Genomic DNA, 72,089 nt, shown 5'->3' with positions numbered 1-72,089 from the left:
TTATAGACTACAGAACATCAGAATATAGACTACAGAACATCAGATTATAGAGTACAGAATATCAGATTTTAGATGACAGAACATCAGATTATAGAGTACAGAACAACAGATTATAGACTGCAGAACATCAGATTATAGACTACAGAACATCAGAATATAGACTACAGAACATCAGATTATAGAGTACAGAATATCAGATTTTAGATGACACAACATCAGATTATACACTGCAGAACAACAGATTGTGGACTGCAGAACATCAGATTTAAGACTACAGAACATCAGATTAAAGACTACAGAACATCAGAATATAGACTACAGAACATCAGATTATTGAGTACAGAACATCAGATTTTAGATGACAGAACATCAGATTATAGAATACAGAACATCAGATTTTAGATGACAGAACATCAGATTATAGACTACAGAACATCAGATTACATACTACAGATCAGATTAAAGACTACAGAACATCAGATTATAGACGACAGAACATCAGATTATAGACTACAGAACATCAGAATACATACTACAGAACATCAGATTATAGACGACAGAACATCAGATTACAGACTACAGCACATCAGATTATAGACTACAGAACATCAGATTATAGACAACCGAACATCAGATTATAGACTACAGAACATCAGATTATAGACAACCGAACATCAGATTTAAGACTACAGAACATCAGATTATAGACTACAGAACATCATATTATAGACAACAAATCATCAGATTATAGACTAAAGAACATCAGATTACATACTACTGAACATCAGATTATAGACTACCGGGTATCCCAATTTACACTACAGATCATTAGATTACAGACTACAGACCATAAGATTATAGACTACAGAACATAAGATTATAAACTACAGAACATCAGATTATAGTCAACCGAACATCAGACTATAGACTACAGAACATCAGATTACATACTGCAGAACATCAGATTATAGACTACAGAACATCAGAATATAGACTACAGAACATCAGATTTTAGATGACATAACATCAGATTAAAGACTACAGAACATCAGATTACATACTACAGATCAGATTAAAGACTACAGAACATCAGATTATAGACGACAGAACATCAGATTATAGAGTACAGAACATCAGATTTTAGATGACAGAACATCAGATTGTAGAAGACAGAACATCAGATTACAGACTACAGATCAGATTAAAGACTACAGAACATCTGATTATAGACGACAGAACATCAGATTATTGAGTACAGAACATCAGATTACCTACTACAGAACATCAGATTATTGACTACAGAACATCAGATTATAGATGACAGAACATCAGATTACAGACTACAGATCAGATTAAAGACTACAGAACATCTGATTATAGACGACAGAACATCAGATTATTGAGTACAGAACATCAGATTACCTACTACAGAACATCAGATTATTGACTACAGAACATCAGATTTTAGATGACAGAACATCAGATTGTAGAAGACAGAACATCAGATTACAGACTACAGATCAGATTAAAGACTACAGAACATCTGATTATAGACGACAGAACATCAGATTATTGAGTACAGAACATCAGATTACCTACTACAGAACATCAGATTATTGACTACAGAACATCAGATTATAGATGACAGAACATCAGATTACAGACTACAGCACATCAGATTATAGACTACAGAACATCAGATTATAGACTGCAGAACATCAGATTTAAGACTACAGAACATCAGAATATAGACTACAGAACATCAGAATATAGATTACAGAACATCAGATTATAAAGTACAGAACATCAGATTATAGACTGCAGAACATCAGATTATAGACTACAGAACATCAGAATATAGACTACAGAACATCAGATTATAGAGTACAGAATATCAGATTTTAGATGACAGAACATCAGATTATAGAGTACAGAACAACAGATTATAGACTGCAGAACATCAGATTATAGACTACAGAACATCAGAATATAGACTACAGAACATCAGATTATAGAGTACAGAATATCAGATTTTAGATGACACAACATCAGATTATACACTGCAGAACAACAGATTGTGGACTGCAGAACATCAGATTTAAGACTACAGAACATCAGATTAAAGACTACAGAACATCAGAATATAGACTACAGAACATCAGATTATACACTGCAGAACAACAGAGTGTTGACTGCAGAACATCAGATTTAAGACTACAGAACATCAGATTTAAGACTACAGAACATCAGATAATAGACTACAGAACATCAGAATATAGACTACAGAACATCAGAATATAGACGACAGAACATCAGATTATAGACAACAGAACATCAGAATATAGACTACAGAACATCAGATTATAGACTGCAGAACATCACATTATGGACTGCAGAACATCAGATTAAAGACTACAGAACATCAGATAATAGACTACAGAACATCAGAATATAGACTACAGAACATCAGATTATAGACTGCAGAACATCAGATTATGGACTGCAGAACATCAGATTAAAGACTACAGAACATCAGATTATAGACTACAGAACATCAGAATATAGACTACAGAACATCAGATTATAGACTGCAGAACATCACATTATGGACTGCAGAACATCAGATTAAAGACTACAGAACATCAGATAATAGACTACAGAACATCAGAATATAGACTACAGAACATCAGATTATAGACGGCAGAACATCAGATTATGGACTGCAGAACATCAGATTAAAGACTACAGAACATCAGATTATAGACTACAGAACATCAGATTATAGTCAACCGAACATCAGATTATAGACTACAGATCATCAGATTATAGACAACAGAACATCAGAATATAGACTACAGAACATTAGATTATAGACTACAGAACATCAGATTATAGACTGCAGAACATCACATTATGGACTGCAGAACATCAGATTAAAGACTACAGAACATCAGATTACAGACTACAGAACATCAGAGTTAAGACTGCAGAACATCAGATTATGGACTGCAGAACATCAGATTATAGACTACAGAACATCAGATTAAAGACTACAGAACATCAGATTATAGACTACAGAACATCAGATTTTAGATGACAGAACATCAGATTACATACTACAGATCAGATTAAAGACTACAGAACATCAGATTATAGACGACAGAACATCAGATTATAGACTACAGAACATCAGATTACATACTACAGAACATCAGATTATACACTGCAGAACATCAGATTTAAGACTACAGAACATCAGAATATAGACTACAGAACATCAGATTATTGAGTACAGAACATCAGATTTTAGATGACAGAACATCAGATTATAGAATACAGATCATCAGATTTTAGATGACAGAACATCAGATTATAGACTACAGAACATCAGATTACATACTACAGATCAGATTAAAGACTACAGAACATCAGATTATAGACGACAGAACATCAGATTATAGACTACAGAACATCAGAATACATACTACAGAACATCAGATTATAGACGACAGAACATCAGATTACAGACTACAGCACATCAGATTATAGACTACAGAACATCAGATTATAGACAACCGAACATCAGATTATAGACTACAGAACATCAGATTATAGACAACCGAACATCAGATTTAAGACTACAGAACATCAGATTATAGACTACAGAACATCAGATTATAGACAACAAATCATCAGATTATAGACTAAAGAACATCAGATTACATACTACTGAACATCAGATTATAGACTACCGGGTATCCCAATTTACACTACAGATCATTAGATTACAGACTACAGACCATAAGATTATAGACTACAGAACATAAGATTATAAACTACAGAACATCAGATTATAGTCAACCGAACATCAGACTATAGACTACAGAACATCAGATTACATACTGCAGAACATCAGATTATAGACTACAGAACATCAGAATATAGACTACAGAACATCAGATTATAGAGTACAGAACATCAGATTTTAGATGACATAACATCAGATTAAAGACTACAGAACATCAGATTACATACTACAGATCAGATTAAAGACTACAGAACATCAGATTATAGACGACAGAACATCAGATTATAGAGTACAGAACATCAGATTTTAGAAGACAGAACATCAGATTACAGACTACAGATCAGATTAAAGACTACAGAACATCTGATTATAGACGACAGAACATCAGATTATTGAGTACAGAACATCAGATTACCTACTACAGAACATCAGATTATTGACTACAGAACATCAGATTATAGATGACAGAACATCAGATTACAGACTACAGATCAGATTAAAGACTACAGAACATCTGATTATAGACGACAGAACATCAGATTATTGAGTACAGAACATCAGATTACCTACTACAGAACATCAGATTATTGACTACAGAACATCAGATTTTAGATGACAGAACATCAGATTGTAGAAGACAGAACATCAGATTACAGACTACAGATCAGATTAAAGACTACAGAACATCTGATTATAGACGACAGAACATCAGATTATTGAGTACAGAACATCAGATTACCTACTACAGAACATCAGATTATTGACTACAGAACATCAGATTATAGATGACAGAACATCAGATTACAGACTACAGCACATCAGATTATAGACTACAGAACATCAGATTATAGACTGCAGAACATCAGATTTAAGACTACAGAACATCAGAATATAGACTACAGAACATCAGAATATAGATTACAGAACATCAGATTATAAAGTACAGAACATCAGATTATAGACTGCAGAACATCAGATTATAGACTACAGAACATCAGAATATAGACTACAGAACATCAGATTATAGAGTACAGAATATCAGATTTTAGATGACAGAACATCAGATTATAGAGTACAGAACAACAGATTATAGACTGCAGAACATCAGATTATAGACTACAGAACATCAGAATATAGACTACAGAACATCAGATTATAGAGTACAGAATATCAGATTTTAGATGACACAACATCAGATTATACACTGCAGAACAACAGATTGTGGACTGCAGAACATCAGATTTAAGACTACAGAACATCAGATTAAAGACTACAGAACATCAGAATATAGACTACAGAACATCAGATTATACACTGCAGAACAACAGAGTGTTGACTGCAGAACATCAGATTTAAGACTACAGAACATCAGATTTAAGACTACAGAACATCAGATAATAGACTACAGAACATCAGAATATAGACTACAGAACATCAGAATATAGACGACAGAACATCAGATTATAGACAACAGAACATCAGAATATAGACTACAGAACATCAGATAATAGACTACAGAACATCAGAATATAGACTACAGAACATCAGATTATAGACTGCAGAACATCAGATTATGGACTGCAGAACATCAGATTAAAGACTACAGAACATCAGATTATAGACTACAGAACATCAGATTATAGACAACAGAACATCAGAATATAGACTACAGAACATCAGATTATGGACTGCAGAACATCAGATTATAGACTACAGAACATCAGAATATAGACTACAGAACATCAGAATATAGACAACAGAACATCAGAATATAGACTACAGAACATTAGATTATAGACGACAGAACATCAGATTATACACTGCAGAACAACAGATTATGGACTGCAGAACATCAGATTGAAGACTACAGAACATCAGATTTAAGACTACAGACCATAAGATTATAGACGACATAACATAAGATTATAAACTACAGAACATCAGATTATAGACGACAGAACATCAGATTATAGACTACAGAACATCAGAGTATAGACTACAGAACATCATATTATAGACTACAGAACATCAGATTATACACTGCAGAACAACAGATTATGGACTGCAGAACATCAGATTGAAGACTACAGAACATCAGATTTAAGACTACAGAACATCAGATAATAGACTACAGAACATCAGAATATAGACCACAGAACATCAGAATATAGACGACAGAACATCAGATTATAGACTACAGAACATCAGATTATAGACTGCAGAACATCACATTATGGACTGCAGAACATCAGATTAAAGACAACAGAACATCAGATAATAGACTACAGAACATCAGAATATAGACTACAGAACATCAGATTATAGACTGCAGAACATCAGATTATGGACTGCAGAACATCAGATTAAAGACTACAGAACATCAGATTATAGACTACAGAACATCAGATTATAGACTACAGAACATCAGATTATAGACAACAGAACATCAGAATATAGACTACAGAACATTAGATTATAGACGACAGAACATCAGATTATAGACTGCAGAACATCACATTATGGACTGCAGAACATCAGATTATAGACTACAGAACATCAGATAATAGACTACAGAACATCAGATTATAGACTACAGAACATCAGATTATAGACTGCAGAACATCACATTATGGACAGCAGAACATCAGATTAAAGACTACAGAGCATCAGATAATAGACTACAGAACATCAGAATATAGACTACAGAACATCAGATTATAGACTGCAGAACATCAGATTATGGACTGCAGAACATCAGATTATAGACTGCAGAACATCAGATTATGGACTGCAGAACATCAGATTAAAGACTACAGAACATCAGATTATAGACTACAGAACATCAGAATATAGACTACAGAACATCAGATTATAGACTGCAGAACATCACATTATGGACTGCAGAACATCAGATTAAAGACTACAGAACATCAGATAATAGACTACAGAACATCAGAATATAGACTACAGAACATCAGATTATAGACGGCAGAACATCAGATTATGGACTGCAGAACATCAGATTAAAGACTACAGAACATCAGATTATAGACTACAGAACATCAGATTATAGTCAACCGAACATCAGATTATAGACTACAGATCATCAGATTATAGACAACAGAACATCAGAATATAGACTACAGAACATTAGATTATAGACTACAGAACATCACATTATGGACTGCAGAACATCACATTATGGACTGCAGAACATCAGATTAAAGACTACAGAACATCAGATTACAGACTACAGAACATCAGAGTTAAGACTACAGAACATCAGATTAAAGACTACAGAACATCAGATCATGGACTGCAGAACATCAGATTATAGACTACAGAACATCAGATTAAAGACTACAGAACATCAGATTATAGACTACAGAACATCAGATTATAGTCAACCGAACATCAGATTATAGACTACAGATCATCAGATTATAGACTAAAGAACATCAGATTACATACTACTGAACATCAGATTATAGACTACTGGGTATCCCAATTTACACTACAGAACATCAGATTACAGACTACAGACCATAAGATTATAGACGACAGAACATAAGATTATAAACTACAGAACATCAGATTATAGACGACAGAACATCAGATTATAGACTACAGAACATCAGAGTATAGACTACAGAACATCATATTATAGACTACAGAACATCAGATTATAGACTACAGATAATCACATTAATGATTACAGAACATCAGATTATGGATTATAGACTATAGAAAATCACATTAAGGATTACAGAACATCAGATTATAGACTACAGAACATCAGATTATAGACTACAGATCATCACATGATAGACAACAGATCATCAGTTTACAGACTACAGAACATCAGATTATAGACTCCAGAACATCAGATTATAAACTACAGATAGTCACATTAAGGATTACAGAACATCAGATTATAGACTACAGAACATCAGATCATAGACTACAGAACATCAGATTATAGACTACAGAACATCAGATCATAGACTACAGAACATCAGATTATAGACTACAGAACATGAGATCATAGACTACAGAACATAAGATTATAGACAACCGAACATCAGATTATAGACTACAGAACATCAGATTATAGTCAACAGAACATCAGATTATAGACTTCAGAACATCAGATTTAAGACTGCAGAACATCAGAATATAGACTACAGAACATCAGAATACAGACTACAGAACATCAGAATATAGACTACAGAACATCAGATTATAGACGACAGAACATCAGATTATAGACAACAGAACATCAGAATATAGACTACAGAACATCAGATTATAGACTGCAGAACATCAGATTATACACTGCAGAACAACAGATTATGGACTGCAGAACATCAGATTTAAGACTACAGAACATCAGATTAAAGACTACAGAACATCAGATAATAGACTACAGAACATCAGAATATAGACTACAGAACATCAGATTATAGACGACAGAACATCAGATTATAGACAACAGAACATCAGAATATAGACTACAGAACATCAGATTATAGACTACAGAACAACAGATTATGGACTGCAGAACATCAGATTTAAGACTACAGAACATCAGATTAAAGACTACAGAACATCAGATTATAGACTACAGAACATCAGATTATACACTGCAGAACAACAGATTATGGACTGCAGAACATCAGATTGAAGACTACAGAACATCAGATTTAAGACTACAGAACATCAGATAATAGACTGCAGAACATCAGAATATAGACTACAGAACATCAGAATATAGATGACAGAACATCAGATTATAGACTACAGAACATCACATTATGGACTGCAGAACATCAGATTAAAGACTACAGAACATCAGATAATAGACTACAGAACATCAGAATATAGACTACAGAACATCAGATTATAGACTGCAGAACATCAGATTATGGACTGCAGAACATCAGATTAAAGACTACAGAACATCAGATTATAGACTACAGAACATCAGATTATAGACTACAGAACATCAGATTATAGACAACAGAACATCAGAATATAGACTACAGAACATTAGATTATAGACGACAGAACATCAGATTATAGACTGCAGAACATCACATTATGGACTGCAGAACATCAGATTATAGACTACAGAACATCAGATAATAGACTACAGAACATCAGAATATAGACTACAGAACATCAGATTATAGACTGCAGAACATCACATTATGGACAGCAGAACATCAGATTAAAGACTACAGAGCATCAGATAATAGACTACAGAACATCAGAATATAGACTACAGAACATCAGATTATAGACTGCAGAACATCAGATTATGGACTGCAGAACATCAGATTAAAGACTACAGAACATCAGATTATAGACTACAGAACATCAGATTATAGTCAACAACATCAGATTATAGACTACAGATCATCAGATTATAGACAACAGAACATCAGAATATAGACTACAGAACATTAGATTATAGACTACAGAACATCAGATTATAGACTGCAGAACATCACATTATGGACTGCAGAACATCAGATTAAAGACTACAGAACATCAGATTACAGACTACAGAACATCAGAGTTAAGACTACAGAACATCAGATCATGGACTGCAGAACATCAGATTATAGACTACAGAACATCAGATTAAAGACTACAGAACATCAGATTATAGACTACAGAACATCAGATTATAGTCAACCGAACATCAGATTATAGACTACAGATCATCAGATTATAGACTAAAGAACATCAGATTACATACTACTGAACATCAGATTATAGACTACTGGGTATCCCAATTTACACTACAGAACATCAGATTACAGACTACAGACCATAAGATTATAGACGACAGAACATAAGATTATAAACTACAGAACATCAGATTATAGACGACAGAACATCAGATTATAGACTACAGAACATCAGAGTATAGACTACAGAACATCATATTATAGACTACAAATCATCACATAGTAGACAACAGATCATCAGATTATAGACTACAGGACTTCAGATTATAAACTACAGAATATCAGATTATAGACTACAGATAATCACATTAAGGATTACAGAACATCAGATTATAGACTACAGAACATCAGATCATAGACTACAGAACATCAGATTATAGACTACAGAGCATCAGATCATAGACTACAGAACATCAGATTATAGACTACAGATAATCACATTAATGATTACAGAACATCAGATTATGGATTATAGACTATAGAAAATCACATTAAGGATTACAGAACATCAGATTATAGACTACAGAACATCAGATTATAGACTACAGATCATCACATGATAGACAACAGATCATCAGTTTACAGACTACAGAACATCAGATTATAGACTCCAGAACATCAGATTATAAACTACAGATTGTCACATTAAGGATTACAGAACATCAGATTATAGACTACAGAACATCATATTATAGACTACAAATCATCACATAGTAGACAACAGATCATCAGATTATAGACTACAGAACATCAGATCATAGACTACAGAACATCAGATTATAGACTACAGAACATCAGATCATAGACTACAGAACATCAGATTATAGACTACAGAACATCAGATCATAGACTACAGAACATCAGATCATAGACTACAGATCATCACATGATAGGCAACAGATCATCAGTTTACAGACTACAGAACATCAGATTATAGACTGCAGAACATCAGATTATGGACTACAGAACATCAGATTATAAACTACAGAATATCAGATTATAGAATTACAGAACATCAGATTATGGACTACAGATCATCAGATTACAGACTACAGAACATCAGATAATAGACTACTGACCATTACATTATAGATGACAGAACATCAGATTATAGACTACAGAATATCAGATTACAGGGTACAGAATATCAGATTGTAGACTGCAGTAAATAAGACTAGAGACAACAGAACATCAGATTACAGACTACAGAACATCAGAATATAGACTACAGAACATCAGATTATAGACTGCAGAACATCAGATTATGGACTGCAGAACATCAGATTAAAGACTACAGAACATCAGATTATAGACTACAGAACATCAGATTATAGACTACAGAACATCAGATTATAGACAACAGAACATCAGAATATAGACTACAGAACATCAGATTATAGACTACAGAACATCAGATTATAGACTACAGAACATCAGATTATAGACTACAGAACATCAGATTATAGACAACAGAACATCAGAATATAGACTACAGAACATTAGATTATAGACGACAGAACATCAGATTATAGACTGCAGAACATCACATTATGGACTGCAGAACATCAGATTATAGACTACAGAACATCAGATAATAGACTACAGAACATCAGATTATAGACTACAGAACATCAGATTATAGACTGCAGAACATCAGATTATGGACTGCAGAACATCAGATTAAAGACTACAGAACATCAGATTATAGACTACAGAACATCAGATTATAGTCAACCGAACATCAGATTATAGACTACAGATCATCAGATTATAGACAACAGAACATCAGAATATAGACTACAGAACATTAGATTATAGACTACAGAACATCAGATTATAGACTGCAGAACATCACATTATGGACTGCAGAACATCAGATTAAAGACTACAGAACATCAGATTACAGACTACAGAACATCAGAGTTAAGACTACAGAACATCAGATTAAAGACTACAGAACATCAGATCATGGACTGCAGAACATCAGATTATAGACTACAGAACATCAGATTAAAGACTACAGAACATCAGATTATAGACTACAGAACATCAGATTATAGTCAACCGAACATCAGATTATAGACTACAGATCATCAGATTATAGACTAAAGAACATCAGATTACATACTACTGAACATCAGATTATAGACTACTGGGTATCCCAATTTACACTACAGAACATCAGATTACAGACTACAGACCATAAGATTATAGAGCAGAACATAAGATTATAAACTACAGAACATCAGATTATAGACGACAGAACATCAGATTATAGACTACAGAACATCAGAGTATAGACTACAGAACATCATATTATAGACTACAGAACATCAGATTATAGACTACAGATAATCACATTAATGATTACAGAACATCAGATTATGGATTATAGACTATAGAAAATCACATTAAGGATTACAGAACATCAGATTATAGACTACAGAACATCAGATTATAGACTACAGATCATCACATGATAGACAACAGATCATCAGTTTACAGACTACAGAACATCAGATTATAGACTCCAGAACATCAGATTATAAACTACAGATAGTCACATTAAGGATTACAGAACATCAGATTATAGACTACAGAACATCAGATCATAGACTACAGAACATCAGATTATAGACTACAGAACATCAGATCATAGACTACAGAACATCAGATTATAGACTACAGAACATGAGATCATAGACTACAGAACATAAGATTATAGACAACCGAACATCAGATTATAGACTACAGAACATCAGATTATAGTCAACCGAACATCAGATTATAGACTGCAGAACATCAGATTTAAGACTGCAGAACATCAGAATATAGACTACAGAACATCAGAATACAGACTACAGAACATCAGAATATAGACTACAGAACATCAGATTATAGACGACAGAACATCAGATTATAGACAACAGAACATCAGAATATAGACTACAGAACATCAGATTATAGACTGCAGAACATCAGATTATACACTGCAGAACAACAGATTATGGACTGCAGAACATCAGATTTAAGACTACAGAACATCAGATTAAAGACTACAGAACATCAGATAATAGACTACAGAACATCAGAATATAGACTACAGAACATCAGATTATAGACGACAGAACATCAGATTATAGACAACAGAACATCAGAATATAGACTACAGAACATCAGATTATAGACTACAGAACAACAGATTATGGACTGCAGAACATCAGATTTAAGACTACAGAACATCAGATTAAAGACTACAGAACATCAGATTATAGACTACAGAACATCAGATTATACACTGCAGAACAACAGATTATGGACTGCAGAACATCAGATTGAAGACTACAGAACATCAGATTTAAGACTACAGAACATCAGATAATAGACTGCAGAACATCAGAATATAGACTACAGAACATCAGAATATAGATGACAGAACATCAGATTATAGACTACAGAACATCAGATTATAGACTGCAGAACATCACATTATGGACTGCAGAACATCAGATTAAAGACTACAGAACATCAGATAATAGACTACAGAACATCAGAATATAGACTACAGAACATCAGATTATAGACTGCAGAACATCAGATTATGGACTGCAGAACATCAGATTAAAGACTACAGAACATCAGATTATAGACTACAGAACATCAGATTATAGACTACAGAACATCAGATTATAGACAACAGAACATCAGAATATAGACTACAGAACATTAGATTATAGACGACAGAACATCAGATTATAGACTGCAGAACATCACATTATGGACTGCAGAACATCAGATTATAGACTACAGAACATCAGATAATAGACTACAGAACATCAGAATATAGACTACAGAACATCAGATTATAGACTGCAGAACATCACATTATGGACAGCAGAACATCAGATTAAAGACTACAGAGCATCAGATAATAGACTACAGAACATCAGAATATAGACTACAGAACATCAGATTATAGACTGCAGAACATCAGATTATGGACTGCAGAACATCAGATTAAAGACTACAGAACATCAGATTATAGACTACAGAACATCAGATTATAGTCAACCGAACATCAGATTATAGACTACAGATCATCAGATTATAGACAACAGAACATCAGAATATAGACTACAGAACATTAGATTATAGACTACAGAACATCAGATTATAGACTGCAGAACATCACATTATGGACTGCAGAACATCAGATTAAAGACTACAGAACATCAGATTACAGACTACAGAACATCAGAGTTAAGACTACAGAACATCAGATCATGGACTGCAGAACATCAGATTATAGACTACAGAACATCAGATTAAAGACTACAGAACATCAGATTATAGACTACAGAACATCAGATTATAGTCAACCGAACATCAGATTATAGACTACAGATCATCAGATTATAGACTAAAGAACATCAGATTACATACTACTGAACATCAGATTATAGACTACTGGGTATCCCAATTTACACTACAGAACATCAGATTACAGACTACAGACCATAAGATTATAGACGACAGAACATAAGATTATAAACTACAGAACATCAGATTATAGACGACAGAACATCAGATTATAGACTACAGAACATCAGAGTATAGACTACAGAACATCATATTATAGACTACAAATCATCACATAGTAGACAACAGATCATCAGATTATAGACTACAGGACTTCAGATTATAAACTACAGAATATCAGATTATAGACTACAGATAATCACATTAAGGATTACAGAACATCAGATTATAGACTACAGAACATCAGATCATAGACTACAGAACATCAGATTATAGACTACAGAGCATCAGATCATAGACTACAGAACATCAGATTATAGACTACAGATAATCACATTAATGATTACAGAACATCAGATTATGGATTATAGACTATAGAAAATCACATTAAGGATTACAGAACATCAGATTATAGACTACAGAACATCAGATTATAGACTACAGATCATCACATGATAGACAACAGATCATCAGTTTACAGACTACAGAACATCAGATTATAGACTCCAGAACATCAGATTATAAACTACAGATTGTCACATTAAGGATTACAGAACATCAGATTATAGACTACAGAACATCATATTATAGACTACAAATCATCACATAGTAGACAACAGATCATCAGATTATAGACTACAGAACATCAGATCATAGACTACAGAACATCAGATTATAGACTACAGAACATCAGATCATAGACTACAGAACATCAGATTATAGACTACAGAACATCAGATCATAGACTACAGATCATCACATGATAGGCAACAGATCATCAGTTTACAGACTACAGAACATCAGATTATAGACTGCAGAACATCAGATTATGGACTACAGAACATCAGATTATAAACTACAGAATATCAGATTATAGAATTACAGAACATCAGATTATGGACTACAGATCATCAGATTACAGACTACAGAACATCAGATAATAGACTACTGACCATTACATTATAGATGACAGAACATCAGATTATAGACTACAGAATATCAGATTACAGGGTACAGAATATCAGATTGTAGACTGCAGTAAATAAGACTAGAGACAACAGAACATCAGATTTTAGACTACAGAACATCAGATTATAGACTACAGAACATCAGATTATAGACTTCAGATTATAGATTATAGACTACATAACATCAGATTATAGACTTCAGATTATAGATTATAGACTACAGATCATCACATTATAGACTACAAAACATCCGATTATAGACTACAGATCATCGGATTATAAATTATGGACTACAGATGATCAGATTATAGACTACAGAATGTCAGATTATATACAACAGAACATCACATTTTAGACGACAGATAATCACATAAGATTAAAGACTACAGAACATCACATTATAGACTTCAGATCATGAGATTATAGACTAAATAACATCAGAATAAAGACTTCAGATTATAGATTATAGACTACAGAACATCTCCTTATAGACTAAAGATCATCAGATTATAGATTATGGACTACAGATGATCAGATTATAGACTAAAGAATATCAGATTACAGACTACAGAATGTCAGATTATTTACAACAGAACATTACATTTTAGACTACAGATAATCACATTATAGACTACAGAACATCACATTATAGACTACAGATCATCACATTTTAGACTACAGAACATCACATTATAGACTACAGAACATCACATTATAGACAACAGATCATGAGATTATAGACTACAGAACATCAGATTATAGACTACAGACCATCACAATAAAGACTAAAGGACATCAGATTATAGACAAAGGAACATCAGGTTATAGATCATAGACTAAAGATCATCATTTTTACAACAAATTACAGGGAACAGAACTTTAGATTATAGACTGCATAACATCAGATTATAGACTAAAGAACATCAGATTATAGACTACACAACATCACATTATAGACTACAGAACATCAGATTATAGACTACACAACATCACATTATAGACTTCAGATCATGAGATTATAGACTACAGAACATCAGATTATAGACTTCAGATTATAGAATATAAACTACAGAACATGAGATTATAGACTGCAGACCATCAGATAATGGACTGCAGAACATCAGATTATAAACTACAGAACATCAGATTATAGACTACAGATAATCACATTAAGGATTACAGATCTTCAGATTATAGACTACAGAACATCAGAAAAAATACTACAGAAGATCAGATTATAGACTACTGACCATCACATTATAGATGACTGATCATCAGATTTTAGGCTACAGAATATCAGATTACAGGGTACAGAACATCAGATTGTAGATTGCAGAACATCAGATTATAGACTACAGATCATCACATGATAGACAACAGATCATCAGTTTACAGACTACAGAACATCAGATTATAGACTCAAGAACATCAGATTATAAACTACAGATAGTCACATTAAGGATTACAGAACATCAGATTATGGATTATAGACTATAGATAATCACATTAAGGATTACAGAACATCAGATTATAGACTACAGAACATCATATTATAGACTACAAATCATCACATAGTAGACAACAGATCATCAGATTATAGACTGCAGAACATCAGATTATAGACTCCAGAACATCAGATTATAAACTACAGATAGTCACATTAAGGATTACAGAACATCAGATTATGGATTATAGACTATAGATAATCACATTAAGGATTACAGAACATCAGATTATAGACTACAGAACATCATATTATAGACTACAAATCATCACATAGTAGACAACAGATCATCAGATTATAGACTGCAGAACATCAGATTATAAACTACAGAATATCAGATTATAGACTACAGATAATCACATTAAGGATTACAGAACATCAGATTATAGACTACAGAACATCAGATCATAGACTACAGAACATCAGATTATAGACTACAGTACATCAGATCATAGACTACAGAACATCAGATTATAGACTACAGAACATCAGATCATAGACTACAGAACATCAGATTATAGACTACAGAACATCAGATCATAGACTACAGATCATCACATGATAGGCAACAGATCATCAGTTTACAGACTACAGAACATCAGATTATAGACTGCAGAACATCAGATTATGGACTACAGAACATCAGATTATAAACTACAGATAGTCACATTAAGGATTACAGAACATCAGATTATGGACTACAGATCATCAGATTACAGACTACAGAACATCAGATAATAGACTACTGACCATTACATTATAGATGACAGATCATCAGATTATAGACTACAGAATATCAGATTACAGGGTACAGAATATCAGATTGTAGACTGCAGTAAATAAGACTAGAGACAACAGAACATTAGATTTTAGACTACAGAACATCAGATTATAGACTACAGAACATCAGATTATAGACTTCAGATTATAGATTATGGACTACAGATCATCACATTACAGACTACAAAACATCAGATTATAGAGTACAGATCATCGGATTATAAATTATGGACTACAGATGATCAGATTATAGACTACAGAATGTCAGATTATATACAACAGAACATCACATTTTAGACTACAGATAATCACATAAGATTAAAGACTACAGAACATCAGATTATAGACTTCAGATCATGAGATTATAGACTAAATAACATCAGAATAAAGACTTCAGATTATAGACTACAGAATACAGAACATCTCCTTATAGACTAAAGATCACCAGATTATAAATTATGGACTACAGATGATCAGATTATAGACTACAGAATATCAGATTACAGACTACAGAATGTCAGATTATATACAACAGAACATTACATTTTAGACTACAGATAATCATATAAGATTAAAGACTACAGATCATCACATTATAGACTACAGAACATCACATTATAGACTACAGAACATCACATTATAGACTACAGAACATCACATTATAGACTACAGATCAAGAGATTATAGACTACAGAACATCAGATTATAGACTACAGACCATCACAATAAAGACTAAAGGACATCAGATTATAGACAAAGGAACATCAGGTTATAGATCATAGACTAAAGATCATCATTTTTACAACAAATTACAGGGAACAGAACTTTAGATTATAGACTGCATAACATCAGATTATAGACTAAAGAACATCAGATTATAGACTACACAACATCACATTATAGACTTCAGATCATGAGATTATAGACTACAGAACATCAGATTATAGACTTCAGATTATAGAATATAAACTACAGAACATGAGATTATAGACTGCAGACCATCAGATAATTGACTGCAGAACATCAGATTATAAACTACAGAACATCAGATTATATACTACAGATAGTCACATTAAGGATTACAGAACATCAGATTATGGATTATAGACTATAGATAATCACATTAAGGATTACAGAACATCAGATTATAGACTACAGAACATCATATTATAGACTACAAATCATCACATAGTAGACAACAGATCATCAGATTATAGACTGCAGAACATCAGATTATAGACTCCAGAACATCAGATTATAAACTACAGATAGTCACATTAAGGATTACAGAACATCAGATTATGGATTATAGACTATAGATAATCACATTAAGGATTACAGAACATCAGATTATAGACTACAGAACATCATATTATAGACTACAAATCATCACATAGTAGACAACAGATCATCAGATTATAGACTACAGAACATCAGATTATAGACTACAGATAATCACATTAAGGATTACAGAACATCAGATTATAGACTACAGAACATCAGATCATAGACTACAGAACATCAGATTATAGACTACAGTACATCAGATCATAGACTACAGAACATCAGATTATAGACTACAGAACATCAGATCATAGACTACAGAACATCAGATTATAGACTACAGAACATCAGATCATAGACTACAGATCATCACATGATAGGCAACAGATCATCAGTTTACAGACTACAGAACATCAGATTATAGACTGCAGAACATCAGATTATGGACTACAGAACATCAGATTATAAACTACAGATAGTCACATTAAGGATTACAGAACATCAGATTATGGACTACAGATCATCAGATTACAGACTACAGAACATCAGATAATAGACTACTGACCATTACATTATAGATGACAGATCATCAGATTATAGACTACAGATAATCACATTAAGGATTACAGAACATCAGATTATAGACTACAGAACATCAGATCATAGACTACAGAACATCAGATTATAGACTACAGTACATCAGATCATAGACTACAGAACATCAGATTATAGACTACAGAACATCAGATCATAGACTACAGAACATCAGATTATAGACTACAGAACATCAGATCATAGACTACAGATCATCACATGATAGGCAACAGATCATCAGTTTACAGACTACAGAACATCAGATTATAGACTGCAGAACATCAGATTATGGACTACAGAACATCAGATTATAAACTACAGATAGTCACATTAAGGATTACAGAACATCAGATTATGGACTACAGATCATCAGATTACAGACTACAGAACATCAGATAATAGACTACTGACCATTACATTATAGATGACAGATCATCAGATTATAGACTACAGAATATCAGATTACAGGGTACAGAATATCAGATTGTAGACTGCAGTAAATAAGACTAGAGACAACAGAACATTAGATTTTAGACTACAGAACATCAGATTATAGACTACAGAACATCAGATTATAGACTTCAGATTATAGATTATGGACTACAGATCATCACATTACAGACTACAAAACATCAGATTATAGAGTACAGATCATCGGATTATAAATTATGGACTACAGATGATCAGATTATAGACTACAGAATGTCAGATTATATACAACAGAACATCACATTTTAGACTACAGATAATCACATAAGATTAAAGACTACAGAACATCAGATTATAGACTTCAGATCATGAGATTATAGACTAAATAACATCAGAATAAAGACTTCAGATTATAGACTACAGAATACAGAACATCTCCTTATAGACTAAAGATCACCAGATTATAAATTATGGACTACAGATGATCAGATTATAGACTACAGAATATCAGATTACAGACTACAGAATGTCAGATTATATACAACAGAACATTACATTTTAGACTACAGATAATCATATAAGATTAAAGACTACAGAACATCACATTATAGACTACAGATCATCACATTATAGACTACAGAACATCACATTATAGACTACAGAACATCACATTATAGACTACAGAACATCAGATTATAGACTACAGATCAAGACATTATAGACTACAGAACATCAGATTATAGACTACAGACCATCACAATAAAGACTAAAGGACATCAGATTATAGACAAAGGAACATCAGGTTATAGATCATAGACTAAAGATCATCATTTTTACAACAAATTACAGGGAACAGAACTTTAGATTATAGACTGCATAACATCAGATTATAGACTAAAGAACATCAGATTATAGACTACACAACATCACATTATAGACTTCAGATCATGAGATTATAGACTACAGAACATCAGATTATAGACTTCAGATTATAGAATATAAACTACAGAACATGAGATTATAGACTGCAGACCATCAGATAATTGACTGCAGAACATCAGATTATAAACTACAGAACATCAGATTATATACTACAGATAATCACATTAAGGATTACAGATCTTCAGATTATAGACTACAGAACATCAGAAAAAATACTACAGAAGATCAGATTATAGACTACAGAATATCAGATTACAGGGTACAGAACATCAGATTGTAGATTGCAGAACATCGGATTATAGACTGGAGACCATCAGAATATAGATTTTAGAATGTAAGATTATAGACTGCAGTACATACGACTATAGACTACAGAACATCAGATTATAGACTGCAGTACAACAGATTGTAGAATGACAGATTATAGACAACTGAAAAATATTGCTTGTCTTATCTAGTTACTTTACTTATTACTTATATTAACAATTTACCGTACTTATTAATGATACTTTTTATTTACTGTTCTTTGTACTAATATAATTTATTTATTGTACCTTTTGCTTATATAATCTTTTTACTGTACTTTTTACAAATATTTTCCCCTGGCAGTATTTTTTACTAATTTAATCTATTTACTGTACCCATTGCCAATATAATGTCTTTCTTGTACTTATAACTAATTTCATCTATTACCTGTATTAATTTCTATATAAATCTTTTCACAGTACTTATTACTAATTTAATCTTTTTACAGTACTTACTACTACTTTTTTATAGTAGTTATTACTAATTTAATCTTTTTATCATGCTAAATACAAATGTAATCTATTAAATGCTCCATCGCAGTTACTCCATTTAGATGTTGTAGTTACTTAATCTTCTCACTGCCAAATGAAGTATTGTGGGAAAATGCATCAGTTTGCATGCATACCTTCAATATTTAATGTTCAATTTTATAGATACATGTAATGATCCAGTAGTGATAGTATTCATCAGCGTTTTCTCTGCAGTTCTGTTTGACTGTTTCTGTGAAGGCCCAATAAAAATTGAAACTCACAAGAAAAATATAAATTTGTGAAAGAGAAATATAACCACCAGACAGTGTTTAACAGTGACTGTGGCGCCTTCTGCTGGTCAGAGAATGGAGCTGCCGTCGGCTCTGTTCGGCTATCTCCGTGGATTAACTCGGAGGACGGAGCTGCCGTCGGCTCTGTTCGGCTATCTCCGTGGATTAACTCGGAGGACGGAGCTGCCGTCGGCTCTGTTCGGCTATCTCCGTGGATTAACTCGGAGGACGGAGCTGCCGTCGGCTCTGTTCGGCTATCTCCGTGGATTAACTCGGAGGACGGAGCTGCCGTCGGCTCTGTTCGGCTATCTCCGTGGATTAACTCGGAGGACGGAGCTGCCGTCGGCTCTGTTCGGCTATCTCCGTGGATTTTCAGTGGGATATTCCATTAAACGCCAAATTGTGGATTTAAAGCATATTTGATCAGCGGACGTCGGTGGGCTGTGGAGGGTGAAATGCTCTTTATTCAGGGGGAAAACTGTGTTTATTGTCAGTGAAGCCCAGAGGAGATCTCACGCACACTTGTTGACATTTAGCGAACTGTGGTTACGTTAGCATCAGTCAGCTAACTAGGCTTATAATTCAGTATTTGGGCTTGAAAACTGTACAATATCGGAAGCAGTCTGTATCAGAATAATCCCGATGGTCGGGCTGTTGGTGAACGGGCTGTCAGAGAGCTGGCTGTTTTTTTTTTTTAGCTGTCACTGACTGCTGCTAAGCTAACTGAGCTAGCTGCTATTCTCCGTTCACCTCTACTGTGTTTAGCATGACAGCTAGCGTCATGCTAACAAGAGATTCAAACAAGTGGCTTTCAGTGAAAGTTTTAAAATTAAGTTAATTTAAGACTTTAACTCATTAGAGTTAGTCCACGATTAGTCAAAGTTAATCTTTGAGGACTTTAGGACAGATGGTTTTAATAATTATTCCGTTTAACCAAAGAAAATCACTTTTATAAACTCCTGTTTGTTTGGCTCTATTAGCTCCGTGGACGTAAACAGAGTTGAAAACTGACATGGTGCACTGACTGTCCGGATCACTCTCCATCTCTGATAAGCGTAGTAATTTGTTTTATAAACCCTCCGACAATCAGCGGCCTCACCATGGCCAGCTCCCCCGGATCAGGAGCCTCAAACCCCCGCAAATTCAGCGAGAAGATCGCTCTACACACCCAGAAACAAGCGGAGGAAACCCGGGCCTTCGAGCAGCTGATGACCGACCTGACGGTCTCCAGGGTGGGTATATAAATTCATCTGTATATAGATTAAATAGACCTGATATTAAACTGCCTATGCCATCAATGAACCTGGTTATCAACTGTCTACAGACTAAATACACCTGACATGTACAGTTGAAACCAGAAGTTTACATACACTATATAAAAAGGCACATAAACTGTTTTTTCTCACCGTCTAACATTAAATCAGATTAAACTTTTCCTGCTTTTCATCAATTAGGATTACCAAAATTATTTCTATTTGCTAAATGCCAGAATAATGAGAGAGATCATTTTTTAGACATTTTTTTTATTATTTTCTTGAGAGTCAGAAGTTTACATACATTTCATTAGTATTTGGTAGCATTGCCTTTAAACTGTATGACTTGGTCAAACGTTTTGGATATGCTTCCACAAGCTTCTCACAATAGTTTGCAGGAATTTTGGCCCATTCCTCCTGGCAGAACTGGTGTAACTGAGCCAAGTTTGTAGGCCGCCTTGCTCTCACGTGCCTTTTCAGCTCTGCCCATAAATTTTCAGTGGGATTGAGATCAGGGCTTTGTGATGGCCACTCCAAAACACTGACTTTGTTATCCTTAAGCCACTTTGTAACCAGTTTGGCAGTATGCTTAGGGTCACTGTCCATTTGGAAAACCCATTTGCGCCCAAGCTTTAACTTCCTGGCTGATGTCTTGAGATGTTGCTTCAGTATTTCCACATAATGTTCTTTCCTCATGATGCCATCTATTTTGTGAAGTGCACCAGTCCCTCCTGCAGCAAAACAACCCCACAACATGATGCTGCCACCCCCATGTTTCACAGTTGGGATGGTGTTCTCAGGCTTGCAAGCTACCCCCTTTTTTCTCCAAATGTAACGATGGTCATTATGGCCAAAAAGTTCAATTTTAGTTTGGTCAGACCACAGAACATGTCTCCAGAAATTAAGGTCTTTGTCTCTGTGTGCATTTGCAAACTGTAATCTGGCTTTTTTATGTTTGTTTTGGAGTAATGGCTTCTTCCTGGGAGAGTGGCCTTTCAGCCCATGTGGGTACAGGACTCGTTTGACTGTTGATAATGACACACTCTTACCAGCTTCAGCCAGCATCTTCACAAGGTCTTTTGCTTTTGTTCTTGGGTTGAGATGCACTTTTGGGACCAAAGCACGTTCATCTCTGGGACACAGAACCCGTCTCCTTCCTGAGTGGTATGATGGCTGGACATTCCCATGGTGTTTATACTTGCGTATAATTGTTTGAACAGATGAACGTGGCACCTTCAGGCATCTGGAAATTGCACCCAAGGATGAACCAGACTTGTGCAAGTCCACAATTCTCTTCCTGATATCTTGGCTGATTTCTTTTGATTTTCCCATGATGTTACACAAAGAAGCAGTGTGTTTCAGGTGTGCCTTAAAATACATCCACAGGTGTGCCTCTAATTAACTCAAATGTTGTCAATAAACCTATCAGAGGCTTCCAAAGACATGACATCATCATCTGGGCTTTATCAGATTGTTTAAAGGCATAGTAATCTTAGTGTATGTAAACTTCTGACTTTGAAGAAAGTAATACAGATTGTCTAAAAAAATCCTTTTGTCATTATTCTGGCATTTAGCAAATAGAAATAATTTTGGTAATCCTAATTGACCAAAAACAGGAAAAGTTTAATCTGATTTAATGTTAGACGGTGAGTAAAAAAGTTTATGTGCCTTTTTATATAGTGTATGTAAACTTCTGGTTTCAACTGTCACTGTCTACAGACTAAACCTGACATGTAACTGTTTATAGACTAAACCTGACATGTAACTGTTTATAGACTAAACCTGACATGTAACTGTCTACAGACTAAACCTGACATGTAACTGTCTACAGACTAAACCTGACATGTAACTGTCTACAGACTAAACCTGACATGTAACTGTCTACAGACTAAACCTTACATGTAACTGTCTATAGACTAAACCTGACATGTAACTGTCTACAGACTAAACCTGACATGTAACTGTCTACAGACTAAACCTGACATGTAACTGTCTATAGACTAAACCTGACATGTAACTGTCTACAGACTAAACCTGACATGTAACTGTCTATAGACTAAACCTGACATGTAACTGTCTACAGACTAAACCTGACATGTAACTGTCTACAGACTAAACCTGACATGTAACTGTCTATAGACTAAACCTGACATGTAACTGTCTACAGACTAAACCTTACATGTAACTGTCTATTGACTAAACCTTACATGTAACTGTCTATAGACTAAACCTTACATGTAACTGTCTACAGACTAAACCTGACATGTAACTGTCTATAGACTAAACCTGACATGTAACTGTCTATTGACTAAACCTGACATGTAACTGTCTATAGACTAAACCTTACATGTAACTGTCTATAGACTAAACCTTACATGTAACTGTCTACAGACTAAACCTGACATGTAACTGTCTACAGACTAAACCTTACATGTAACTGTCTATTGACTAAACCTGACATGTAACTGTCTATAAACCTTACATGTAACTGTCTATAGACTAAACCTTACATGTAACTGTCTACAGACTAAACCTGACATGTAACTGTCTACAAACTAAACCTGACATGTAACTGTCTACAGACTAAACCTGACATGTAACTGTCTATAGACTAAACCTGACATGTAACTGTCTATAGACTAATCCTTACATGTAACTGTCTACAGACTAAACCTCACATGTAACTGTCTATAGACTAAACCTGACATGTAACTGTCTATAGACTAAACCTGACATGTAACTGTCTATAGACTAAACCTGACATGTAACTGTCTTCAGACTAAAACTGACATGTAACTGTCTATAGACTAAACCTGACATGTAACTGTCTACAGACTAAACCTGACATGTAACTGTCTACAGACTTAACCTGACATGTAACTGTCTACAGACTAAACCTGACATGTAACTATCTACAGACTAAACCTGACATGTAACTATCTACAGACTAAACCTGACATGTAACTGTCTACAGACTAAACCTGACATGTAACTGTCTACAGACTAAACCTGACATGTAACTGTCTACAGACTAAACCTGACATGTAACTGTCTATAGACTAAATTACAAGTGTCAGACTTGTTCCAAGAATTCAATAACTTCTGTTCATTTTGTGCCAGCTTGCACTTACATATCCCGGCCTTGTGTAGCTGTTTTGGACATAAAAGCCTAAACCTTACATGTAACTGTCTACAGACTAAACCTTACATGTAACTGTCTATTGACTAAACCTGACATGTAACTGTCTACAGACTACACCTGACATGTAACTGTCTACAGACTAAACCTGACATGTAACTGTCTATTGACTAAACCTGACATGTAACTGTCTACAGACTAAACCTTACATGTAACTGTCTACAGACTAAACCTTACATGTAACTGTCTATTGACTAAACCTGACATGTAACTGTCTATAAACCTTACATGTAACTGTCTATAGACTAAACCTTACATGTAACTGTCTACAGACTAAACCTGACATGTAACTGTCTACAGACTAAACCTGACATGTAACTGTCTACAGACTAAACCTGACATGTAACTGTCTACAGACTAAACCTGACATGTAACTGTCTACAGACTAAACCTGACATGTAACTGTCTACAGACTAAACCTGACATGTAACTGTCTACAGACTAATCCTTACATGTAACTGTCTACAGACTAAACCTCACATGTAACTGTCTATAGACTAAACCTGACATGTAACTGTCTATAGACTAAACCTGACATGTAACTGTCTATAGACTAAACCTGACATGTAACTGTCTATAGACTAAACCTGACATGTAACTGTCTATAGACTAAACCTGACATGTAACTGTCTATAGACTAAACCTGACATGTAACTGTCTTCAGACTAAAACTGACATGTAACTGTCTATAGACTAAACCTGACATGTAACTGTCTACAGACTTAACCTGACATGTAACTGTCTACAGACTAAACCTGACATGTAACTATCTACAGACTAAACCTGACATGTCACTGTCTATAGACTAAACCTGACATGTAACTGTCTACAGACTAAACCTGACATGTAACTGTCTACAGACTAAACCTGACATGTAACTGTCTACAGACTAAACCTGACATGTAACTGTCTATAGACTAATCCTTACATGTAACTGTCTACAGACTAAACCTCACATGTAACTGTCTATAGACTAAACCTGACATGTAACTGTCTATAGACTAAACCTGACATGTAACTGTCTATAGACTAAACCTGACATGTAACTGTCTATAGACTAAACCTGACATGTAACTGTCTATAGACTAAACCTGACATGTAACTGTCTATAGACTAAACCTGACATGTAACTGTCTATAGACTAAACCTGACATGTAACTGTCTTCAGACTAAAACTGACATGTAACTGTCTATAGACTAAACCTGACATGTAACTGTCTACAGACTAAACCTGACATGTAACTGTCTACAGACTTAACCTGACATGTAACTGTCTACAGACTAAACCTGACATGTAACTATCTACAGACTAAACCTGACATGTAACTGTCTATAGACTAAACCTGACATGTAACTGTCTACAGACTAAACCTGACATGTAACTGTCTACAGACTAAACCTGACATGTAACTGTCTACAGACTAAACCTGACATGTAACTGTCTATAGACTAAATTACAAGTGTCAGACTTGTTCCAAGAATTCAATAACTTCTGTTCATTTTCTGCCAGCTTGCACTTACATATCCCGGCCTTGTGTAGCTGTTTTGGACATAAAAGCCTAAACCTTACATGTAACTGTCTACAGACTAAACCTTACATGTAACTGTCTATTGACTAAACCTGACATGTAACTGTCTACAGACTACACCTGACATGTAACTGTCTACAGACTAAACCTGACATGTAACTGTCTATTGACTAAACCTGACATGTAACTGTCTATAAACCTTACATGTAACTGTCTATAGACTAAACCTTACATGTAACTGTCTACAGACTAAACCTGACATGTAACTGTCTACAGACTAAACCTGACATGTAACTGTCTACAGACTAAACCTGACATGTAACTGTCTACAGACTAAACCTGACATGTAACTGTCTACAGACTAAACCTGACATGTAACTGTCTATAGACTAATCCTTACATGTAACTGTCTACAGACTAAACCTGACATGTAACTGTCTATAGACTAAACCTGACATGTAACTGTCTATAGACTAAACCTGACATGTAACTGTCTATAGACTAAACCTGACATGTAACTGTCTATAGACTAAACCTGACATGTAACTGTCTATAGACTAAACCTGACATGTAACTGTCTATAGACTAAACCTGACATGTAACTGTCTATAGACTAAACCTGACATGTAACTGTCTATAGACTAAACCTGACATGTAACTGTCTTCAGACTAAAACTGACATGTAACTGTCTATAGACTAAACCTGACATGTAACTGTCTACAGACTAAACCTGACATGTAACTGTCTACAGACTTAACCTGACATGTAACTGTCTACAGACTAAACCTGACATGTAACTATCTACAGACTAAACCTGACATGTAACTGTCTATAGACTAAACCTGACATGTAACTGTCTACAGACTAAACCTGACATGTAACTGTCTACAGACTAAACCTGACATGTAACTGTCTACAGACTAAACCTGACATGTAACTGTCTACAGACTAAACCTGACATGTAACTGTCTATAGACTAAATTACAAGTGTCAGACTTGTTCCAAGAATTCAATAACTTCTGTTCATTTTCTGCCAGCTTGCACTTACATATCCCGGCCTTGTGTAGCTGTTTTGGACATAAAAGCCTAAACCTTACATGTAACTGTCTACAGACTAAACCTTACATGTAACTGTCTATTGACTAAACCTGACATGTAACTGTCTACAGACTACACCTGACATGTAACTGTCTACAGACTAAACCTGACATGTAACTGTCTATTGACTAAACCTGACATGTAACTGTCTACAGACCAAACCTTACATGTAACTGTCTATTGACTAAACCTGACATGTAACTGTCCATAGACTAAACCTGACATGTAACTATCTACAGACTAAACCTGACATGTAACTGTCTACAGACTAAACCTGACATGTAACTGTCTACAGACTAAACCTGACATGTAACTGTCTACAGACTAAACCTAACATGTAACTGTCTATACACTAATTACACCTGACATGTAACTGTCTACAGACTAAACTTGACATGTAACTTTCTACAGACTAAACCTGACATGTAACTGTCTATAGACTAAATTACAAGTGTCAGACTTGTTCCAAGAATTCAATAACTTGTGTTCAACTTCTGCTATCTTGCACTTACATATCCCGGCCTTGTGTAGCTGTTTTGGACATAAAACGACTGGGACATTGGTTCAAGCACAACTTTGGGTTAGGGTTAGGGTGAGCCCTTAAACCATCTTCAGTGGAGAAGTCTGTCATGAAACTGAGTCTAAGCTTACTAGTACACATGTGACCCCAGCTCAGACAGGAGGAGGCGGGGCTACCTTGTCAGTGAGCATTTGGGTCTGCTCAGCTCTGCTAATAAAGTCAGAAGGAACATTCAGAAGATCGGGACTCAATTCATGACATTTAAGGCCTTTGCACACTGGGTCCGATTATTTTGTCCGAATTTTTCGCATGTTAAAAAAGAAAATCGAGCTCATGTTGTTCTAATGACATTTGCGGAGTGACGCCGAAATTTCTGTCCATCATGTTTTTTTTCGAATCAGGTTCGATTTTATGCAAAATTTCGCATCAGTCCAAGTCATTTGCTTGCTAACCCCCGCCAGACCCCTCCTCTCTCTTTCTCTTTCTCCTTCTCTCTCGCACTAACCTCACTTTAAAAAAAACAAAGTTTACTCATTTATTCTGTGGATATAAACCATTGAAATATAACAAATAGATGGGCGGTTCATGATTCAGATCAGTGCCCATTGCTGTATTCTCTCTCACTCACTCACCCCAGTCCAACTCCTCCCTCTCTCCCACTCCCGAACTCTCACTGCAAACACTGTAGTTTTCCAGTGTATTATGTGGATATCAGCTGTGGAAATATAACAGATAAAGGCATACGTTCTAACCTACTCACAGCTCATAACAGAGACAGAATTATAAAGTTGCTCTCTATTTCTCCAACGTGGCTCAGTGCTATTATGCTGAATGGGTGCTGAACGGAGCTCTCTGTCAGAATGGATCCAGCAGGATTTTAAAGGAGTGACAGAGATGCAGGATCACAGTACGAAACTATTTGCCACATTCTCCGAATTTTCACAGTGAAGGCAAATAAAAACGCATTGGATCCAGCGTGCAAGGTCTGAGTGCGTGAGGTTTTTTTTGTATTGGGGATCCGAACAAAATGCATCCAAAAATAACGGACCCAGTGTGCGCAAAGTCCTTTACATTCACAATTTAAGCCAATTGCTGTCACAGAATTACTCTATTGCATGAGGAAATAAAAAAATTCATCTGACCTTCAAGGAGAGGCGGGGGATGGCGCTGGGGGCTATTTGCTCCACTAATGCAGGCCTAATGGTAGGGTAATCACTGGGATATACAATCCTAATTAACTGGTCTGGCAGTAATCAGTCCTGGGTGTGGATAGTCAAACAGAACTCAGCTTTACAAAAGATATGGTTAATCATAGTAAATTCGTGATTTACCAAGGGGGGCAGTGACATTTTCACATAGAGCCCAATTATGAATGAAGGGGGCATCCTCTTAAAAATAGCAAAACATAACACCCTAAACAAAAGTGTACTTTAAAGGTAACTGTAGCTTTAAATGTTTTTAGTGAACCACACCAGAGATGGTGATTTATTCCTGCTTTCTGCCTCACAGGTTCATGACCTGGCTGTGTTCTTTTTCCCATGTTTTGACTGCTAGGTGCAGTTTCAGAAGATCCAGCAACTCCACCTGTCTCAGTCACGGGCGACCTGTTACGGAGGCTCTCTGCCCAACGTCAACCAGATCAGCAACACCAGCGGAGAGTTTCAAGTGAGGGCTCCAGGCAGTAATAAGCAGACTGAGAATACCTCATCTAACATCAGTCTGTCTCAACTAACGTCAGTCTGTCTCAACTAACGTCAGTCTGTCTCATCTAACGTCAGTCTGTCTCATCTAACGTCAGTCTGTCTCATCTAACGTCAGTCTGTCTTATCTAACATCAGTCAGTCTGTCTCATCTAACATCAGTCAGTCTGTCTCATCTAACGTCAGTCTGTCTCATCTAACGTCAGTCAGACTGTCTCATCTAACATCAGTCAGTCTGTCTCATCTAATGTCAGTCTGTCTCATCTAACATCAGTCAGTCTGTCTCATCTAACGTCAGTCTGTCTTATCTAACATCAGTCAGTCTGTCTCATCTAACATCAGTCAGTCTGTCTCATCTAACGTCAGTCTGTCTCATCTAACGTCAGTCAGACTGTCTCATCTAACGTCAGTCTGTCTCATCTAACGTCAGTCAGTCTGTCTCATCTAACATCAGTCAGACTGTCTCATCTAACGTCAGTCTGTCTCATCTAACGTCAGTCAGTCTGTCTCATCTAACATCAGTCAGTCTGTCTCATCTAACGTCAGTCTGTCTTATCTAACATCAGTCAGTCTGTCTCATCTAACATCAGTCAGTCTGTCTCATCTAACGTCAGTCTGTCTCATCTAACGTCAGTCAGACTGTCTCATCTAACGTCAGTCTGTCTCATCTAACGTCAGTCAGTCTGTCTCATCTAACGTCAGTCAGTCTGTCTCATCTAACGTTAGTCTGTCTCATCTAACGTCAGTCTGTCTCATCTAACGTCAGTCTGTCTCATCTAACGTCAGTCTGTCTCATCTAACGTCAGTCTGTCTCATCTAACATCAGTCAGTCTGTCTCATCTGACGTCAGTCAGTCTGTCTCATCTAACGTCAGTCTGTCTCATCTAACGTCAGTCCGTCTCATCTAACATCAGTCTGTCTCGTCTAACGTCAGTCAGTCTGTCTCATCTAACATCAGTCTGTCTTGTCTAACGTCAGTCTCTCATCTAACATCAGTCTGTCTCATCTAACATCAGTCTGTCTCGTCTAACATCAGTCAGTCTGTCTCATCTAACATCAGTCAGTCTGTCTCATCTAACATCAGTCTGTCTCGTCTAACGTCAGTCTCTCATCTAACATCAGTCTGTCTCATCTAACGTCAGTCTGTGTCATCTAACATCAGTCAGTCTGTCTCATCTAACGTCAGTCAGTCTGTCTCATCTAACATCAGTCAGTCTGTCTCATCTAACATCAGTCTGTCTCATCTAAAATCAGTCTGTCTCATCTAACATCAGTCTGTCTGTCTCATCTAACATCAGTCTGTCTGTCTCATCTAACATCAGTCTGTCTGTCTCATCTAACATCAGTCTGTCTCATCTAAAATCAGTCTGTCTCATCTAACGACAGTCTGTCTTGTCTAACGTCAGTCTGTCTCAACTAACGTCAGTCTGTCTCATCTAACGTCAGTCTGTCTCATCTAACATCAGTCAGTCTGTCTCATCTAACGTCAGTCTGTCTCAACTAACGTCAGTCTGTCTCATCTAACGTCAGTCAGTCTGTCTCATCTAACATCAGTCTGTCTCATCTAAAATCAGTCTGTCTCATCTAACGACAGTCTGTCTCGTCTAACGTCAGTCTGTCTCATCTAACGTCAGTCTGTCTCATCTAACGTCAGTCTGTCTCATCTAACATCAGTCAGTCTGTCTCATCTAACGTCAGTCTGTCTCATCTAACATCAGTCTGTCTCATCTAACATCAGTCAGTCTGTCTCATCTAACGTCAGTCTGTCTCATCTAACATCAGTCAGTCTGTCTCATCTAACACCAGTCAGTCTGTCTCATCTAACATCAGTCTCTCATCTAACATCAGTCTGTCTCAACTAACGTCAGTCTGTCTCATCTAACGTCAGTCTGTCTCATCTAACGTCAGTCTGTCTCATCTAAAATCAGTCTGTCTCATCTAACGTCAGTCTGTCTCAACTAACGTCAGTCTGTCTCATCTAACGTCAGTCAGTCTGTCTCATCTAACGTCAGTCTGTCTCATCTAACATCAGTCAGTCTGTCTCATCTAACGTCAGTCTGTCTCATCTAACATCAGTCAGTCTGTCTCATCTAACATCAGTCCGTCTCATCTAACGACAGTCTGTCTCGTCTAACGTCAGTCTGTCTCAACTAACGTCAGTCTGTCTCATCTAACGTCAGTCTGTCTTATCTAACGTCAGTCTGTCTCATCTAACATCAGTCTGTCTCATCTAACGTCAGTCTGTCTCATCTAACATCAGTCAGTCTGTCTCATCTAACATCAGTCTGTCTCATCTAACATCAGTCAGTCTGTCTTATCTAACATCAGTCTGTCTCATCTAACGACAGTCTGTCTCGTCTAACGTCAGTCTGTCTCAACTAACGTCAGTCTCTCATCTAACATCAGTCTGTCTCATCTAATGTCAGACTGCCTCATCTAACATCAGTCAAAATGTGTCCCTGTACAGCCCTAGTTAACATGCTGATCATGGTCTTTATTGATAAAGCAGAAATATTTTGTTCCAAAGTGTTTTTCCTCAGTCAGACATGTCTGTGTAACATTGTTTTTGTTCCTTAGGGTGGATTTCCACCAGGAGTCGACCCCATCAGAGGCACACGGCACCATGGGCTAGTGGAGAGACCCCACAGAGACCGAAACCGCATCAACTCCCCCCACCGCCGACCCACCGATAAGCATGGTCGGCAGATATCCTTCACTGAAAACCATAGAGTGACAGTTATAAAATCTAGCTCCAAAAGTCCTACCAGCAGAGGGTTAGGGTTAACTAAGGGCAGCTTTACATCTAATGACTTTCCTCCTATGTTAAAGTCGCTGAAAAAATTCCAAAGTCAGAGTAAAATCATGGGCATCCTGCTAAAGTTGTTAGGTGTAAGGTGGTCACAGGTACAGGCACCGTTTGAGTTATGCCAGCCTTACACCAGAGGGCTTTGCTAAAACTCTTCAAAGACTCTAAAAAGACTGACATCTGAGACCCTCTCACATCTAAAGACAAATTTCAAAGTCATTGAGTTTTTAATCTCAGAGTAAGATTTCTTCTATTCCTTTGGAGATTATTTCCTATCATGCATCTGGTGAAGATCCCCAACAACAATTTTTGAGGAGAGAACAAGATGTAGAGGGAGATGGAAATTGCATCTGAGTTTATACCGCTTATAATCTGAGGTTTTTAAATCATTTACATCAAGTAGAAACAAAAGAAAAGTTAAACACCAAAGCAACTTTGCATGTTACTGCAGCAACCGCGGAACTATCCCGGAAACACTTCAGAATTAAAGTACTGTATCAGGTAATCTCACCACAGAAACAAACTGATAATCCCGATGGAGGTTCACCATTCCTGTCATGTCAGCCTGGAATGAATTGACAGAGAAGGCACACAAACACACAGGAGCAGAGATCTGACTGCAGCTCTGAGCAGAAAAGTTTTTCAATCTTGTGAGTTCTGAGCGGACATTCAGCAGCTCTAGAATGATCTACGCTCACGTTCATGTGTTGAAGAATGAAGTGAATGTATTGCTTGCACACAACATTGACTCCCATTGGTCGTGGATGACAGTTGCGTCACTGAGAAACACAATTAGCATACGACCAGACTAAAGACTTAAGACAATAGCAAACGCGTTTGATATTATCGTAACGCCAAGAGTGAAGAAGGACTGCCTTAAAACAGCTAAAATCGAGTCGTATGACCACCTTACACCTAATGACTGAGACAACGGGATCAAACTGAGACTTTAGCGAGACTCCCACGATTTTAATCTGACTTTGGATTTTTCTGCGACTTTGAAATTAGAGGAAAAGTCTTCAGCTGTTAGGACCATTAGAGTTAACCCTGACGCCTCCGCTGTTAGACAAGGTAAGGCAAGTTTATTTGTATAGCACATTTCAGCAACAAGGCAATTCAGGGATAACCCTAAGCCTAAGTGCTTCACACAGGTCATTAAAATACAATGACAGGTCATTAAAATACATTGACAAAGGGAAAAAGAAACACAATGAAAACATTTTAAACTAAGCATGTAAAAGGTGATTAAAAACAGTAAATAAGACCCACACAAGATAGCCACATCCCTAGTGTCATTTGTCTGAACTTTACATGTATAAAATCCATAAAAGATTAAAACACACATAAAAAGTTATGTAAATCAGCTAAAAAAAAAAAAAAAAAGCTACAGTGTAGAGTTGCAGCAAAAATGGAAAATTTGAAAGGTAAAAAGTTTTTTAGTCAAAGGCAGCAGTGAACAGGTGAGTTTTCAACCTTGATTTAAAAGAACTCAAACACTCAGCAGACCTGATGTTTTCTGGGAGTTTGTTCCAGATAAACGGAGCATAGAAACTGACCGCTGATCCTCCATGTTTGGTTCTGACTTTAGGGACACAGAGCAGACCTGCACCAGATGACCTGAGCAGTCTGGATGGTTCATACTGGACTAGAAGGTCTCTGATGTATTTTGGGCCTAAACCATTCAATGCTTTATAAGCTAACAGGAGGATCTTAAAGTCTACTCTCTGAGAGACAGGGAGCCAGTGTAGAGACCTCAGAACAGGAGTGATATGGTCCACTGTCTTGGTCTTAGTGAGGACTCGAGCAGCAGCGTTCTGGATCAGCTGCAGCTGTCTGATGGACTTTTTAGACAGACTAGTATAGATACTGTTACAGTAGTCAACTCGACTGAAGATAAATGCATGAACCAGTTTTTCAAGGTCCTGCTGTGACACTGTTTGGACCTTTTGTCAGTCAGTACACTGGTTGCACTCTTTGAGACCACCATTTTTGAGAGGCATCTGGCTGCAGACCTCGAGCACACCTATGGTGGGGCGTTCAGCAGCAGACCTCTATGGTGGGGCGTTAGGTCTGCACTGACCACAGTGGTCTGCTGCTGAACGCCCCACCATAGAGGTCTGCTCGAGGTTGGCAGTCAGATCCTCTTGCCATTTTAATCGTTTACCTCACAGAGACCTCTAGTTTGATTAATACCTGATTACATTCTCTGTGTAAAATGTGAAATACTGACCTTAACTACAGCCTACATGGAGAGTTCGCCGTATGGAGGCATGTATCTGTCCCCTCCCCTGGACAACAGCTGGAGAAGGTGAGCAACACACTGGGTTATACTCTTGATCATTCGAGGTATTTTTTTATTGTCTCTATCATCTCTGCAGGTTTTTTTCTCTTGTTCCCAGCATAGTCTGTTGTCTTTGTTTATTAACGTGCTAATCTTCATTTGTGTAGAAGATTCAACCCAGGTTTAGGGTATGGCCTATCCCCAATGTGGGCTGATGTGATACCACCCCCCATATTAAAACTTTACATCCTGGCTTCTAAAGATGATATGATCTCCTATTAAAACATACCATCCTTGCCTTTAAAGATGAAACCACCCCATATTAATGCATTCTATCCTAGCTTTTAAAGATGATATCCCCTATTAAAACATTCCATCCCTGCCTTTAAAGATTTCCCCCATTAAAACATTTCGTCCTTGCCTTTTAAGAGATCACTCTTTTTTAAAACATTCCATTCTTGCCTTTAAAAATAATATTCCCTACTAAAACATTCCATCCTTGCCTGTTAAGATGATATCAACCCTATTGAAACATTCCATCCTTGCCTTTAAAAGTGATATCCCACCTTTTAAAACATTCCATCTTTGCCTGTTCGGGTGATATCACCCCCATTCAAACATTCCATCCTTACCTGTTAAGATGGTATCACCTATTTAAACATTCCATCCTTGACTGTTAAAATGATAATACCCTACTAAAACATTCAATACTTGCATGTTAAGATGATATCATCTCCTATTAAAACATTCCATCCTTACCTGTTAAGATGAAATCAGCCATATTAAAACTTTACATCCTTGCCTTGAAAGATGATATCCCCCATTGAAACATTCCGTCCTTGCCTTTAAAATGATATCCCCCTTTTAAAACATTCCATCCTTGCCTGTAAAGATGATATCACCCCATTCTAACATTCCATACCTGCCTTTGAAATGATATCCCCCATTTTAAAACATTCCATCCTTGCCTGTTGAGATGATATCATCCCCTATTGAAACATTCCATTCTTCCCTGTTCAGAGGATATCACCTAATTAAAACATTCCATCCTTGCCTATAAAGATGATATTGCCCCAGTTAAAACCTTCCATTCTTGCCTGTTGAGATGATATCCCCTACTAAAACATTCCATCCTCACCTTAAAAGATGATATCATTCTCATGAATTGGGATTGTTCATTATCTCCGCCAAGGAGGTTGTGACCAGCAGGGTTTGTTTGTTAGTTAGTTAGTTTGTTTGTTAGCAACATAACTCAATAAGTTATAGACGGATTTTGATGAAATTTTCATGAAATGTCAGAAATGGCATAAGGAAGAACTGCGTAGATTTTGGGAGTAATCAGGGTCACCATCTGGATTCAGGAATTTTTTTGAAGGATTCTGTACTATTGGGAGATAGGACTAAAGGTGGCCAGCCTCCGGAAAATCAGCCAGTCGGAGGAAAGCAGGTCTGTGGAGGGGGGGTGTTAAAGAGACAGCAGCGAAAACGAAGCGTTTCAGACGGATGTTAAAATAAGGGTTTTTCAGGACGCCAGTATGAGACACATGAGGAGTTTTTTGAGCTGTAAACCATTACTACGTGGGTATCAGAGAGATGGTGTAAATCCTTGAAAAAAAGCTATAATACTCCCACTTTAAGGCACGGTGCAGTATGCCCAGTGTGACTGTGTCCTAAAAGTTTCTCTCCAACTTTGCACAGCTGGTGCCGTATGAAGCTCTCTGTCAGGATGGATGGATCCAGAGTGATTTTGAAGAAGTGACAGAGCCACAGGCTCGTCCTCACTGCTTATTTTCATCGTAGAATGAAACAATGTGCCACTTCCTGTTAACTTTCTGAAGTAAATACTAATAGAACGTAACAGACCCTGTGTGTGGCGTTTATGCTTCTGCGTGGACGGGCGCATGATTGATTGATGAGTTAGGGGCAGACTCTGCCTTACCAGGGAAAGATGACATCTTAGTTTTGTTGGAAAAAGAATGGTATGAGGAAAGAAGATATGCCATACAGGTAGTTCATGGTAGAGGAAGTACTTTGTTTACTTTCATTTGCAATATTTTCATTGGCAAAATTTTATACCTTTATTTATTTAGTTATTTTGACTCCATACTCTATTGTTCATTTGTTTTATACTTAGTTTCCCTCCATGGACCCCAATGCACATTTTTCCAAGAGGGGACATTGGAGATATAGGAGGTAGTGGGCTGGGTTTTAATTTGTGAAATATAAAGAAAAAACACTTGGTTGTTATAGTAGTTTAGGTTTTCCATGTAGGAGTAATTTTTTTTAAAAACACTTGTGATGTTCCATTACAAATGTGTACAAATTCTTTTGATATATTTGATAGTTGATAGTGTTTTGATATTGAAAAGTCATTCGTTTTTAGGTTATATTAACATTTATTATTGCATATTATTCACAATCAAAAGTCCTGAAAATGGGTACCGTTGTGTACTAATACCGGTTCACAGGTACCGGGAATCGGTACCGTATCGGTTCAAATGTGAAAGGTACCTATCCCTAGTCCATGATGAATACAAGGTCTTAGCACCTTATACATTTTATTTTTCTCTATTTTTCCATTTAATCAGTATTATCTGGTAAGTGTTCATTTCTCAAAATATCAAAAACGATAAATGTACAACATACCATGGGGTAGGGGGTAAAATACAATGTATTCATGCATGTCAGTTTAGGGGTTTTATTATAACACACTGGTCCTGTTTTTTTTTTTGTTTGTTTGTTTGTTTGTTTTTTTGTGTTTGTTCCATATGTGATACAAATTTTAACATTCTTTGTTCATATATTTATGATTTTGAAACTTTTCAGGAATTTGGGTTGTGATAGCTCATTCAAGTGCTGGTGGTGGGTCCCGAGGATAGACCAGTTGAGAACCACTGATCTAGAGGAACAGTCTAATCCAGCTTGTGTACCCATACAGTAGTCCATGTCCTCCAACCCTAACAGGGCCAAAGAAAGGTCTAAACCCTCAGACTGGCTAGACATAAATTTCTTCAGTCTCCTCCAGCCTGGTTTAAACCAGTTGTTTGTTTCAGGGTCACATTCCCACACTCTCCTCTTCCTCCATCTAGCCATCTTTGGTCTTATTTAGCTAAGTCAGTCTCTCTAGGGACCAACATGAAGGAGAAAAGTCTCTGTAGAGACATGTTTCTGTTAATCTCCTGTAGATGTACACTCAGGGGTTTTTTTGGTTCCATGGAGCTCATCCGATCGCTTCTGTCCCATAAAAGTCTACACTGATTTTATTTGATCCCTGCCAGTTTATTTAATTTCCCTCTCTCTATCGGTGATGTTCTACTTTCACTAAGTCCATTTGATTTTATCTGAACATCTTTATGATTTACTTTATGAATCCTTTGTAATCATCTTACTCAAACATGAATCCTTCGTTATCATCTTTATTAAACGTGAATCCTTCGTTATCATATTAATTAAACATGAATCCTTCGTTATCATCTTTATTAAACGTGAATCCTTCGTTATCATATTAATTAAACATGAATCCTTCGTTATCATCTTTATTAAACGTGAATCCTTCGTTATCATATTAATTAAACATGAATCCTTCGTTATCATATTTATTAAACGTGAATCCTTCGTTATCATCTTTATTAAACATGAATCCTTCGTTATCATCTTTATTAAACGTGAATCCTTCGTTATCATATTAATTAAACATGAATCCTTCGTTATCATCTTTATTAAACGTGAATCCTTCGTTATCATATTAATTAAACATGAATCCTTCGTTATCATCTTTATTAAACGTGAATCCTTCGTTATCATATTAATTAAACATGAATCCTTCGTTATCATATTTATTAAACGTGAATCCTTCGTTATCATCTTTATTAAACGTGAATCCTTCGTTATCATCTTTATTAAACGTGAATCCTTCGTTATCATATTTATTGAACGTGAATCCTTCGTTATCATCTTTATTAAACGTGAATCCTTCGTTATCATCTTTATTAAACGTGAATCCTTCATTTTCATCTTTATTAAACTTGAATCCTTCGTTATCATCTTTATTAAACGTGAATCCTTCGTTTTCATCTTTATTAAACATGATTCCTTCATTTTCATCTTTATTAAACGTGAATCCTTCGTTATCATCTTTATTAAACGTGAATCCTTCGTTATCATCTTTATTAAACGTGAATCCTTCGTTATCATCTTTATTAAACGTGAATCCTTCGTTATCATCTTTATTAAACGTGAATCCTTCGTTATCATCTTTATTAAACGTGAATCCTTCGTTTTCATCTTTATTAAACGTGAATCCTTCGTTATCATCTTTATTAAACGTGAATCCTTCGTTATCATCTTTATTAAACGTGAATCCTTCGTTTTCATCTTTATTAAACGTGAATCCTTCGTTTTCATCTTTATTAAACGTGAATCCTTCGTTATCATCTTTATTAAACGTGAATCCTTCGTTATCATCTTTATTAAACGTGAATCCTTCGTTATCTTTATTAAACATGTATCCTTCGTTTTCATCTTTATTAAACGTGAATCCTTCGTTTTCATCTTTATTAAACGTGAATCCTTCGTTTTCATCTTTATTAAACGTGAATCCTTCATTATCATCTTTATTAAACGTGAATCCTTCGTTATCATCTTTATTAAACGTGAATCCTTCGTTATCATCTTTATTAAACGTGAATCCTTCATTTTCATCTTTATTAAACGTGAATCCTTCGTTATCATCTTTATTAAACATGTATCCTTCATTATCATCTTTATTAAACGTGAATCCTTCGTTATCATCTTTATTAAACGTGAATCCTTCGTTATCATCTTTATTAAACGTGAATCCTTCATTTTCATCTTTATTAAACGTGAATCCTTCGTTATCATCTTTATTAAACGTGAATCCTTCGTTATCATCTTTATTAAACGTGAATCCTTCATTTTCATCTTTATTAAACGTGAATCCTTCATTTTCATCTTTATTAAACGTGAATCCTTCGTTATCATCTTTATTAAACGTGAATCCTATTTTATCATCTTTATTAAACGTGAATCCTATTTTATCGTCTTTATTAAACGTGAATCCTATTTTATCGTCTTTGTTAAATCTAAATTCTTTGTCAATGTCTTTTTTAAATGGGAATTGTTCGTTATCATTGGTGTTTTTACTTTGCTCTAGATTTTGTTTGATTTCTAAAGTAGATACAGTCGTGGAGACCCTGCAGTCTATTTATGAACAAACTGTTCTTAGGCAAGCTCAGAGGATAGTGACCGATTCATCCCACGTTCTCCACTCAGAATATGACCTCCTGCCCTCGGGAAGACGATTCAGAGTCCCTCACTGCAAACTTAACCGTTTCAAGAATTCATTTGTTCCAACCTTCATCAAACTCCTAAACAATGTTTCTTGAGGCTGAAGATTGTGCAATATGTATAGTGTTTTTATTATAATGAATTTTTAGAATGCATTCATTTTGTATAATTTTGTTATTTGTTTGCTGGTATTGTTGTGCCTGATGATGTGTTGTTGTGTCGTTGTGGCTGTGGGGGCATCTATGGAGCAGCTCCTGAGTCCAGGACAAATTTCCCTGAGTGGGACAATAAAGTATATTTGATTTGATTTGATTGAGATAATCAGGGTCATTTTGCCTTTTTAAGTATAATCATCTTTTTATGAAAAAGTAACCCATTCATCAACACCAGGGATTAAAAAGGTCTGTGTTCTGGTTTTAAGGGAGGAGCCATTGTCGATGGAGGACAAACGACCTGGGTTTAGATTGATATCTCAACTCAACAGGTGAACTCCTCATCTTCATCATCATATCTGATTTAACCTGCTCTTCATCTCAGTGACTCTAACCCTCCTGGTTTAGTTTGTTTAATCCGATTTAATCTGTTCTTCATCACAATGACTCTGACACTCCTGGTTTAGTTTGGCTAATCTGATATAATCTGTTCTTCATCACAGTGACTCTGACACTCCTGGTTTAGTTTGGCTAATCTGATATAATCTGTTCTTCATCACAGTGACTCTGACACTCCTGGTTTAGTTTGGCTAATCTGATATAATCTGTTCTTCATCACAGTGACTCTGACACTCCTGGTTTAGTTTGGCTAATCTGATATAATCTGTTCTTCATCACAGTGACTCTGACACTCCTGGTTTAGTTTGTTTAATCCGATTTAATCTGTTCTTCATCACAGTGACTCTGACACTCCTGGTTTAGTTTGTTTAATCCGATTTAATCTGTTCTTCATCACAGTGACTCTGACACTCCTGGTTTAGTTTGTTTAATCTGATTTAATCTCTTCTGTTTCTTAATTGTGATATCTTATTACTCTTTCTTCTAGGTAATTTAATCTCTTGTTTATCTTTAATTTTCAGCTGTCTGTCACTGATCAGAATATCTTCTCTGACTCTGTGTCCTAATTAGAAAACCCTTGATTTACTTTTTCTCTTCCATTTATTTTCTGACTGTCCTTAACATTTTTCTCATTATCGTCCTTATAATTGACATATATCTTTGTTTTGTTTTGTTTTGGTTTTTTGTGTGTGTGTCTGTGTGGATGTGTGTGTGTGTGTGTGTGGTGGGGGGGGGCTTCTATGTTTTAATCCCAGATCACTTTTTTTTAAAAGATTGTGTTGTTATTTTTTTTTCTTTTTTATGATTTTTATAAAAGTTACCAGATATCCTGGTGATCAGTGCCACTAATTGGTAAAATCTGGCTTTGGCTTTTGGTACCACTCATTTGTTAAATTTGGGCCTGGGTGTTCAATTACCATTTAAGGTGGGTGTTGGGTATCGGCTGATACCAAGTCCTGATCCGATACCAGTGTGAACTTTCTGGACTGACTGTGCAGACTAGTAAATTATTGTAGACCTGTATTTGACTCAGAACGTGGCTCAACAAATAGGATCGTAATGTACAGCATCTCTGTGAGCTTGAAGTTTTTTCTGCTGATTATTAAGTTTTAATGCTGAATATTAAAATAAAAACAATACAGGGGGCTGCATCACAGTCTCTTTCTCTCTCTCTCTCTCTATTGCGCTCTATCGGAGCAGCTTCATGCGATTATAGTGCAGCCTGCCATTGGCTGACAGTCTCTCACAAAGAGTACATAATTTGGCAGTTCGCATTTAAGGTAGCGGTTATAAATTATCTTAATTGGATTAAAATGGATAAAAAAGATGTTCAATATTGGGTTTACTGCTGTGGATTTAATCATTAACGTCCCCAATAGCCACATGAGTTTCAGACCCGCTGAAAATGCTGCTGTAAGGGATTCAAAGGCATCAAAAGGATCAATAGTAAAGTACAACGGCTAGCTTCAAGAAGAAAAAACAAGTAAGAGGTAGGGATTTATGGTTGAAGAGTTACTTAACTTTGGATAAACTGTGTCTCTTCCTGTTGTGTTTGACAGCACTGATCTGGAAGGTGTTTTAACGGTCACATTCAGAGAAAAACTGTCGTACAGCCACCATTTGTTGCTGCTGCAGTGGGTCCTCTGCTTTTTCTTTACTGCTCTACAAACACGGCCCCATTGATGGTAGCCCTGGCAAGGAGAGGGATTGATTTCCAGTTTAAAGCGCTAATATTTAGCATGGCTAAACAAAGCAAAATATGAAGCTATTGCATTGGTGAAACTTGTGTACTCACTAATACTGATACCTGCATTTAAAGCAGTATCAGACTGTATTTCTGATACTGGTAAAAGAAGCAGAACGACTCTAGTCTGGCTTAAGGTACCACTTGTTGGGTTAGTTTGGATCTGGAGTTTGGTACCAGTTGTTGGGTTAGTTTGGATCTGGAGTTTGGTACCAGTTGTTGGGTCAGTTTGGATCTGGAGTTTGGTACCACACGTTAGGTTAGTTTGGATCTGGAGTTTGGTACCACACGTTGGGTTAGTTTGGATCTGGAGTTTGGTACCACACGTTGGGTTAGTTTGGCTCTGGAGTTTTGTACCACACGTTGGGTTAGTTTGGATCTGGAGTTTAGTACCACACGTTGGGTTAGTTTGGCTCTGGAGTTTTGTACCACACGTTGGGTTAGTTTGGATCTGGAGTTTAGTACCACACGTTGGGTTAGTTTGGATCTGGAGTTTAGTACCACACGTTGGATTAGTTTGGATCTGGAGTTTAGTACCACACGTTGGGTTAGTTTGGCTCTGGAGTTTAGTACCACACGTTGGATTAGTTTGGCTCTGGAGTTTAGTACCACACGTTGGGTTAGTTTGGATCTGGAGTTTAGTACCACACGTTGGGTTAGTTTGGATCTGGAGTTTAGTACCACACGTTGGGTTAGTTTGGATCTGGAGTTTAGTACCACACGTTGGATTAGTTTGGATCTGGAGTTTAGTACCACACGTTGGGTTAGTTTGGCTCTGGAGTTTAGTACCACACGTTGGATTAGTTTGGCTCTGGAGTTTAGTACCACACGTTGGGTTAGTTTGGCTCTGGAGTTTAGTACCACACGTTGGATTAGTTTGGATCTGGAGTTTAGTACCACACGTTGGGTTAGTTTGGATCTGGAGTTTAGTACCACACGTTGGATTAGTTTGGATCTGGAGTTTAGTACCACACGTTGGGTTAGTTTGGCTCTGGAGTTTAGTACCACACGTTGGATTAGTTTGGATCTGGAGTTTAGTACCACACGTTGGGTTAGTTTGGCTCTGGAGTTTAGTACCACATGTTGGATTAGTTTGGATCTGGAGTTTAGTACCACATGTTGGATTAGTTTGGATCTGGAGTTTAGTACCACACGTTGGATTAGTTTGGATCTGGAGTTTAGTACCACACGTTGGGTTAGTTTGGATCTGGAGTTTAGTACCACACGTTGGGTTAGTTTGGATCTGGAGTTTAGTACCACACGTTGGATTAGTTTGGCTCTGGAGTTAAGTACCACACGTTGGATTAGTTTGGATCTGGAGTTTAGTACCACACGTTGGGTTAGTTTGGAAATGGAGTTTAGTACCACACGTTGGGTTAGTTTGGATCTGGAGTTTAGTACCACACGTTGGATTAGTTTGGCTCTGGAGTTTTGTACCACACGTTGGGTTAGTTTGGCTCTGGAGTTTAGTACCACACGTTGGATTAGTTTGGATCTGGAGTTTAGTACCACACGTTGGGTTAGTTTGGATCTGGAGTTTAGTACCACACGTTGGGTTAGTTTGGATCTGGAGTTTAGTACCACACGTTGGATTAGTTTGGCTCTGGAGTTTTGTACCACATGTTGGGTTAGTTTGGCTCTGGAGTTTAGTACCACACGTTGGGTTAGTTTGGATCTGGAGTTTAGTACCACACGTTGGATTAGTTTGGCTCTGGAGTTTAGTACCACACGTTGGGTTAGTTTGGCTCTGGAGTTTAGTACCACACGTTGGGTTAGTTTGGATCTGGAGTTAAGTACCACACGTTGGATTAGTTTGGAAATGGAGTTTAGTACCACACGTTGGGTTAGTTTGGAAATGGAGTTTAGTACCACACGTTGGGTTAGTTTGGAAATGGAGTTTAGTACCACACGTTGGGTTAGTTTGGAAATGGAGTTTAGTACCACACGTTGGGTTAGTTTGGAAACGGAGTTTAGTACCACACGTTGGGTTAGTTTGGATCTGGAGTTTAGTACCACACGTTGGATTAGTTTGGATCTGGAGTTTAGTACCACACGTTGGGTTAGTTTGGATCTGGAGTTTGGTACCACACGTTGGGTTAGTTTGGAAATGGAGTTTAGTACCACACGTTGGGTTAGTTTGGATCTGGAGTTTAGTACCACACGTTGGATTAGTTTGGCTCTGGAGTTTTGTACCACATGTTGGGTTAGTTTGGCTCTGGAGTTTAGTACCACACGTTGGGTTAGTTTGGATCTGGAGTTTAGTACCACACGTTGGATTAGTTTGGCTCTGGAGTTTAGTACCACACGTTGGGTTAGTTTGGCTCTGGAGTTTAGTACCACACGTTGGGTTAGTTTGGATCTGGAGTTTAGTACCACACGTTGGGTTAGTTTGGCTCTGGAGTTTAGTACCACACGTTGGATTAGTTTGGATCTGGAGTTTGGTACCACACGTTGGGTTAGTTTGGCTCTGGAGTTTAGTACCACACGTTGGGTTAGTTTGGCTCTGGAGTTTAGTACCACACGTTGGATTAGTTTGGCTCTGGAGTTTAGTACCACACGTTGGGTTAGTTTGGCTCTGGAGTTTAGTACCACACGTTGGATTAGTTTGGCTCTGGAGTTTAGTACCACACGTTGGGTTAGTTTGGCTCTGGAGTTTAGTACCACACTTTGGATTAGTTTGGATCTGGAGTTTAGTACCACATGTTGGGTTAGTTTGGATCTGGAGTTTAGTACCACACGTTGGGTTAGTTTGGATCTGGAGTTTAGTACCACACGTTGGATTAGTTTGGCTCTGGAGTTAAGTACCACACGTTGGATTAGTTTGGATCTGGAGTTTAGTACCACACGTTGGGTTAGTTTGGAAATGGAGTTTAGTACCACACGTTGGGTTAGTTTGGAAATGGAGTTTAGTACCACACGTTGGGTTAGTTTGGAAATGGAGTTTAGTACCACACGTTGGGTTAGTTTGGAAATGGAGTTTAGTACCACACGTTGGGTTAGTTTGGATCTGGAGTTTAGTACCACACGTTGGATTAGTTTGGCTCTGGAGTTTTGTACCACACGTTGGGTTAGTTTGGAAATGGAGTTTTGTACCACACGTTGGGTTAGTTTGGAAATGGAGTTTTGTACCACACGTTGGGTTAGTTTGGCTCTGGAGTTTGGTACCACACGTTGGATTAGTTTGGATGTGGAGTTTAGTACCACACGTTGGGTTAGTTTGGCTCTGGAGTTTGGTACCACACGTTGGGTTAGTTTGGATCTGGAGTTTGGTACCACACGTTGGATTAGTTTGGCTCTGGAGTTTAGTACCACACGTTGGATTAGTTTGGATCTGGAGTTTAGTACCACACGTTGGGTTAGTTTGGATCTGGATTTTAGTACCACACGTTGGGTTAGTTTGGATCTGGAGTTTAGTACCACACGTTGGGTTAGTTTGGATCTGGAGTTTAGTACCACACGTTGGGTTAGTTTGGAAATGGAGTTTAGTACCACACGTTAGGTTAGTTTGGAAATGGAGTTTGGTACCACACGTTGGGTTAGTTTGGATCTGGAGTTTAGTACCACACGTTAGGTTAGTTTGGATCTGGAGTTTAGTACCACACGTTGGATTAGTTTGGAAATGGAGTTTGGTACCACACGTTGGGTTAGTTTGGAAGTGGAGTTTAGTACCACACGTTAGGTTAGTTTGGAAATGGAGTTTAGTACCACACGTTAGGTTAGTTTGGAAATGGAGTTTAGTACCACACGTTAGGTTAGTTTGGATCTGGAGTTTAGTACCACACGTTAGGTTAGTTTGGAAATGGAGTTTGGTACCACACGTTGGGTTAGTTTGGAAGTGGAGTTTAGTACCACACGTTAGGTTAGTTTGGAAATGGAGTTTAGTACCACACGTTAGGTTAGTTTGGAAATGGAGTTTAGTACCACACGTTAGGTTAGTTTGGATCTGGAGTTTAGTACCACACGTTAGGTTAGTTTGGAAATGGAGTTTAGTACCACACGTTAGGTTAGTTTGGATCTGGAGTTTGGTACCACACGTTGGATTAGTTTGGATCTGGAGTTTAGTACCACACGTTGGGTTAGTTTGGATCTGGAGTTTAGTACCACACGTTTGTTCACCCTACGGGTTCTCCTGGCTTGGATCCGTGCTGCAGGCACATCTCTTTGTAAATTGCTTGGTGACTTTTGAACCTTAGGTTTTAGTCACCAACTTGTTTTTTCCTTTGAAAAGTCTTTGTTTTTTTATTCTTATTATTTTATGTTATGTTAGAATGTAAATATTCAATAAAATTTTTTCATATTAATTTGAGTCAAGCACATTCAACAGTAAACTGTTTCATTCAAATAATGTAATGTTTTTAATTGAAATTCACTTTTAAAACATTTGATTTAATTCAATATCCAAAGACATGACATTAAGAATATAATACTTTGTTTTATCCACGTGAATGAGTGAATGTTTTTTTTAGAAATATTTAAAGCTTAAACTCTAATTTAAACATATTTTATTTAAAAATGTTATATTTAAAACATGAATTTGTGAAGTATTTAGTTTAAAACTGTTCATATATAAATATTTCATTTACAACTCATTCAATTATAAAGTATTTAAATATCAAACTGATTCAGTGATACAATCCATAAAAAAATCATAGAATAAAGAAATGCATTAATTTTTTACTCACTAAATATGCCAGTAATTTATTTTTTTATTTGTTTGAATGATGAACATGAATGAGACTTTATTTAAACAGTTAAAATGTTAAACAGCTGTCTATAGAAGGATATTAGATTTATAGCTGTCCCTCCTCCTACAGGACCAACTCAGACTCTGCTCTTCATACCAGCGCGATGATTCCAAACCCTCAGGATCCATTTGGAGGCAATCAGACAATGAGCCGAGCACCTCCCCAACGCAACGGTGAGACTTTCTCACATCAACTATCAGGCATCATTTACGACATATCTCTGTACAATAAATGCAGCTTTGGCACTCTCTACAGCAGCTTTAACCATCTGTGTCAATGTGTATGAATGGATAAGAGTGTGTTAAAACCCTTTGAATACCAAAACTACTAGTGAAGAGCATTACAAGCTCAGATACCCGTCAAAGTCTTGGGATGAAGAATGTTCCTTCTACGTAAATTTTCTGTTTTCCATTTCTGTTTCATTTTAAAAATATGAAAAGTAAGATGTAATAAAAGTATGTTATGATTGTAATTTAAAATTGTTTTCTACCAGAGGATTTAAAAAATGATGACGTTCATAAGAGCCAGAGTGATTTTTAGGGTTAAAAATCTGTAAAAAGGGCTTAGAATCACAATAAAAAGTCCAGATTTATGTCATCAGTTTAATCAACCTCTCAAAGCTTCAAACTGATTGGCTTGTTCTCTGCCATGAAGAGATGGAGAGAGATCAGGGGTTCAGAATCAGAATGATCAAATGTTTCTTAATTATTATATCCTTTATTAATACCAACAATTAAATTCTTAAAATGTTTACAAAGTTGACCTAGTCAAAACCAATAAATGTCAGAGACTTTTAGATGTTTGTTGTTTTTAGAGTCAGAATGATAAAATATTTCAAATATTTATATTACTTTAGAATAAGAACAATTTAATTCCTAGATGTAAAGCCTAATCTAATTAAATGTCACTAAACATTTAACATGAACACTGTTTTAGCTCTTGTTAGTTTAATCAAGTTTTAAATGAATTAAGTCACTTAAAAATATCAAGTAAGCAAGGCTAGCACGAGAGTTGTGGCATTATATCAGCTTACAGGTTTCACAACAGGAAAAATATCCGTATCTAAACCAAAACATAAATCGTCCAGAAAAGATTATTTTCTTACCAGACAACATGAAGCACAAGAGGTCAATGCAGAGACTGCAGACAGAGACGTCGTGGTGGGCCTTGCCAGCGAGTGACTGAAAATGGGGGTGGGGCTGAGAGAATAACACTACCAGTGTCACATCCAGGTTGAGAGTTCAGAGTGAAAAGTTTAGTTAAAAATGCTGCAGTGACACCTACAGATTTAATTAACTGACACTCTCATTTTTAACTCCAACTCATTTGCATCTGAGAGTAAATATTGAGAGATTTGACTCTATCAGAGTAAAATTAACTCTACACTGGCTAAAATGTGGCCAACACCAAAAATGTAACGCTTCTGAATTTGCTGTGTACGTTTGGCAGGTCAGGTTTCTTACTTTTAACCTTTGGTATCCTAACCATTACCCTGACACCCTAACCCTAAACAGAAGGTTAATCAGATTCTGTTTAGAAAACTTAAGGGTGTATTTCTGTTCTGAGATATGGTGTCTCAGATGAACGGTCTCTGCGAGTGGCCACCAGAGTGTACGATATGCAGTCAGACCCCTCTTGAATCAGGTGTTTGCATTCCACAGTTTAAAGGTGGCGGAGGCAATCGTAGTCATGTTTTTTCCCAATTAATATATCTGTTTAATTTAGCATCTTATTTTGTTCAGTCACGTTTTGCTTATAACTTCACAGAAGTTCCAATCATTTAGAGCAGGGGTGTCAAACTCAAATCACAGCAGGGGCTGGATTCTGGATTCAGGTCTAACCTAAGGGCTTAACAGGCTAACCTTTTTAACCATAAACTGTCAACCTAATTTCACCAGTAATAAAATATGAAAAAATGATAAATGATTTTGACATTTAAAAAGTTAAAAAGATAAGTTTTAAGGCTCATAATCTTAGAAAAGTAAATTTATTAGTTGAAAAAAAATGTTGAAACATGAAATTTAAATTGAAAAATAATGTTTTTTAAAGGCAACTATATTAGAAAATCAAAATCATGAGTTGAAAAGGTCAAAATAAGAAATAAAATTTGTAATCATGAAATTAAAGTCCAAATTTGGGAAAAACGCCTGACCAAGACATACCCAAAAGAAATGATAACTGTTCTTGAACCCTTTGGTGTACATGCATGGGATTGGCCTCTTTTGAAAGGTAACATTCTAAAGTTTTTCCTCAACAATGTGGAATTACTGCAGGTGCCACTACAACTGATTTATTGTAGTTTGAACATAAAAGTACAAATACTTTAATCCTCGCTTGGCTTTTTTCATCATAAACAACAATTGATTCCCCAGATATGACTCATAGATGGTTTTAATCCAAAACGTTGTGTTTTGTAAATTGTACTCTGTATCTCCTTGTATTTCCGTTTGTAACTTTGTGTTTTTTGCTGCTGCCTGTCTTGGCCAGGTCTCCCTTGAAAAAGAGGTTTTTAATCTCAATGGGACCAACCTGGTTGAATAAAGGTTAATAATAATAAACAGCTAAAAGGGACTTGTGTGTAATGGCTTGAATACAAGTTGAGAGCAGAGTATGAAGTGCTACCTACTTACACACAAAATTTCATTAAAAAAATCAGTATATGAGTATTTTACAGACGTTTTTCTAAGAGAATGCCCAGGCGTTCCCAAATGTGTCAATTGGAGACTCCAATTGGCACATTTGGCACCATGGACACCCAAGTTGGTGAAACGGTTATAACTTTTGAATGCTTTGGTGTACAGTCATGATCTTGGGCTCTATGGAAAGGTTAGACTTAGAGGCATCTTATTATGCAGATTCACTATCAGTAGCCCTGTCAAAGACTCAGCAAAGAAAAAAGGGACATTTTGTGAATTTTTCTGTTTTTGCAGCTAAAATTGTATAAAATAACAGGTCATACAAGTGCTTTGGTGGTAAAAAAAATATTTATATGAAATATGTCACAGAAAACAGGAGAAACTATTTACATTACACTGTTATCAACTGATTTTACATCTGCATGCAATCTACAGTCTGAGTGCATTGTGCCAGGTATGTAACAGTCACTAATGGCCACAAAACACAGTGGGATGTTGCAGGATCCACACCTGACAGGAGTCTTTGAATGGCACTGCCTGCATTTCAGTCTGCCTGTTTTTTTGTCGCCAGTTATGTGTACTGGTTTGTGATGTGACGTGCCCGATGTTGATGGTGCAGCTGCAGATGATGTTGGTGTGGATGTGATAGCTGAGCCTACCTGAGCCAGCTGCTCAGCCAGTCTCCCTGAAGGCCTTCTGGGTCAGGGGTTTTTCACCTTTCCCCCTGGCCAGTTCTCCATGCAGTATGAAGGCGTTCACTGTGGCAATGTCCATAAAATGGTACAAAAATGTCTTTTACCAGGACTTTGCAGTAAGTGATGAGGGCATCAGATAGGTCAACTCCTCCCTACAAAAGCAACAACAACAAAAAAGAGTTTCTTTTTTCTTTTTTTTTTTTTTCAATGAAACAAAGTATTTCAAGTTCACAGATATTGTACGTACTGGTGGTATTCTTTTATTGCGGTGGAACAGGGGTGTCTTTTTCTCCACTGGCTATCATCGCTCTTCACCCTCACACATTCAGGTCCGTGGGCTGTGTGAAAAGTAGAAGTATCAGGCTTCCAGTCTTTATCTGATGGGCAGCTATTATATGGAAATAATGAAAGAAAGTGTCGATTTAACAAACTAGATTTTAAATACTAAGTCTAACGTCAATCTATGGGATTATGACGTCAAAGTTTGGAGTTGAAAATATGCCAATGACAAACAGCTGATTCTGCCATTGACTCTTGTTTGGTGTTAGGGTTAGGGTTAGGGTTTAGGGTTTGGTGTTTAGTGGATTGGATGATTGAAGTTTGAATATACAAGACATATTGGAAATGTAACAGTTTGTTCATTTAACAAACAGGAGCCTTAGTAGCATGTGGAAGAACTATACACAGCCAGAACAGCCTGGTCACACACTGCTGTGGGATGGCAGGAAACGGTCTTCTTGGGGTGTTGTCTACTTGAGATGCCCACTTCACATCCTGTCTCTGACATCCCCCGTTATATAGAACTTGGCTTTCAGTTTGGAGGCTACTAGGGCTCACTCCAAACAATGCCGCAACTTGGTTTTGTGGAACATAGGGATGTCACGATTACAGATTTTCTTGGTACGGTTATTGTCAGAGAAATAATTGCAATTTTACAATTATCACAATTATTTGTGCTTTAATTAATTTCACACTACCATGAACAAGTAAAATCATATGAACACTCCTTATAGGTCTTGAATTTTATTTTATTTCCATCTTAGGATGCTCTCATAACAAAAATAATATATCAACAAAGTAAAGTAACCAAAAAGTACAAGCTTTACAAGCTTAACTTCAATTCTGCTGATTCCACCGCAGATTTTTACACTGGATTAATATTGTTAACAAACAGGACTGTCTTTTTGAGTTTGTTGCTACCTCCTATCCTCCTTGGTGGAGGTAAAAGTAGCAAAGAAAATGCATCTAATAATCTAACAAAATGTTTAAATCCGAAGGCTTCTGTAATAAAATCAAATAATTTAAAAATAACTTAATTAAAAGGAAATGAATACAAAACCAACAGATAAAAATAAATAAATATGAAATTCCTAAATTAAATGTCTGATCAAAGATAAATGTTTGAAATTAAAAATATAAATATATTTGAATAATTATTATAGACTACCAAGAAAATGGTTTTAAAATGGGTTTAACTATTTTTGTGTTTCTGTCTTTGACAAACAGCGAGTGTTAATGATGCCGAGGTGGATGGAGCAGGAAACAGTGAGTCTGCAGCGTCCTCTAATATTTACACCTAACATTCATGTTGTCTAATTTGTTTAACATGTGGTTTTAATGTGTGAATGTGAGTTTTAAGATGTTATTTAAATATTTGTTGTTTTAGTTTATGGATTACATGTGGATGTTATTTATGTAAATGTAATTATTTTAGTTTATAGACTATATGTTGACATAATTTATATAAATGTTATTTTAGTCAATAGATTATATGTAGATGTTATTTATGTAAATGTTATTATTTTAGTTTATAGATTATATGTAGACATTACTTATATAAATGTTATTTTAGTTTATAGATTATATGAAGATCTTATTTATATTAAGGTTTTTTTTTTGATAATATGTACGTTGTTTATATAATGTTATTTAAGTTAATAGAATATATGAAGATGTATTGTTGTTGTTTTTATTTTATTGATTATATGTAGACAATTTGTTGTTTTTATTTTATTTTTTATTTTTTGCCCCCCCCCAGTCTTCTCGTTCCCGCCACTCTCTAATGATGAGAGTCTAATGGGAGTCTGTAAACCTCTGCCCAAGCAGCTTTGGGAGGCCAAGAAGGTGAAATGCACACTTGCACCTGTGATTCTATTTCTTAAATCAGTTTTATATCAGTTATCATACGTGTTATGGTGTAAATTGCAATGATGTTTCCTATTATCGTGCTGTATTTACATCCCATTATATTTACTCTTCATGAATACAGACTCCCTAAGATAAGAGCTTTTATTGATTACGTTTATATGCAGTAAATATTCGGGTTAAGGTCAATATTCCGGTTTCTGAAACATTCGGAATAACCCGCTTACATGCGTGAGCAAACAGGGTTACTCCTGTATACATGGTCATTGTAATCAATTGGGATATCCCGATCAAAACCGCAACGCACGGACAACGTCTCGACGCACGGAGAACGCCATCTCTGCTTCTTTTTCCTGTATTGAAAAACAAAACCAACAACAGCAGCATGGCGGATAATGAACAGTCCGGGGCTGGTGACAGTCGCCTTTGTTTGCGCTTTGGTGCTGGTACTGACCCACCACCAGTACTTGACACCTGAGTTTCCATTAGCCGGCATTTGCCGTTCATTGGCCAGTAAAAAGGGTGGAAGTCCGGCAGATAAAAATATAAAAATGTCCAGCAGAAAACATGCAAACGACCAGATAAGTAAATACTGAATACGTTCATATTATATTTTGTGTAACCGAGAAGATATGTTGCAAGAATGCGTTAATATAAACTAAAAGTTGCCTAATCTTACTACATCTACTGTCCTGCGGTGCTGGGGTTATCTCCTCAGACAGCAAGCACATGGCTAATTATGTATGCACGATGACGTCAAAGCTCTGCGCAGCCTCAGTATCGCTGGGGACTATGCAGGGAAAGTGGGAAAGTTTGGCCAGAGCCTTCTCGTCAAGCAGAATTTTAATCTAAGTGAGGTTTTCCTGGTTAACCAAAGGCTTAATGTCATCAGCAGTACGAAAGGATTTTTTGTCATCACTGTGAGTAATGAAGAGGCTGAAACAAAGGGAACTGTACACCTGAGCGTCATAAACACTGATGCAGCAGCAGAGAGGGAGAGAGAGAGGCCTACGCCGAGCAGAGTTGTAGTGGACTTCGATAAACTACCTATGACCAATCCTCAGATAAAGATTGATTGTAGTCAACACAAAATCACATCATGCAGAACGGCATGGACCGCTGGAGCTGATATCCAAGGCTCTGTCTCTCTTCAGAGAGGTTATGATCATGAGGACTGATATTAGCAGCTGACGGTAAGACTCATTTTTCATTTGAAATGTACAGTTCTAACACAGTGTCCAGTTAAGAGAGCACTTTTTTTTATGTGTTTGGATGTGTCGTCGTTGTCGCTGGAGGATGGTATTTGGCTGTTGTAAGCTGCAAAGTTATGATAGCGGCTAATGTGCTAACAGGCTCACGGAACTGATGTGAAGCTAACTGTTGTTGTTGATGAGTTTAACGCGGGCGTATATTGTGTAACTGACTGCGTGCGTAAGGAAAAGCGCAGCTTTCATTTTTATACTTTAAACCATTTACACAAAAAAATCAGATATTTATGCGCTTTGCTGCTGTTAATGCAGCAAAATAATGTTAAAGCAAATGTCCAGTAGTTGTTCTAAATGACCGGAATTGTTGAGGACTGCCGGTCATTTTGACCGGGATAAAACAAGTCTAGCGGAAACGCTGCTTGACACTTTTCTGTCTCACTTTCTTCATTAATGGAAGGTGAGAACGTGAAGAAATAGGAAATTGAGCCGGAGCTGTGCCATCCATATCCATGCTACCCGTTTCCACCCGAGCCCCCACGGACAACACCAAAAGTGTGGTGTTGTGTTGCGTTTCGCCATGTTTACAACAAGTAGTTCCTGTACTCAAAAGACCAAGATTCCTTGCAAATAGAACGTGCACAGAACACAATTTAATTTTCCTTTCGATGGGGATATCCCGATAGGCGTATATATGACCAAATATTCGGGTTAGAAAAGGAGTAAACCAGGGGTCATATTCAGGTTTATAAAAACCGGAATATGAGCATATTCTGGTTTTTCAAAAGGGTTATTGGTGTTTACATGGACGTGTGCAACCAGGTTATTGCTAATATTCCGGTTATGAAAGGGTTATTGACTGCATGTAAATGTAGTTATTGATCTCTCATCGGGGGAAATTTGGTCATTCCAACGGCTCAACAAGAGGGACAGAAATTAGCAATATTTAGCAAAAGTAAGAAATAAAATGTGAAACCAATACTTAAATACAATTTAACCAAAGTTAGAAATAATAATACTGATAATAGTAATAGTAATGGTACAATATTTAGATATTTATAGAGATTTTCCAATACCAAGGTGTTGGGTATCAGCCAATACTGAGTCCTGATACCAGTGTGAACTTTCTGGACTGACTGTGCAGACTAGAAAATTATTGTAGACCTGTATTTGACTCAACAAACAGAATATAATGTCCAGTATCTCTGTGAGCCTTAAGTTGTTTTTCTGCTGATTATTGAGTTTTACTGCTAAATATTAAAATAACAATAATACAGGAGGCTGCATCACAGTCTCTCTCTCTCTCTCTCTCTCTCTCTCTCTCTCTATTGTGCTCTATCTGGGCAGCAGAACAGCCTGCTGTTGGCTGACAGACCCTCACAAAGGATAAACAATGTGGTGGTTAGCATTCAAGCTAGTGGTTATAAATGATTGTTATTGGATTGTAAATGCTGCTGTAGGGGATTCAAAGGCATCAAAAGGATCAATGGGAAAACACAACAGCTAGCTTCAAGAGGAAACAAACAAGCAAGAGGCAAGGATTTATGGTTCAAGAGTTATTTCACTTTTGATAAACTGTGTCATTTCCTGTCGTGTACGACAGCGCCGGTCTGGAAGGTTGTTTAACAATCACACCACCATTCTTTGCTGCTGCAGCGGGTCATTTGGTTCTTCTTCACTGCTCTAAAAACGGTAGCTCGTGCATGACGTGCTTTCTGGCAGCGAAGGATTGATTTCTGCTTTGTAGCACTAACATTTAGCATGGCTAAATGAAGGAAAATATAAAGTTAAACGAAACAGTATTGGATAGTTGCATAAACTTGTGTACTCCCCGATATTAATACCTGTATTTTAAGCAGTATCAGACGTATTTCTGATTCTGATTTCTGATTTCAGGATCAGAACAACTCTAGATATTTACATACGTACACTTCACTTTTGGAAGGACTTAGACCAGATTATAAATAAACACACACAGTGTGCATGGCACTGATGTGAAAGAGGGACTTACAAAAATAGACACATGGGAAGGGGGCCGCATCCTGTTTCGTACTGTGGGAGTATACATTGGTGTTCTTATCTATGCTTGTACAGATCTATGCACAGTTACATACACATACATACATCAATATACACACGTGTTTTTGAGGGGTAGTGCAAATGATAGTGAAGCTAGCTATGTAAACTATTTATAAGCATTAATTTAATTCATTCATATGTATTCACACACTGTTGGTGGATGCTGTCATGTAAACACATCATGTTTACATGATGACTCTCAAAAAAAGAAATGCTTACGTGTACATAAAACAACAGAAAACTGTACATTTCCAGGGCTAATGATACAAGCTAGCTGCTAAACGAACACATCTGCCTTATTTAAACTTTTTCTGTAAATATACAGAAAATGTCAGTATCTAGTAATGAGAAAGTAAATGACCATCATACAACTTACAGATATGGCCTTCGATAGCTTCAGTAAACAGAAAATATTCCTTGCACAGGACACAAGATGAGACTGCACAGCAACATTGACCATGTGCTTTTTTAGCATAAATGAAAGTGAAACTTAACTTAAGACTACAGCCACATTGTTACTCTGAGGAAACTCATTTCGGCCGCTTGTAGCCGCGTTCTCATTCTTTCGGTCATTACCCAGAGTTCATGACCATAGGTAAGGGCTGGGAGGTAGATCAACCGGTAAGTTGAGAGATTTGCCTTTTGGCTCAGCCCCCTCTTCACCACAACGGTCCAGCACAACGCACGCAGTACTGGCGATGCTGCGCCAATCCGCCTGTCAATCTCACGCTCCCTTTTACCCTCACTTGTGAGCAAGACCCCAAGACACTTAAGCTCCTTCAAGTATCAATTCAAGTATCTGTTAGTTCATGTATTTTCTGATGTGGTGATAACAGATTAGACAAAACAAGTCAGAATCAGAAAATCATAGAGCAGCAGGGTGATTATGTTACTTAAAATAAGATCAATAAATCATGCAGTTTACTGTTATAGAAGACCTTTTACTTTAAATGACTGAAAGATAGTAAAAAAAAATTCTTCATTTCAGTAAGTTTTTTAAAGTTGCAATACTTCTGTAATAAGTTCAATAGTAACTTAATGTATCTTTTTAAAAGGCTTAATAAGGTCTCTAAGTTATAATGATTGATATTTTAATATGTTTGTGTATTTACACCTCAGGTCCAGTCTCTGGCCTCCAGACCCAAATCCTGTGAAGTGCCTGGAATCAAGTAAGTTTTTGGACAAAAACATTCCAAATTAAATTTTCAATAATTGATTCACATTATCATGAGTAAGGTTTTAAGTGAACAGCATCTTTAATGTTAAAGTATTTAACATTTTAGAAGTAAATTCAATATTATCATAGCTTTAATAACAGTTATTGTTATTATCATTCATTTAGTTGTACCTCCTGAAGTACTGGTTACACCAGGACAAATGTTTTCGATGATCTTATGAGCTTTAAAATGAGATAAGTTTGTCTTAAAAATTTCAACTATAAAATAATACCAAAGCATGGGTGTACTGCAGGGAGTATACTGGTATATGGAGTTTACCAATAATTTTTAAGTAGGTTTACTCCGTGGTGACAAAGAAACAAACAAAAAATAGAGTATAGCCACTTCTAAAGAGTGTAGAAATGAAGATGCACACACCACTGCATCAAATTATTCTGGTTTGAATTTTTCACAGTTAAAATGTCATTTTTAATGGTCAATAATCTGTTCATTTACCCAACCAATGATGTGGGCTTTATAAAAGAAACTAATAACTGCCATGAATTAATCTTTTTTTTTTAAAGAAATAATGGATTCAGACACAATAATATGCATGCCATAACAATGTTCAACGAGGATGTTCTATACACATTTATGCTGACTAAAGTTTGCTCTTACCGGTTTTGGATGTCTTTTAAAATTCTCTTATCTATTTAGAAATTGTCATCTCTGTTAATGTTTCTCACTAGTTCATCTTATTAAATAATGAAAGTTAATATAAAGTGTAGACTTTATAATCTCTTATCTTTTTTTCTCCATAGTATTTTCCCGTCTCCAGACCAGAACCCTGCTTTGTCTCACTTTCAGGGTTTGATGAATTCAGGCGGTTCCCTGCCCGACCTCACAAACCTTCATTTCCCCTCTCCACTCTCCACGCCACTCGACCCTGATGACCATACTGCCTTTCCCAATCTGAGCGGGGGCAGCAGCACAGGGAACCTGCCAGCCGCTATGATGCACCTGGGCATCAGCAGCTCACAGGGTAGGGAGAACATCCTTTGTTTGTTATTAGAGTCAAAGGTCAGAGTTAACGATGTTCATTATTAAAGTAAAAGGTCAGAGTTAACGATGTTTATTGTTAGAGTCAAAGGCCAGTGTTTAACTATGCTTATTATTAGAGTCAAAGGTCAGAGTTAACGATGTTTATTATTAGAGTCAAAGGTCAAAGTTTAGCTATGCTTATTATTAAAGTCAAAGGTCAGAGTTAACGATGTTTATTATTAGAGTCAAAGGTCAAAGTTTAGCTATGCTTATTATTAGAGTCAAAGGTCAGAGTTGAACTATGTTTATTATTAGAGTCAAAGGTCAGAGTTAACGATGTTTATTATCAGAGTCAAAGGTCAGAGTTAACGATGTTTATTATTAGAGTCAAAGGTCAGAGTTAACAATGTTTATTATTAGAGTCAAAGATCAGAGTTAACTATGTTTATTATTAGAGTCAAAGGTCAGAGTTAATGATGTTTATTATTAGAGTCAAAGGTCAGAGTTAACGATGTTTATTATCAGAGTCAAAGATCAGAGTTAACTATGTTTATTATTAGAGTCAAAGGTCAGAGTTAACGATGTTTATTATCAGAGTCAAAGGTCAGAGTTAACGATGTTTATTATTAGAGTCAAAGATCAGAGTTAACGATGTTTATTATTAGAGTCAAAGGTCAGAGTTAACAATGTTTATTATTAGAGTCAAAGGTCAGAGTTAATGATGTTTATTATTAGAGATAAAGGTCAGAGTTAATGATGTTTATTATTAGAGTCAAAGATCAGAGTTAACGATGTTTATTATTAGAGTCAAAGGTCAGAGTTAACGATGTTTATTATTAGAGTCAAAGGTCAGAGTTAATGATGTTTATTATTAGAGTCAAAGGTCAGAGTTAACGATGTTTATTATTAGAGTCAAAGGTCAGAGTTAATGATGTTTATTATTAGAGTCAAAGGTCAGAGTTAACGATGTTTATTATCAGAGTCAAAAGTCAAGGTTGAACTATACTTATTATTAGAGTCAATGCTCAGTTGATTATTCAATACTATACATTTGTGTCTCATTCAGGTCTGTCCTCATCCCTCAGTAACCCGTCCCTTCAGCTGTCGTTGAATGCATCTCAGCTTCAGTCATCTCTCAGTAATCCTTCCATCAGCTCCTCTCTGCGTCTGTCCAACAACTCCCCCAGAAGACGTCCAACTCCAATCAGCCCCCTCACCCTGTCGCCTAGCAATGACCAACGCAAAGGACTATCCTCGCAGCTGTCCCCCACCTCCCCGCCTCTGTCCTCAATCACCCAGGTACTGTGTCCTAACAGATCACTTTCTTTGTCCATCCATGTCTCTGTCTCTGTATACCCACCATGTCCCTGTCTGTATACACCCACCATGTTCCTGTCTATATACACCCACCATGTCCCTGACTAGGGTTGTCCAGATCAACATTTTCGGCCTCCAATCCTGATCTGATTTTTTCATATTGAATATCTGCCAATACCAAGTCCTGATCCGATACTCATAATTACCTAGATTACAGTTTCAATTGTTACTACTAGATATCTCAAAATTATTCTGTTTAACTCAGTACAGCCAATATTGTTGTAAAAAACATAAAAATCACATTCTGCTCAGAATGGTGTAACAGCTGTTTCACTTTAATTATCTGTCAAAAAATAAATTTACACATTCACTTAGTGCAGTGTTTAGTATTCAATCAGACAATCACAATCCACTTAAAGTGGTCAGCTGAATGACCGGAGCAGACAAAAAAGGAAACTCAAATAACCTCAGATTCACTTAGAGATGGTGTAACAGAGTCAATAGTCACAATAACATATGAATTCAATAAATGAATTTTAGAAATTATAATTCCACTTAGAAGTTAACCCTTTACCTACTAAGGGAGCAGCGGTGATATGTTCTATATGTCTGGAGTTTTATTACCATAACTCTGTCAACATTTGTCCAATTTGAAAAATTCCAACCGTGTTGGAAAGCTGAGAAATGTGGGCATGCACACTTATATGGTCCATTACAGTACTCGCAACCATATAACGTGGGCAGTCATAGCAAAACACCAGAAGTTTGGAGAGACAACTACACAGATTCTCAGCACCATAACTCCTCGAAAGTTCGCTCAATTAAAAAAATTCCAACACTGACAGAGAGCTGAGAATCTGTGCTTTCTGGCAATATATGATATGTGGTATATATATTACAGTAATGTCGAACAGCACCGCAAAAAACGTCAGCTTTGCAGAAGACCAGTGAGAAAGGAGAGTGAAGGAGGAGAGTAAAAGGAGAGCGAGCGAGAGTGGTGTTTTTATTTCTAAAAATAGCATTAGATAGTGGAATTTGTGCATGTCTGTGTTTTATTACACACATTTATAATGTCGGGGAGACCATCAAGAACGTTAAAACAGCTGCTACGGTTCATAGAGGAGGACAGTGATTTGAAGGATGCATCTTCTGAACTGAGGTTTAGTATAGTTCTCTTTTGCACACCCAGAGTCCTAGACTCCAAAAATGACTGCTGATTGGTCTAAACATGTATAGGTTCACATTTCAAATGTCCAATCAAAACTTCATGAGCAATAACAACATTTCTTCTCTTAAAAGGCATGAAAAAAAAATCTGTTTTTATGTTTTTCTTCTTCTAATCTGCTGACAATTCCATATAATTTGCAATAATCATTAACCAGATGTTGAAATGTCAAGTTCAAGTACTCCTGGGAAAAGGGACCAAAGCTCTCAGACTGAGGGCATTTCCTGACTATTTACAGCCAGAATAACAAAATATGTCCAAATCGACATCTTTAGCCTCAGTAGGTAAAGGGTTAACTTAACTCTTTTGGTCACAACAGAAACTGAATTCAATAAATGAATTCAAAACATCCAAACTCCAATTTAAAATGGTGTAAACAGTTTAACTTTAATAGGATCAAAAACATATGAGTCATACAGATTCAAAACAATCCTTATTAAAATGTAGCAGCTTAATCTGAGACATGAACCAAAACATTAACAGTATAATATAACCCAATTATCAAATACAAGCACTCTTGTTATTTCAGTACAATGTCTAAAGTGCAACTAGAGCTGGTACATCATCCTCCCCTACTTTTATTGCTTTACCCACTGTTACCTTAAGATGAAACTGGCATTCATGTAACACTGCACGCTTTAACTCAGAGGTGGAGGACTGTGCAGTGAGACTCAGCAGTGACAGTGGGCAAACATCAGAGCTCCCAATGTCTGTAGTGAAGCTAATGGCAGTGAAGCTGCTTTTTAAATTCTCTAGTATGCTGTCATGTACTTTGTTGTGCAGCTCCAGTAAGCCAGTGTCAGTAATGTAATGTTGAGACGGCAGGGCATATGATGGGTCCAAAAGGATGGCAAAAACCCAAATTCGCCACAACAAGGATGGGCTGGTTGTCCAACGTGATGAATTCAGCCACCTTTTCCGTTATCTTTTGCCTCATTGCCCCCTTGAGGGTACTTGTCTGTTCTCTCAAAGTCCAGAGTGTGTCTCTTCGGCGAAGCTACCTGTTGCTATAGTGAAGTCTCCGTATTCAGCTGCATGTTTACTTCGGAGATGACGGATTGAATTTGTAGAGTGAAACGCATCTCTGCTGCTACCACCTTGCAGACAGTCGTGTTCAAGATGCTGCAAGGGGCTGTTGGACTGTTTTCACTTTAACATTTGAAGCATTTCCACATTGCTGACATTTTAACACATGAAAGCTAATGCTACTGCAGCTTTGTTGTGTTACTGGCGTAGTGACAGCCTGTCATAAATTGTGCTCCATTTACGGCAACTGACGTAAATTATCAGCTGAGCTGATCGGATCGAAATGCCGATCGCCGATCAGTTAAAAATGCATAGTATCTGCCCCGATCCAAAACGTGATCGGGATCGGGACATCCCTGTCCCTAACCCGATACCCCCAACATGTCCCTGTCTCTGTAAACCCCCACCATGCCCCTGTCTCTGTAAACCCCCACCATGCCCCTGGATTTATAAACCCCCACCATGTCCCTGAATATATACCCCAGCCATGTCCCTGTCTATATACCCCAGCCATGTCCCTGTCTTTATACCCCAGCCATGTCCCTGTCTATATACCCCAGCCATGTCCCTGTCTATATACCCCAGCCATGTCCCTGTCCATATACCCCCATCATGTCCCTGTCTATATATCCCCACCATGTCCCTGTCTATATACCCCCACCATGTCCCTGTCTATATACCCCCACCATGTCCCTGTCTATATATCCCCACCATGTCCCTGTCTATATACCCCAGCCATGTCCCTGTCCATATACCCCCACCATGTCCCTGACTATATACCCCCACCATGTCCCTGTCTATATACCCCCACCATGTCCCTGTCCATATACCCCCACCATGTCCCTGACTCTATATACCCCCACCATGTCCCTGACTATATACCCCCACCATGTCCCTGACTATATACCCCCACCATGTCCCTGACTATATACCCCCACCATGTCCCTGTCTATATAGCCCCACCATGTCCCTGACTCTATATACCCCCACCATGTCCCTGACTCTATATACCCCCACCATGCCCCTGTCCTTATATCTCTGTTTCTGCAGCAGACAGACCCTTTGCTCCAGTAGGAGAGTGTAGGTGCAAAATTTGATACTCATACATTTCAGGAATTCCCCCTTCTAGTGGGCATCTTGGTTTTCACGCTGAGTAGCATTTGAAACTGTGATCCTTTGAGGTCTTAGAAATCCCCTACACATTTTCTTTGTCCAGCTAAGTACATTGCACCCAGCTGGCTAGGCAGGCTTCTGTCCTTGACCACTCAGAGCAGTAGAGTGGATCTGGAGCCACCTTCATGATTGATGTCCCAGTGTTGTTCAGAGGACATGCTTCCCTCTGAGGCATGGCATAGATGCTTCAGTTTCCTGCACAACTTCCAGCTGGAGCACATAGACCTGGGCTGGCAGCTGTTAGTTTTACCAGACCTAACCTGCGTCACAGTCTTTGGCTCTCTGAGTACGCTACCCCATTGTGGGCCATGCAAGGAGGCTCACTGAGGCACCATGAATTTCCTCTGTCCTAGCCCCCACAAGGAGGAGCTAGGGAGAGCCCCCCCCCCACAGTTATGCTAGTTTGTTGCTAGCAAAGCCAACAAAATTTTGAGCTCAAAACCAAAAAATGTAAAGTCTGGTGATGTGGAGTGATGAGCTTTAAATATAGTGGATCAGCAGAGTACCCATTGGCTGGTATGTTGGCCATGTTTTTTACATCTAAGCATCTGTTTTCAGGACTAGACTGATTTAGATTAACCTAAAATATTCATTAGAGCTGTATCAGACCCATCATCAGAGGAAGTCACTTGTCTTTGGCTTTTCTTTCTTCAGGGAGTCACTTTGGATACCAGCAACATGCCGAGGGAGCCGCCGCCGCCATACCCGCTCTATGCATCATCCCAGCATGCAGTGGACCAAGGCAGACAACGCCAACAACATCAGCAACAGCAGCTTCAACAACAACCTGCTTCCCCACTGCGGAGCCCCTCCCTGGACTTGAGCCCGGGCCAGGTGAGCTGGTTTGTTTGTGTACCAAGTGTTCATCGTGAATTGTTTTACAGTCAAGACAAGCCTTTATTGATTTACTTATTGATTGACTTATTTAATGAATGATTTACTCATTCATTCTTTTCTTTCTGTTTTCACTCTTACAGAACATGTCAGCACTCTATAGTGACCCCTTCATTGACCCTCAGTTCAGCAGTCGTATAAAGACCCTCCCCTACCAGGTACTCACTAACATTTCAAAATAAAAGCCCTGTTTTCAGATGTTAAGTCATTTTCTCTGTATTTTACAGTCATAAAAGATGCTGAAAGGACATTTAACCTTCTCGTCTGTTTCCTGCAGTGTGATCAGTTTGGTCTAATGGAAAACTCATTAGCCTCTACATCATCGACCTTTGACCCTTCCTCCTCCTCACTGCTCTTTTACTCCCAGCCTGCCATGTCAGAGCTGGGGAGGAGCCATGGCGGTCTGCATGACTCCTCCAACACAAGATCCAACACACTATACCCGACCTGCAGGGGTGGACTGCCCAATATCGTCCTCACGGGTCAGTTGAACTTAAATTGTATTATAAAAAATAAACTAAAAACTCAGGAATCAGAAAGGGGGCAAATACTTTTTCATGACACTGTATAAAACAATTCATCACCATGAGGCAAAGAAGACGAAGCAGTCTCACACAGGTCAACCCATCAGTCAAAAAGTCACTTGATGTAATTTCACACGGTTCAAGTGGAACTGGGCACGACCAGCAGAGAGTGAGCCATCCTGGGTACACTAATAATGCTGTTAATAATCATAATAATAAAATAAGAATAGAATAATTAAGAACAGTAATGACTAGGGCTGCAAGCAGCACTGAACGAACCCTTGCACCTCTGCGCACATTGGGTCTTGGTGCATACTGGTTTGTGTTCTAGTCGAAAACAATAACCAGCTGCAGTGATGTCTGTCCAAACTGAACTGTCAAACAGCCATCAATTAATTTTTGTCTTTTAGAGACAACATTGAGTGAAAGGGCTGAGTCAAAATTGATTGTTTGGGTGACTGAGGAAAATCATATACGAAGTATTTTTACTATCAACTGTTGGCGCCATGGCAAAGATGCTTGTTGGCTTAAAGATATAGTCAAAGAGGGACCCTTATCACATTAGTGAGATTTCGTTATATTAGGCTGTTGGGTTTTTTTAGGGTGTCTTTTATATTTTAACCCTGGAACACTTGAACTTGTGGCCTAACTCAGGTGTGATTCTGTTTTTGTTTGCACTCACGCCAAGTGTGAAACATCATTAATTTATTCAGAAAACCTGAGAGTTTCAGCCAAACTATTTGAAAGCTCCTGGTGTCAGAGAAGATGCATTTGTCAGAAAAAACTACAATGAAACAAACAACAATTGACATTTTGAGTTTTTAGCTCTGGACTGGTGTAATGATCGCCTTTCGGTGTACTGTTTCTTTAAATGCTTTGTCACTAAGGTGACATACAGCGTTGTGAGGGTGTAACCTGTACACTTCGCGGTCATACAGGAGTTGCTCCCGGTACCGATACGCTGCTTTTGTTTGTAAGTTGGGACTCTCTAACCATTTCTTTGCCTTTTCCTCCACAAAAGTGTGCTTATGTGACCTGTGAAGAATGTCTGAGCTTCCCTGCAAACATTAAACGTGCAGTGTGACGCTAAAGAGCTGTTTTGAGTCATGTTTTTAACTCTTCTGACTCCCTGAGACCTCACTGACTACTACACTGGGCTCTTACAGAAGAAAGCTGGCTTTTTTATGAAGAACCTTACAGTTCTATATTTCAAACTTCCACCTACATGTTTGCTCAAATGTGATCATCCAGTTAGTAAGTCACAACAGTTCACACTAATATTGATGTGACTTCTTTCTCTGATAGGAGAGGTTTTCCTATGCTGCATTTAATGACCATTTATAGGGGTCCAACAATGGCATATTCAAAAAAAAAAAAGATGATCATATCATGACAAAGGACACTACACCAACCTGCTGCAAGGATGCAATGCAGCCAATATGCCACACCCACCAACAACAATCATATCCATCTTCTCAATTTTCTACTGGAGATTGTTTGTGCAAACTTTGACAGCTCTAAAAGTCTTTCAAGCTCCATGTAATTTCTTCTGTAATCCAGAGAGCACCTGTAGTCCAGAGAACACTTTTATTAGACTGTCCTCTGGCTCAAAGCCTTTATCAGGGTCAGACTCCCTGAACAACAGGGACATCTGTAACCATGGAGATGGTGGTTTGTGAAACAGGAAGTGATTCATCATCTTCTCTTCTTCTTCTTCGTTTTCAGACGACTCTAACCCGTCTCTGTCAAAGGACGTCAGCACAGCGTTCTCTGCTGGTCCTGAATGTTTCCACTCAGATGAGGGCTTCCCATTAGAGGACGAGCTGCACATCGAGCCTCTCAGCCTGGACGGTCTGAGCATGCTCAGTGACCCTAACATGGTGCTGCCTGACCCATCCGTGGAGGATTCTTTCCGCAACGAAAGACTCTGAACACACACTCTTAATGTGAAAAACACTCACTCACCTGAGCCAGGTGGACGGACGAGCGAGGAATCAAACCACCTCTCACACAGGCTCCACCCTTTCGCTGTGGAAACATGCACTACCTGGTCTGGTGTCCTGGTTTCCTTCCTGTCATGAAATGGAGAGACAGGAGAGAGTTGGTGTTAGACAACTATTAAAATTTAATTTTTTCTTTAACCAGCTTGTTTAAAAATGACGACACTGAAATAGCAGGTTCAATTAAAATGAAACAAAAGTGTTTACAAAGGCCAGGACCAGGACTAACACCTGTAACAACGAGATCAGGTTTGTATCTATGTTGGAATATGTTTAATCACGTTCTTACCCCATTTATTCCCCTCATTAACATCTGTTTAATTGCGTTGGGGATGTTGTGTCCATTTTTGACAAATAGTACGTTGCAGTTGGAAATGGTTGGACGAGTTGGTGGAACTGGTCAGGGGTCACTCCTTGCCCAAACCCTAATCCAAACTATCCAAAAGTGCAACATAAGGGAGGGATTGTTAATATTAAGTGGTGTAGTGGGGGTTGGGGTTAAGCTTAATCCCAACCCTGTAGTCGTGAAAGAAAGGTGAAGGGTTGGGTTAGAGTTGAATCAAACTCAGTCCCAGGTTGAGAGCGGTGAGGCTGAACACGTCTGAACAAAAACAGAAAAGATGTTTGGGCTGTATCAGACAATGACTTCTGATCTCAGATTAAAGATGGATTGGTAATCCAGAGTATGGACCCATGCACTAAAGGGATGTCAGCTGGTATCTGATCATGGAGAACCGAATTTAATGCAGAGTGTAAACGGGGTCACTCTTTCATGCTGTTGTAGAGCAGCTGGTCCTCCTCCTGTTAGATTTTCTCCCTCCTTTTCTTTGTTGAAGCCAAAGAATGAAAACTGTAAAATAATTCAGATTTAACTAATTATCTGAAAAAGGACCTTAAGTAATCACTGCTCAGACACATTGTGGGACTCTGTTCTGAGCTGTGGTTGTTATGACTAGCTCCTAATTAGCAATGAATAGAGCGCCCCCTAATGACTGTCTGGATTAAATACTTAATTGTGGATCGTGTGCCTGTTGACCAGGTCAGACTTGTTCTTTGTTCTTTATAACCCTGACCCTAAAGACAAAAATAATCCGTAATCCTATTCATTCATGGAGTTTAAAAAAAAAAAGAAAACCCTTATCCTAACCCCCCATGAAGGTTTAAATGAACAGAAAATAATCTCTTATCTCAACCGTTTTTGTTTTTTTCTTTAACGGCTGAGCTGCAGTAAGTGGGCGGAGCCTCCAGAGCGGGAAAAGTTGATAATAAAGCAGCTCTCTGGGTTTCCTGATGTTATATATCTAAAAATACAAAGTTTATAATTTATAATCTCCTGGTATTATTATCATTATTTAACCTTTCTGTTAGTTTGTAATCCTGCTGCCTTATCTCTTTGTATTTCATTATTCCATCACTAACAGCTCTCAGCTCCTTTTTACTTCCTTTTTTAATAAATGCTTTTGTTCTTTTCTCTCTTTTTTTTTTTTTTTTTTTAGTGTGGTATTAAAATTCACTCTTATGTTATTTAAACATGTTTTTTTCCACTAGTGTTGCCATATTTTTATGTTTATTGAGGTTGTTTTTTTCCTAGTGTATCTGTATGGTTTGTAAGAGAGACGGTGATGCTTAGCGTGGTTTCATAGAAACAATAAACTCTACTTTCTATGATGGCTGAAATGTGTTGTTTCTGCCGGTAGAGGGCAGCAGTGCACTGAAACACACTTAAACCACAAAGAGAACAAGACAAAGTGAGGGGGATGGTTCATTTAAGTGACGTTCATTAAATAACAAGAGTAGGTAAAAACCTAGTATATGGCTGACTGCATATGCGTCAGTTTGGGATGGGGGGGGTGTCCCCCCTACTTTTTGCCAAGGGTCATTTTGTCCCCACCACACACAAATCCTTCATGTGTAAGGCATTGTAACCCCAGTAGTATAGAAAATTCGGACGCTCCTGAACGTACCATCTGCACGCAACCGAGCAGGACAACGGTTCCAGCCTCAACCTCTCGGCTCCCTGTCCCTCTCTCCATGTGCGCCCCTGGCTCACGCACACTGGGAGCCCAGCAAGATGTTTAGAGAAAAATGTTTTGTTTTTCCTCGTTCACACAGCGCTCAAAGAGCAGGATGTATAGAGTCCTGCATCAGACAGCTAACGCCCAAATACAGGTCTGCGCATGTGTGGCATTTTCAGTCTGTGAAAAAGCAGCCTCTCTGTAAATCATCTTTTAATCCACTTTAAAGTGTATTTCTAGTAGAAACTTTACTGGGACCTTCTCTATTATATTCGAACGTCTTGATCAGCTTGAAGTCTGACAACATGGCATGCCTGGATCTGAAGCTTTAAAGCATAAAATTGTGGAAATCTGAGAGATTCTCACCCTGAGTCGGCTGCCAAAACTGGCTACACATCTGCCTCAGAAAGCCAGTGGGTCCAGTTAAATGGACCCATATTGGTAAGTTCCAGCTGTTTGCTGTGTTTTCCATGGATCACTTCGGCTAAACCATTTCCAACGCCGAGGGCTCTGCTTCGAAGCCACTTTATCCTCGTCTCGATCATATCTACAACACCCATAACCATGCCTAGACTCACCTCTTCCTCCGGCTGTGATTCCTGCCTTCGATTGGCCCAAACTGTTGCAGAATTGGAAAAGAGGGTCTCATACCTCTACAAGATCAGAGAGGAAGAACTCAGTGTAGACTCCATAATCACAGAAACCACCACTGCAGCTGTCCTGTCCACAAGTGATGCATCCACGGTCTGCAGACTCGACAGTGGCCACTGTCGGAGCCGCTCCCTCAGCCCATACGGAGTTTGATTTGGCATTAACCATTCCAATTTCTAAAAGCTACGATGAGGATTACTGGTTTAAGCAGGGTGCTAAGCCAAAATGTTCAGTGAGCCAATCCTCAGCCCAACTACCATGGACTGTTAATAACAGTGAGAGGAAGTGGAGGTCTGTTCCTTATTGTTCTCCTCCCACAGTGCTCTCACTGTCAAACAGATATGCCACTACCTGTTCACCACATCCTACAGTCTTCACTAAACCACCCCTTACACTCATCCTACCCCTCACGTAGTTTGTCCATGTATCTGTGTTCCTGTAAAACGTCCTTGGGTTTCTTGAAAGGTGCTATATAAATTCAAGATATTATTATTGTTATTACGACATCCTGAGATCGCATGACTTTCCCCAGCCATCTTCCATTCCTCTGCAGCAGGCTGATGGCAGGCTAACATCCCCCAGTGCAGCCCCTTGCCCGGTATTCAACTCCAACACAAAAGAAAAAGCATTCCCTTAATCAAAACAAACAATGTTTGCGCCCCCTATCGGTTATTGTCCACATCAACACCGAAATTTACATCTGTGCCGCGATGCCATTCCCTGTCCCATCTGCCAACAACCAAACACACTGCTCCAATTTCCATGCCCTGGATCACCACTACATCACCAGCATCCTCTCCTGTCACTCTTGTCATTGGAGATTCCATCATCAGGAATGTCAGATGGAAACATGTCAAGACTGTTTGTTTACCTGGTACTAAGGTCGCTGACATCCAGGAGAAATGTATCAGCCTCCTGGACAAATTCAGCAGTATCAGAAATATAATAATCCATGTTGGCTGCAATGACATATCTGATCGAAGGTCAAAGATTCTAAAACTCAATTTCTGCAGACTCCTTTCCTTCCTCAAAGAATGTGGAAAGAGGATTTTTATCTCTGGTCCCATCCCTTCTTTTAATGGAGGCTCGGGCTGTTTCACTAGGCTCCTCAGTCTGCACACCTGGCTCCAAGCTGCTTGCCAGTCCTATAGTCTTACGTATGTGGACAGTTTCAATCTTTTTTGGAATAGACCCTCCTTCTGTACAAATGATGGAATCAATCTGAGTAACGGAGATGCTCGTGTTCTAACAAATAATATTTTTTAAGTCTTTCAAATTCATTGTGACTGTTACCCACAGTGTGCAGAAAGCCATCACCACAAGCTCACACAGATCATTTTTCTTTGCCCTCTAGCTCCCCCTTCTAGTCAAAACTGTCAAGTCCATCCTTGAAGTTACCCTGTCCTATTCCTGTAACAATTACAAACAGGTTTAAAAATGGTCCACCAGCTGAAAAACAGCAAATCGGAGCCTGCTAAAGACAATCACACCTTCCCGTCCCACTACCTCCATGATACCAGACACCCTTGTTAAGTTTGCAGTCCTCAATGTGAGATCACTTTCAAATAAGACCTTTTTATTGATTGATTTTGTTTCCACTGCTGAGTTGGACTTTCTCCTTCTTACTGAAATATAGCTAAAGCCAGGCGATAAGGCTCAACTGCTTGAACTATCCCCCACTTGGCTACACTTATTTTAGTTCCACTCTTTCCACTGGCCGTGGTGGAGGCCTAGGGTTAGGGGCCTCCTCTCCCTCCACGGGGAGTATGGATCCCCATACTCCCCGTGGGGACGACTCTGCGGACATGAGTCCACTCATATTGAGCGTTGCTCATTTTGTTGTAAGTGTATTTATATTTTTTTATGTTTTTTATGTGTTTTTTAGTTTTTAATGTAAAATAG

At 37.5% G+C, this 72,089-nt stretch overlaps 1 protein-coding gene across 2 annotated transcripts; it reads left to right on the top strand.

Moving 5' to 3' along the window:
- The first annotated feature begins 22,007 nt into the window (after window positions 1–22,007).
- crtc3 (CREB regulated transcription coactivator 3) lies at window positions 22,008–69,186 on the top strand. Of its 2 annotated transcripts, XM_041786649.1 has the most exons (15): window positions 22,008–22,902; window positions 30,825–30,935; window positions 33,548–33,676; window positions 36,023–36,084; window positions 41,786–41,848; window positions 48,474–48,577; window positions 53,242–53,280; window positions 53,774–53,859; window positions 58,284–58,333; window positions 59,143–59,363; window positions 60,429–60,661; window positions 64,758–64,937; window positions 65,081–65,155; window positions 65,275–65,479; window positions 67,247–69,186. In XM_041786649.1, exons 1-15 carry the CDS (start codon window positions 22,771–22,773, stop codon window positions 67,450–67,452), a joined length of 1,896 nt encoding a protein of 631 aa, XP_041642583.1. In that variant the 5' UTR covers window positions 22,008–22,770; the 3' UTR covers window positions 67,453–69,186. The 2 variants fall into 2 exon arrangements, with proteins under 2 accessions (XP_041642583.1, XP_041642591.1); XM_041786657.1 differs by lacking the exon at window positions 41,786–41,848.
- Window positions 69,187–72,089: the final 2,903 nt, after the last annotated feature.

This window comes from Cheilinus undulatus, linkage group 1 (genome assembly GCF_018320785.1).
Source record: "Cheilinus undulatus linkage group 1, ASM1832078v1, whole genome shotgun sequence".
Classification (NCBI taxonomy): Eukaryota; Metazoa; Chordata; class Actinopteri; order Labriformes; family Labridae; genus Cheilinus; species Cheilinus undulatus.
This window is presented reverse-complemented; position numbering and strand designations above follow the sequence as displayed.

Coding starts and splice junctions, on each gene's coding strand:
- crtc3 (XM_041786649.1), top strand. CDS start 22,771: ATGGCCAGCTCCCCCGGATCAGGAGCCTCAAACCCCCGCAAATTCAGC. Junction 36,085..41,785: donor CTGGACAACAGCTGGAGAAG/GTGAGCAACACA, acceptor TCTGGTTTTAAG/GGAGGAGCCATTGTCGATGG. Junction 53,860..58,283: donor AGCTTTGGGAGGCCAAGAAG/GTGAAATGCACA, acceptor TTTACACCTCAG/GTCCAGTCTCTGGCCTCCAG.